Source organism: Eleutherodactylus coqui, chromosome 6 (assembly GCF_035609145.1).
Source record: "Eleutherodactylus coqui strain aEleCoq1 chromosome 6, aEleCoq1.hap1, whole genome shotgun sequence".
In the NCBI taxonomy this organism is placed as follows: Eukaryota; Metazoa; Chordata; class Amphibia; order Anura; family Eleutherodactylidae; genus Eleutherodactylus; species Eleutherodactylus coqui.
Window position 1 is genome coordinate 96,072,027 of NC_089842.1, and position 71,537 is coordinate 96,143,563.

General features: G+C 45.4%; 3 protein-coding genes across 5 annotated transcripts; 2 read left to right on the plus strand and 1 right to left on the minus strand.

The window, feature by feature from the left end:
- The first annotated feature begins 4,206 nt into the window (after positions 1-4,206).
- BCL2L12 (BCL2 like 12) lies at positions 4,207-24,287 on the plus strand. Of its 2 annotated transcripts, none has more exons than XM_066607215.1 (7): positions 4,207-4,334; positions 12,409-12,592; positions 12,904-13,544; positions 16,658-16,795; positions 17,804-17,913; positions 19,582-19,851; positions 23,397-24,287. In XM_066607215.1, the coding sequence occupies exons 2-7, from the start codon at positions 12,423-12,425 to the stop codon at positions 23,442-23,444; spliced, it is 1,377 nt and encodes a 458-aa protein (XP_066463312.1). In that variant the 5' UTR covers positions 4,207-4,334; positions 12,409-12,422; the 3' UTR covers positions 23,445-24,287. The 2 variants fall into 2 exon arrangements, with proteins under 2 accessions (XP_066463312.1, XP_066463313.1); XM_066607216.1 differs by having other exon boundaries at positions 4,222-4,366.
- A 4,508-nt stretch (positions 24,288-28,795) lies between these two features.
- Positions 28,796-37,464, plus strand: PRMT1 (protein arginine methyltransferase 1). 2 transcript variants are annotated; one of them, XM_066607217.1, is made up of 11 exons: positions 28,832-28,948; positions 31,060-31,113; positions 32,166-32,267; positions 32,357-32,512; positions 33,812-33,875; positions 34,265-34,407; positions 35,044-35,131; positions 35,380-35,495; positions 36,118-36,268; positions 36,357-36,478; positions 36,561-37,464. In XM_066607217.1, exons 1-11 carry the CDS (start codon positions 28,919-28,921, stop codon positions 36,642-36,644), a joined length of 1,110 nt encoding a protein of 369 aa, XP_066463314.1. In that variant the 5' UTR covers positions 28,832-28,918; the 3' UTR covers positions 36,645-37,464. The 2 variants fall into 2 exon arrangements, with proteins under 2 accessions (XP_066463315.1, XP_066463314.1); XM_066607218.1 differs by lacking the exon at positions 31,060-31,113 and having other exon boundaries at positions 28,796-28,948.
- A 4,539-nt stretch (positions 37,465-42,003) lies between these two features.
- On the minus strand, positions 42,004-47,463 carry LOC136632388 (DNA-directed RNA polymerases I, II, and III subunit RPABC5-like). The gene is made up of 3 exons (XM_066607219.1): positions 47,337-47,463; positions 43,868-43,981; positions 42,004-42,244 (listed from the first exon to the last, which is right to left on the minus strand). Exons 2-3 carry the CDS (start codon positions 43,960-43,962, stop codon positions 42,136-42,138), a joined length of 204 nt encoding a protein of 67 aa, XP_066463316.1. The 5' UTR covers positions 43,963-43,981; positions 47,337-47,463; the 3' UTR covers positions 42,004-42,135.
- Positions 47,464-71,537: the final 24,074 nt, after the last annotated feature.

Sequence of the window (71,537 nt, forward strand, 5' to 3'; positions counted from 1 at the left end):
TATACCTATATACTATACCTATGCTGATATACTTATTCATTCCGAGAGGAAAAGTTATCCCATTAAAACTGTTTACATTGAAAGACCAAGATTATCATTGAAACAAATAAAATCTCTTCATCCGGAGTCACTCTTATTATAAGAAAGAGTAACATTTACATGCTGTATACAGCACCTATAATACTGCCATATAGTGCCCGGACAATAACTAACCCTTTAACCCCATATGGATGCGGCCCCTTTTTTTTTTCTATTTCGATTTTTTGCTACCCACATTAAAAAAATCATAACTCTTTTATTTGTCCATCAGCGTGGCTGTCTGAGGGCTTGTTTTTTTGCGGGACAAGTTGTATTTTTCCTATGGTGCTAATTAATGTTTCATATAATATACTAAAAAACATAAAAAAAAATTCCTATTGGAGTGAAAGAGAAAAAAATGAAATTCCGCCATTTTGGGATGACGGGGGAGGGTGGGGGGTTCTTATTTCTATGGTGTACACATTGGCGTAAAAATGACATGATTATTCTGTAGGTCAGTATAATTACTAACATCGAATTTATATAGTTTTTTTTTTAATTTGCTGAACTACTTTTCAAAAAAATATCTTTGTAAAAAAAATTAAATTATTTCCTACCGCCATCTTCTGACAGCCATAACTTTTTTATTTTTTCATTGATATAGTTGTGTGAAGGCTCATCTTTGCGGGATATCCTGTAGTTTTTATTAGTACTATTTTGGAGTACATATGATTTCTTGATTGCTTTTTATTATATTTTTTTCTTGGAGACAGGTTGACCAAAATGGTACAATTTTTTTTTTCTGATGACGTTCACCGTAGGGGTGGTAGATCAAACTTTTATGGATGTAGCGATGTTTGGGGGTTTTCTTTATTTAGATTCTTTTATTATAAATATGGCAAAAGGTTTTTTTTTTAAACTTTTATAACTTTTTTTTGTTTAATAATTAATAAAACTTTTTAAAACTGATTTTTCAATTTTTTTTTTCTTAGTCTGCATAGGGAGCAAAAACTTACGATTATTTGCTCACTCCAGCAGTATGATGTAATACCATAGTATTACATGATACCACAATCTGACAGGCAGCCTATCAAGCCACGCCGCAGGCATTACTTTCCTACGCTGCCCACTCAAATAAAATAGCTGACAGATTAATGCATGTGCGGACGACAGCTATTCCTCCCAACCTGCCATATACATGTACGTTGGGCTCGGTGAAGTGTGCATATATGTAGGAAGTCCATGACTTATGACAAAAATATAGCCTCTCATTGTAAAAAAAATGTGTAGCACCAGCTTTTTTACTGGATGCTCTGCATAGAATAGCATAGTATATTGTATGCCACAAAAAAGCATGCTGACACCTGCGCTGCGTTAACGAGGCCTATGGATATGTAGTTTACAATCACAAAATAAACATGGTCCAATTTGCATTTTTTTCAAACTTTGCCTCTGATAAATGACACGTAGGGCACCTTCACACGTAGCGTAATCATTGTGGGCTTTCTGCAGTGCAGAACTCATAGCAATTACACTGGAAAACAGTAGTGGCTAAATTCCCACCTGTCTACAGATGGATTTGCATTGCGAAGTCCGAAGTGGGCAAATCCAGCCTCATAGCATGCAATGTAAAAACACACCATTCTGCACAATGTGAAGGAACTTTTTTTTTATATCCCCTCCACATGGCTTGTACTGTAAATGCTGCGGAATTTCCACTTCAATTCCAGCTGCAGAAATTCGGAAGCATTTCCGCTACTTGTGAACGCAACCTTACGTAGGTTTACGGTTTGACCACACACACTTTTCTTGCATATTTTTTTTCTGGTTTGTGAAGACAAATTATGTTAATTTTTATACAACATTTTGTGCAATTTTTAAACAACCTTGCTACTTTTTAACTTTTGCAATCTCTGCCCCAAACAGATGCAAGTGGAATAATAAATATGAACTTGTACTTGTATTTTGAGAGCAATGGTTCCATATATCCCCACCTGGTGGAGGGAAGTGGTATTGCACTTTTTCTGCATTTGTAACAGTGGTCCACTTATTGTTAACTATTAAAATGAATTACATGAATGCTTTTTTTAGTGAATATTTTTTTCTAAGAACTGTGGATTTAGTAACAACACAATGATCTGTTTCTTAGTAAGTAGCATTTGTTCAGAGTACCACTTTTTGCGGTAACAATTCCCTATTGTGTAGCAATTTCCTCTTTTTGCCTGGATTCTCCTAGCAGTCGGGACATTAGTGCACTTTAAGCAGTTTCACAGAAGAACCCTGTCTTTTTACAAAAAAAGGGGAAGAAGCATCATCAACTCTTGCATCAATGGATTTTTAGCTATTTAGAAATCACCCTTTATACATTTTGCAAATAAAACAAAATAAACATAAAAACCGTAGATGGGGTTTCCAGGGAAATACTATTGATGACGTATCATCAGGATAGGTCAGCAATAGTCGATCATCTGGGGTCCGTCGCTCAGGATCCGGACCAATCAGCTGAGCAAGTGCATGCTGTCAGCTCCAAAAATAAACAGAAGTCAGAGCGGAAGCCTCTGCCCCGACCTCCGTATTGTGGCCGGCGCCTGTGACTGCAGGCACGGTGCCCATCGATTTCAATTAGAGCCGTGTCTGCCTACATGGAAGGTTGGCGCGGAGACTTCCGCTCCAAATACACATAGGCTACGACCTGCTTATAGTGGCCGGCATTTGTAACTGCAGGCACAGCTCCAATTAATTTCAGAGAGAGCTATGCCTGCAGTTACAAGCGCCAGCCACTACACAGAGGTCGGCGCAGAGGCTTCCGCTTCAATCTCTGTGTATTTGCGGCGCTGATAGCATGCGCCCACACAGCTGATCGGTCGGTGTCCTGAGCGACAGACCACAGCGGATCAACTATTGATGATCTATCCTGATGATATGTCATCAAAAGTATTTCCATGGAAAACCCCTTTGAGACGCCGGATCGCTGAATGCAGACCAAACGAACATCAATAAAGCCAATGGGTTCTGTTCGCCTCCGTTATAAAATGGATTATTTCAGATGGTGGATTCCCCTTTTGTAATCAGTAACAGAGCAGGAAGACGGAACCCACAAACGCAGGCGAGAACATCGCCTTACAGCTCCGATATCTAACCGCAGCATACCCACAACACCCAAAACCAACCTCCCCCCCGACGCAGGACAAGTCACAGTGCTGATAATACTAGTGACAGCCATAATAAAGCCAGCCACATGAGGGCGCTTTCATATGGAATACAGAACATTCCGCACCAGAATCTGCACTGCTAACACGCGCATTGTGGAACTGAAAATGGCAGAATTCACAGGGCAATTCTGCATCAAAGTCCGCAGCTAGATATGTGGATTTGGGGGCGGAATTCTGCGTCAGCACATTCGCAAACGCTGATGTGAAACATTCCGTTCCGATGTGAACACATCCTGGGGGAAGTAGTGCCGATTAAACTAAAAATTAGTTTTAAAAAGTTTTATTAATTATTAAAAAAAAATAATAGGTTATACAAGTTAAAAAAAACAAAAAAAACTTTTGCCATATTTATAATAAAAAAATCTAAATAATAAAACCCCAAAACATATTTGGAATCGCCGCGTCCGTGAAAGTCTGATCTACCAAAGTAACGCATTATTTACCGCGCATGGTGAGCGTCGTCAGGAAAAAATAATAAAAGAACACCAGAATTGCTCAAAATTTTCGGTCACCCCACCTTCAAGAAAAATAAGTAATAAAAAGCGATCAAAAAGTCGCATGTACTCCAAAATAGTACCGAAAGAAACTACAGGGCGCCCCGTAAAAAACAAGCCCAGCACAAAATAAATAAGTTATGGCCGTCAGAAGATGGCGGCAGAAAATAGTTTAAAAACAACTTATATATTTGGGGAAAAAAAATAGAAGTACAGCAAAAAAAAAAAGTTTGGTCACTTAGTCATCGCGCTGACCAATAGAATAAAGTTATCAGGTCGTTTTTGTAGCAGTTGTACGTCGCAGAAACAAGATACATCCACTAGCTGTCATCATGGGGCAGTCTACAGCAGTCTGGGACTGCGACTGACTTCTGTTGAGAGGACATGCTGGACATTGTAGTCCCCAACTTGAGGGCGACTACGTCACCTCCCGGACTACTAACCCCTCCCCTGGTGACGTCAGAGAGCAGGCCCAGGGGACGCCCGCGCAGGCGCAGTGCACTTCTAAGAGTTCCGAGTGCCGGAGAAGTTTAGTAGCTCATTGATGTTCCCGGTCCTGGAGGCGGACGGTCCGGTGTCCACGGTCCCGGCTCCCCGGAGTGTGCAGCAGGTGGGCCGGCGGGGTTCTAGGCTTTTCCTGCAGTAAGTGCGGTAATAGGGCAGTGGAGTTACTTTGTAGTCCATCTATGCTGGCATAGGGAGGCTGCCCAGCCCTGCCCGCACCTACTACAGCACGGGCGCATCCAGGGGAAAGTTTACTCCTCTGATCACTAGGGTCTCATCTGTGCTGCCAAACTTATGGGCGAGGGCGGGCTGGCAGGCAGCTTGTGGGCACCTTACAGGGATGGGCGCTCGGATAGGTGGCTGATGTGCGTGAGCGACACTTGTTCCGAGCGATGGCTGTTGGCAGGAGATCTTGTGTAGAGGGGATCGCCGGATGAAGTCGCTCCAATACAAGCGGCTGACTTTACATCGGGCGACTCTTCATCAACATCAACCGGGGGCTGTTTGTTTATTTTTGGTAAGCTGAAACAAAAGAGGGTGACATCGCTGGTCGTCCTGTCGGTGGCCGTGTTTACTGCCAGCGACTATATTTGGGAGCTTATATTTATTTATTTTTTGCAGTGTCCATGAGTGCCCACGGGCAGGATGGAATATTGCGAGCGATGTTCTACCACGGGGGAGCACTAATGTCACCGCGATTTACCACGATGAACCTATCTAATGATCGGTTCATTGCGGCATGCCACAATTTTTAGACGCGATCGGAAAATCACAAGCAATTCTCCGCTCGCGCATACTGGGCTGCACTTTCCATAGTTATCCTATGGTAAGCGTGTCACACGTGCGTTGTTTTTTTTTTTTGCCGCGGATTACGTTATGACAAATCGCCCGTGGACACTCTGCCAAAAGCTGTAACCAGTTGGTAGCTGTTAGGCCTCATGTCCACTAGAAAAATACAATCCGCGCAGATTTCTGCAAGATTCCACACGGATTTGCTCTAAATAGTATCTTTTTTTCATGTGGATATCCACACCTATTGATTGCAATGTGGCGGATCGGCGCGGAATCTGCACTAAAATGGAGTATGCAGCGTTTTTTTTCCACGTATGAAAAACACAACTCAGTTAAAATGCCATTTACAGGTACAAAATTCAATTCAATTTAATTGACTGCAGATGGCCAATGATATTCCTATGGACAAAATTTCACCCGCGGAATCCGCATGCAGAATCCGCAATTCAATTTTGCTAGTGGACATGAGGCCTTAGAAGCCATAAAACACAAGTGTTTTTTTTTGTTTGATCTTTGTGGTGTTTTGGGCATTTTCTATTTTTCATCTTTTTGGCGTAGTCTGTATATTTATTCACTCGACACATTTATATGGCACATACTTCTTCTGCAGGGCTGCGCATCACTTAATGCCTTCATAGGTGAACTTAGACTGTAAGCCCCAATTTGTGTTTGGAGTGTGGGAGTACCTGGAGATGTTGTCCTTTAACCCAGGACCCCAGTGCTAACTGCTGAGGCCCTATGCCGTTCTATGGAGAAAGAAAACCGCTGAGGAAATGTCTGTGTAGTTAAAATAAAAATGTTTGGTACAGTGTTAGCCAGTATAGCAAAATGTGATTGTTCCCAGCAAGAGAAACCAAGTAATCTTGTAGATATGATACCTTTTATAGCCTGAGGAAGGACCCTGAGAGGTTGGAAAGCTCGCAGTAACATCATGTATTTTTGTTAGCCATTAAAAAGTATCATATCTACAAGATTACTTGGTTTGTTTTATGAGAACAATCACACTGTGTATTTAAATAAGTAGTATATATAATATACATATATATCAGCCGACCGGCTCAGTTTTATGGCAAAACCGAACAGCACTGAATGGACCCCATTGACTATAATGGGGTTCATTCAGTTTCCGCTCAGCTACCTGAAATTTTACCGGAAGAAAAAGTGCTGCAAGCAGGACCTTTTTCTTCCTGTATTTGGCGCCAGATCTGTGAGAGAACCTCTGACCGGAGGTTCCAACGCAGATGTGAAACCACCTTCTCTTACTGCTATTTCTTGATGCTGCTTATCTTCTGGCTTTTTGGAATTGATAAAATCTTGTCAGATCCTTAAAGTGCTTTTACGTGGGGCGACCTGTTGGGAGCTGATGCCCAGACAGGTCGTCCCAGCGGTGATCGCTCCTGTGCTTTTACATGGGGTGACCTGTCGTGAGCTGATGCCCGGACAGGTTGTCCCAGCGGTGATCGCTCCTGTGCTTTTACATGGGGCGACCTGTTGGGAGCAGATGCCCGACAGGTCATCCCAGCAATGATCGCTCCTGTGCTTTTACATGGGGCGACCTGTTGGGAGCAGATGCCTGACAGGTCATCCCAGCAATGATTGCTCCTGTGCTTTTACATGGGGTGACCTGTCGGGAGCAGATGCCCGACAGGTCATCCCAGCAATGATCGCTCCTGTGCTTTTACATGGGGCGACCTGTTGGGAGCAGATGCCCGACAGGTCATCCCAGCAATGATCGCTCCTGTGCTTTTACATGGGGCGACCTGTCGGGAGCAGATGCCCGACAGGTCATCCCAGCAATGATCGCTCCTGTGCTTTTACATGGGGCGACCTGTCGGGAGCAGATGCCTGACAGGTCATCCCAGCAATGATCGCTCCTGTGCTTTTACATGGGGCGACCTGTTGGGAGCAGATGCCTGACAGGTCATCCCAGCAATGATCGCTCCTGTGCTTTTACATGGGGTGACCTGTTGGGAGCAGATGCCCGACAGGTTGTCCCAGCAATGATCGCTCCTGTGCTTTTACATGGGGCAACCTGTTGGGAGCAGATGCCTGACAGGTCACCCCAGCAATTATCGCTCCTGTGCTTTTACACAGGGACAATTATTGCTAGTGAATGGATACGGTACGGGCCGGGGATTGTTCCTGTCCGCCTGCCTCAATTTACATTAAACAGGTTGATCTGTTGCTCTGTTTTCATGGATGCAGTAAATGAATGATGGACTGGGCCATTCAGACCTGCATTTTTCATGCGCGTGAAATGAAACACGGCATGTCCGTTTTTTTGGTGTGTTATATGCTGTGTGTGCCTAAAAGGCGCATGGTACATATTTGCGTATTACTCGCTGGAAAAAAGTGCGTAATGCGCAGACAAAATACGCCCGTGTGAATGAATTTTGTAATGTGTCTGATGTAATCACAAGTTTCCTGCCAGGGACCGTGCGCTTTAGATAAGGAAAGATGGGATAGCCAGAGTTTTGGGGCGCTAAACAGTTTTTCTAAAAATAACCTTCAGTGCCTATGGGGGATCACACTGGCATGCGGGCACCTCTAATGGTGCATCTAAGTAGTGCTACCAATTGGAGTAACACTACTAGCAGGAGTTTCTTCCTGAAGCCCATCCAGTCTTACCCACTGTTTAACATGTAACAAATGTTAAGCAAAATTTGTTCAAACAAATGCGCAATATTCGTTACGCCTAAACGTGCGCCATCGTACTCTAATTGTTTTCTTTGTCGCTCGGCTTCAGCCTGCATAAGTCATCTCTGGTTCATGTAATTGCTCCCCGCTCATAGAATGTGAAGCGCTGAGCGAGCAGTTAGCGATTCTCAGCGACAATCTATCTGAATATTCTGCACCAGTGCGAACAACTAGCGGTGACGTCACCCGCTCCTCTCATGTAATTGGGCATAAGAGGGTTTCCCAAGTACTTGACCTCTCACTCGTCTCTCTGTAAAGTCTTGTATGCTTGACCAAACTTCCTGTGAAGATGGGGACTGAGACACTATTGTTTTTGTGACCTATGGAGGGCAGCTGCATCTAAACCATTTGTCCCTTATGCATGCCGTTATTGTAACATCTGGGAAAACCCAAATAATATTGGTTAAATATGCAAATATTAGCTGTTTCCACAGTATTGATACCTGTTACTCCCACTAAGACAACCTCGCGCAGCCTAAGTTTTGCTACATTCTGTGTTTAAAAAAAACAAAACAAAACATTTTTGCAGTACAGCTAATGACGCAGCACCAGTGGGCGATGATGCGGTGTGTGGTGACACAGCAGAAGTATCGCGTGACGGCCTGCTTCCATTGATTGCAATGGAAGCTGGCCGCGCGGTTTTCCACGGCAATTAGAATATGTCGCTATTTCTTTCACACTGTGGAATTCCGCTGTAGAATTCTGCAGCGTGAACATTGAGCTATTAGCTTCCATAGAACCTAATGGCTGCGGGATAATGCCATGGATTTCCGCCGAGTGAAACACAGCGGAAATCTGTCCATGGGAATTAGGCCAAAGGCCACCTGCAGACGAGCGGAAATCCCGCGGCGGGATTTCCCGCGGCATTTCCGCCGCTCAAAGCCTGCATAGGATTGCGTTAACAAACGCAATCCTATGCAGACGGCCGCGGTTTGGCCGCGCGAAATCTCACGCGGCAAACAAACCGCGGCATGTCCTATTTTTGTGCGGGGCTCGCAGAGCCTCGCACAGAAACGTCACTCACGCCGGCGGCGGCTCCGGTCTGCGCATGCGCCAGCAGCCGGCACATGAAAGAGCCGGGGCCGCCGGGCGCGGGTGAGTACGCGCTTGTCACTGCAGGCACTCGGGTCGGGTCCCGCGGCGAGAATTCTCGCTGCCGGATCCGACCCGCTCGTCTGCAGGCGGCCTTAGAGGACTTGTATGAAATTAGAAGGAAAAACTGCACCCATCTTATCCATGGCCTGTCTGGTACTGCAGCTCAATCTTATTCTTGTGAATGGGGCAGAATTAAAGGGTACTACTGTAATATGTCTCCACTGGAAGTGTGGGTGGAGACATGGGTTGGCTGGCGTGAGTTACAGGGGATGGGCAGGTCACTCCCACAGCTGCGGATTGGCTGATGCTCCCCAGAGACACATGTACCGTCTCTCCCCACTGACAGCTTACACATCTCCTCGTCCTCCTACTCCTGGCTCCGCTGTCACTCTCCCTGCTGGGCTCCCCACCCTGACTGTCACTTTCCCCGCCAGGCTCCCATCTCTCCTCTTGGCACCGCTGTACCAACCTCGCTGTCACTCGAACAAACGAGTAACGTCACTGCTAAGGGAGTATGTTCACGGGCGTAGGGTAAACTACTGCATGCTTCCTCACAGTGGTTTACCGGTTTTTGTGATGTCTGCTCTGCCGGCAGGAACCGCATACGGGCAACATGTACTACGCATGCCTACGTATCACATGCACATGCACATGGACATGCCAGTGTGATGTTTTTTTTTCTCAAATTCCTTGCTCTGTTTGATATTGGGGTTGCGTATAAATTACCGCCCATTCTCAACTTTTTAGGCCTTTTCTAAAAAGGGGCAGGTGGGGCTATTCTAGCATTACCTCTGGAATATCTGATCATAAACCTTTTTAATGCAAAAATGTTTATAATTATAGGCTTTTTTTAACAATACCATTCTTTTTGGGACAACCCCTTTAATGCAGTGACACAGAGTGGCATAACACGGCAGCAGGATCAGACTACACGTGATTTATTACTCTGTATCCATAGCAACGTGTGTATCTGCATAGGAGCTGCATACACATATCGGTACTTTTTCAATTATTTTTTACTTCAATTTTACATGCATTCGAGCAATAAAATTGGAATCAAAAGCTTACATGCACTTTAATCATGATCATGTGCAGTTAAAGGGGTTGTCCAGCTATAAACTATTGATGACCTAGTCTCAGGATAGACTATCCATAGTAGATCAGTGGATGTGTGCCGGTCAGCCATTCACCTGGCTGATGCACCTATGCAGAAAACAGAGCGCTCAATCCCGCTGATGTGGCCAGGCTTGGTATTACGGGAGCCGTTCCCATTCACTGAAATGGGAACTTTGCCTATAATTAAAAAAACCCAGTGTACTGGGTCTACTTCCTGCAGAAATCAGCTCAACGCACAAGTGCACCAACCCAGTAGGCCGCTGATTGGCGGAGGTCCCAGGTGGCACGCACTCACTAATCTACTATTTGATGGCTTGTCTGGTAACTTGACAACCTCCTTAAAGGGGTTGTCTCGTGAAAGCAAGTGGGGTTAAGCACTTCTGTATGGCCATATTAATGCACTTTGTAATATACATCGTGCATTAAATATGAGCCATACAGAAGTTATTCACTTACCTGCTCCGTTGCTGGCGTCCCCGTTGCCATGGCTCCGTCTAACTTCGGTGTCTTCTTGCTTTTTTAGACGCGCTTGCGCAGATCTCTCTTCTCCATTCGGCTCGTCTCGGCATCACCGGCATTTTGGCTCCGCCCCCTTGTACGCGGCATCGCGAAGCTCCGCCCCGTCACATGTGCCGATTCCAGCCTCTGATTGGCTGGAATCGGCACATGTGATGGGGCGGAGCTTCGCGATGACGCGTACAAGGGGGCGGAGCCAAAATGCCGGTGATGCCGAGACGAGCCGAATGGAGAAGAGAGATCTGCGCAAGCACGTCTAAAAAAAGCAAGAAGACACCGAAGTTAGACGGAGCCATGGCAATGGGGACGCCAGCAACGGAGCAGGTAAGTGAATAACTTCTGTATGGCTCATATTTAATGCACGATGTATATTACAAAGTGCATTAATATGGCCATACAGAAGTGCTTAACCCCACTTGCTTTCGCGAGACAACCCCTTTAAGTATAAACCGAGACCAAAAGTAATAAATCACGAGGTAGATAACTCTCTGACTCTTGTGGACATATAATTACCGTTGCTTTATTTAGATGACCCCAGACCTAACAAGTACATTGTAATAGCAGAAGCTTAGCCTGCTAACTCTCCTAGATGGAAAGCCTGTACTGACCTCTGCTTTCTTGTCTGTAATCGTAATTACACAATAATCATACAGTAGTAATAGTTTATTACATAGGGTGAAGTATTACAAGGAAGTGTTTTCCAGGCCAAGTATGCAAAGTTCTTCTTGCTACTGTCGTCAGGTTACACCCTAGATCGTAGACTGTCATTCCTTGATACTTGGGCAGGAATGGCTTGCAGTGAGTCAGGATACTGTAATGACATCTGCTTATGTACAATGGGAAAATCCTGAGTAATATTTATCTGTGGTATGAAAAATATAAAATTAGCCCGCTGTCATCAAGAACATATCTACAGGGGCTTCTGGATATTGTAGGGACATTCCTGCCACATGCTTATGTGGTCAGTACTGTTATAGTACATACTTGTATTCCCCGGAAAGGAACAATTCTGGAGCAGCTTTTTCTTGGAACACTTCATATATTAATCCTCTGTGGAAATGTATAAATAATCGGACAACTGGGCGTTACCATTCCTCTTATGAATAGGGTTTTTCCCTACAGACTCTGATAATGTCCAATTAGTGGTGACCATGTCAATGTGTAGGTACACACCCCATTGCTATCTCCCAGTAGTCAATTTATTCATACATCTTCAAGAGAAATAAATAAGGAACTGCACAATGCCGAGCTCATAAAAAATGGCCCAGGGTTATTTACTAAAATAGACAGCTGACATTTCCATTTTAAAGACTACCTGTCATGGGATGAAGTCAGCAGGAGTGTGTACGTAGCTCTGTAGTCATGTTCCACTGACTCGGTCAAGTGCTCACTGTCCATGCGTGGTGTCGAACTGCTGTTGGATCCGATATCGGCTATTGTCAAGTGTGTTGTCCACTCGACACATTGACAGCACTGGGAGTGTTAGTGCAGATAACTCTAATTGCTATATGATATGCTTCTGGGGTCCAAATTCAGTTCGAGGATAGCCGAGCCCGGGAAATAACTTTCACCACAACACAACTGGACGTGATCAAAAGTTTATCTATTTATTGATTGACAGGCAGCAGTTTTTATAGAGGCACATGCATCAATTACAATAATTTAAATTTATTTCATTTATTACCATTGGTGGATAAAACATAAACAAAATATAAATACGCAAGATAAGGACTTTAACATCTAAAATGACAGACAAACACATTCTGTACTTCTTTCAAAATGCTATTAATGCCTTTTAGGGAATCTGCTTATACTTAGGATAGGTCATCAATGGTATATGAGGTTGGGGGTCTGACTCCTGGCACCTTCACTAGTCAGCTGTCTTCATTCTATACTAACTTATTGGTTCTAACCATTTAGCTACTATAACTTCTAATAATGTCATGCCTTTTACTGTATTTTAGACCAGTGATGTGGAATGGATACAACCAGCAAGTCGAAAGATGATGGCATTAGCCTAATAAAGGTGAAAACAGAAACAAAGTGCGTTTTGGAAGCCTTTTTAAAACGATCCTTGAGTCAAGATGACGCAAAACATATGGGACATGTGGGGCGCTCCTACCATGACCCTAAGAAGTATAGTCACAGGTACATTCTCTAATGGTCTCCAATAACTTGGGGAAAAAGTTTTAATGCAGTAACATTTCCTATACAGGGCTTTATGATGGTTAAGCAGAGCTGGGGTGCGACCTTCCTAAATCAGAAAAACTCAATATAGCGTAAGACATATCTGCTATATGGTTCTCCTTGGGTGATTATACTGCGGTTCTTCGGTTTTCACTGCTAAGTGGGTGCTAAGATTTGCAGATCTGTCACAAGGTGTAGGTGTTGATTGATGTCAAGCCCTTAGATTCACAGAATATGATTTTTTTTTTTTTGTTTTACTTTTCTCCCTTAAGGGCGAGTCATGAAGAAGGTAAAGAATTATCTCCCAAGAAGCCTAAAAAGTCAGATCGAAAAAGAAGTAAAGAAGCTGGAAAAGATGAAGGGAGCAGGAGCCCAACTTCTAGTGAGCAATCAACCCATGGACATCATAGTACATGGAGCCCCCTACACGAAGAGATCAATCGGGTGGAAGAGACGAAACACGGCTTTAAAACAAGCATTAAGAAGCTGCTGAGAAAACCTAGCCAGACCAAAGAGAAGGCGGGTACACCAAAGGAAAGGAATGGTAGCATTCATAGTAAATCCAGAGACTCTATTGATGATCTCCTCGATGACCATGGGAAAAGTGTGGTCAAAGGGGATTCTATGAAACGCCCAAAGTCTCCTAACCCCTTACTTGCCTGTACTGTGACGTCCTCTATAATTTCTTTGCCCGAACAAGACCAGAAGGGATATGAATTGGACACTCATGAGAAGCACTTGTCAAGTGGAACTCTGAAAAAGCAAAAAAGTCATTCCTTGTCCTTTAAAAAACTGTTTAAGAAAAAAACGTCCAAGGAGAATTCTGTGGGCACAGATGCCATGCCTGCCAGGCCAGACTTTCTACCTGTGCAATCGTGTTTAGAGGATATTCCTTCACCTGCTCAGGAAACTGGTATGAATGTATTCTATATCTAGCCATTTATTTCTTGCTGCTTTTAATGAGGACTGCCTGTAAAGGCCCATTTACATGCAATGATTATCACTTAAAATTTGTTCAACTGATTGCATATGAGCGATCATCGTTGCCTGTAAATGCTTCCATCGTTCACTCTTCGGCTGAATAATGATTTTAAGGCGAGTTTAACATCCATCGTTTAGCTGGAGAGAGAGTGAACAAGGACTGCACATTGTATTCTCTCCACAGCCCATGCCAGAACAAAGGAGCTGTGTGCAGAGCTCGGACCACGTGCAAACAGCTCCCAGAGGGCGCTGTAAAAGGGCCTCCGGGAGCTGTTTGCACGTAGTCCGAGCTCTGCACACAGCTCCTGGAGGCCCTTTTACATGCACATTAAGCAAATAAGGTGTTAATAGACATTAGTGTTTGTCAACACTTTATGCAAAACAATTGCTAAAACTGTCAATCTTTCAATCCTTTGCATGTAAATGGGCCTTTACCCCCCCCCCCCCCTGTTTAGGTCTCTATTGGAATCCATGGTTATGACCTGTGTTCTGCGCTGTCTTACTGGTCAGGCATGCTCAGTGCCTTCAAGTTCTGTAATGACACAATTTGTACAGTCGTCAATGCACATCAGTAACTGGCAGTGGGGCATTGTGGGAGATGTAGTTTTTGCAGTCCCCGATGGCCATTTTAAGTAGAAACCTATTTATTTTAAGTAGAAACCTGAAGCTGGCTGGAAAGCAGCGGGGGTGCTGGTTGGCAATAGGAAGGTACAGGAGTTCAGTTTGATTTAGATGGACGTTTGAAATCATGGTAGTACATGGTATTATTAGGGAACTTTTGAAATTTTTTTTCCAGTCTCCGAAATATCCCTTTTTCAGATGCTTTTTAATCCATCCATTGTTTCAGTTTTCAGAGGGCTCTTTCCCAAAGAGCTTAAAAACCTTGTATGGATTAATAAAGGATCTTGAGTTGAAGTTCTGCCTAGATCTCTTGGACTGTAAGAGGACTCTTGGTCACATCCGGTGAGGCATGCACTCCTTATTCATGTTCCAGTTCTCCTGATTTCTAATTAATGGGGCCAGTGCACAATACTCGTTGGGCATTTGCATTTCTCCACCCCAGATGTCCGATCGGGCAGGAGAACATGTCTGGACAACTACTTTAGGCATGTACATGCATGAGAAAGGTGAGATGCCAACAATTGAATGTGTATAGTGGACCCTACTGGCAGATGCATAGAAAGCCAGGGATTTCAGCATGCGCAAACTTTTTGCTTTGCCAGTAAATGGCCTGCTGCCACAAGCTTTGTAACAGGATGTATCCTAAGGCTTGTGTGATTACAAGAAGGGAGCCTTCTTATACTGATGATTGTTGGCCCTGCTGGCATGATGATCTTATAAAGTTCCTTAAGACTGTTAGGACATGTACTATAAGTAAGCCAGTAGACTGCTAGTAAAAATGTAAAATCCTTTATGAACTTAAAGAAGCTGTAAGTTGTTGGCCTAATCTTAGGATAGGTCATCAATAGTAGATCAGTGTGGGTTTGCTGCTCATGATCTATGCCAATCAGCTATTCACCAGGCCAGTGTGTTCATTCAGAGTTGATTTATGCAGGAGGCAGACAACTCCATTCTGACTGCAGTGGCCAGGCTTGGTATTGCAGTCATTGAAGGCCTTTTATCACCTATCCATTTATTACTGCTGGAGTAATAATATAATAATAATCTTTATTTGTATAGCACCAACTTATTCCGCAGCGCTTTCAGGCATGGATAAATGCAAAACAATAGAACAATAACAATGTAAGATACAATCAGTTTGACACAAATGGGTTGGGGATGGTACAGGAGGTGCAAGGGGTGGGGGGCAAGAGCAAGGCATGGGGAGGGAACACAGGCAATAGGGGATTTCATGTGGAAATCAGTTATTAGAAGGCAAATGGGGCGGGGTCTAGGTCAGGAGATTTGGTATGCTTCCCTGAAGAGGTACGTTTTTAAGGCACGTCTGAAATTTTATGCATCAGGAATTGTCCGGATGCCTTGGGGTAGAGCATTCCAGAGGATGGGTGCTGCTCTGGTGAAGTCCTGTAGGCGAGCATGTGAGGTTCGTATTACAGGGGTGTTTAGTTTGAGTCTGTTAGCCGATCGGAGTGAGCGGGCTGAGTGGTGTACGGACAGTAGGGAGGCGATGTATGGTGGGGCAGCGCCATGCAGAGCTTTGTCGGTGAGATAGAGGAGTTTAAATTTAGTTCTGCAGTGGATGGGCAGCCAATGCAGCGACTGGCATAATGCAGAGGCTGGATAGAAAAATGAGCCTAGCTGCCGCATTTAGTATGGATTGGAGTGGAGCGAGTCTAGTGCGGGGGAGGCCAATGAGTAGCGAGTTGCAGTAGTCAAGCCTGGAGTGGATGAGGGCGACCACGAGTGTCTTAAGCGTGTCCGTGATGAGGAACGGACGTATTTTAGCAATATTTCTGAGGTGCATGTGGCATGTTTGGGCCAGAGATTGGATATGGGGGGTAAAGGAGAGGTCAGAGTCCAGTGTGAAAGCCAAGGGAGGGGGTAAGCGTTAAACGCCGGGAGGCAGATGAGGAGCTGGGGTCGTTAGTAGGGATGTTGAAATCACCAAGGATGAGGGTTGGGTTTTCACAGGACAGCAAATGGGGGAGCCAGGCAGCAAAGTGGTTGAGGAACAGGCAGGTGGGACCTGGGGGGGCGGTAAATAACTGCGACACGCAGGGGCAGTGGGCGGAAGAGTCACAGGGTGTGGGCTTCGAAGGAGTGAAAGGTAATCGAGGGAGCTGAGGGAATGACATGGAAGGTACAGTTGGGAGAGAGGAGGATGCCTACTCCCCTGCCGCGTCTGTCCGATCTGGGGGTGTGGAAGAACTGCAGGCCCACATAGGACAATGCAGCGGGGGAGGTAGAATCGGACTGTTGTATCTAGGTTTCCGTGAGGGCAAGCAGGTTAAAGTGTTTAGGAGTACCCCTTTTAAGATCAGTTGTCCTGTCTAGCTTAGATTTATACACTATTGAATGCACCTATTGAATTTTACTGACATGTTAGCGCTTATGTAACTGTTTACATTTTCTTTGCGTTATTAGGTAGACTTAACGACTCTGAGATTTACTCTTTGGCTGCAAAGAAGCTAGAGACCTTGATCAAACCCAAAAAGCTGAAGAGTCCCCAAGAAGCCCCGAAGATTCCAGCTGTACCATTACAGAGTTTGGGGGTCGTAGGAGGTATGGAAAGGTTCCTATTTTCTAGAAGTCTACCTAACTTCTTATCCTGTTCATCTTTCTAAAGTCAGTCTGTTCTCTTTTAACCACCATATAAGAGTCCAGCATGTTTCAGGCACAAATTTGTGAATTGCTTGGATGACCATTTTTATCAACTGGAGCCATGATTCCTTGCTACATAGCCATCTAAGACATTTATAGCATATTCTGTGAATTTGCCTAAAAAGAACGGAGCAAAAGTAAAGCCGCTTTATTCACATGAGAATTTGATATACAGGGGTTCGATGTGGGAACCGTTGGTGACCACAGTGGAATTGATGAGCATATCAGAACTACCTTGCATCACTTTGGGGAAACGGCAATCCTTCGGCGCGGCCTACAGCCGCAGTGGAGGGTTGTGCTGTGTAGTGTCTCCCATGCTTTTCATGTGGTGTGATGCTGCTGCTGGCCCCTTTAAACCTTGTGGGCGATGTGCGGACACGCCCAAAGATAAAACATGCCACAATTTTTTATTTTTTTTGGTTGCAGACTACAAACCTTGTGTCGGTAGATCAGGAGGTCGTACTTTTATATGCTGCTGCTTTCTGTAAGACAGCAGTGTACGTTCAGCTTATAGACACGTTTGGTTTAGGCAGTCTGCTGCACTTTCCTATACGGCCGCGTGCTGCAGAAAAAGGCGCATTTCTTTTTACACTCCTTTTTTTATAGTACTGGCTGGTAGATTACTTCTACAACTCCATGGCATATAGTTGTATGTGTCAGAAATATTTCCTGATGCATGTCCAAGGTTGCCCAAATCGCAATATATTAAGGACCAGACCATTTATGTGGTGGGTCTGTAGGGTGCAACCATGGAGGTGCAGAAGTCTGAATAGGAGCTGTAAACACAAAATGAACTGATTCACTCTAAAAACAGAACGGAGACAGGAAACTCTACTGATAATGTGCATTTATTATGGTTTTCTTCTTGGTGGAAATCTTAATTAGTCCATGTTTTTTCACAATTCGCAGAGAACAACAACGTGACAACGGACGACAGGCCCGCTGTTGAGGACAAAGATGAGGTCATACGGAAGCTGGTGGCCCTGCTGCAGGAACAGGCCGGAGTTATCAATGAAAAGGTGAGGGCAGACTGCTGGGTCTGACATCCCAGACAAGTAAAGGCCCATTTAAACAGGACGAGTATCGGGCAAACGATGCCCCTGCACATACTCGCTCTCATGCTGCTGCACGGGAGCTAGTATCTTTGGCTCACTGCGGGGAGACTAAAGGAGACTTCACTCCTCACTCTGGACGATGAGCCGATCGTTCAGTGTAAATAGCAGCGGTTCAGTATTGAACGGACGCTGTGTTAAGTCAATGGAGAGGGGTGGGGGAGAGTGAGAGGAGAGAAATCTCCTCCAGCCTCCCGGCCCACCTGCTGGCTGCTCTGTGAGCGAGTCTGCACTTCTAGCACGGGGGCTAGTATATGTGGGGATGAGTGTCGGGCATCGTTTGCCCGAAATTCGTCCCGTCTAAATGGGCCTTAACTACTGTCCAAACGGTCACATTTCATTTTTTTTTTTCCCCTTTCCCAACCAGAGTTCTTAGATTTTTCCCTATAGGGAGGCTCGTTAGTTAAGGGGTACACATAAAAAGATGTAACTATAAATTCCCAGAAAACCTTTTGTAATGTTTAGCACTACTTATACGGTATGACTAAAAGCCCCTATACTTAAATGCTATGGACACCGTTGGGGGCATTTTTTAATGTAAATGCATGTATTTTTGGCTGAAAAGCATTTCTGTAATGGGAGGTTTTATTAAGAATGTTTTACGATTTGACTTCTGCAGCAAGGTATGAAAAAACGCCTGCCCTTCGCAGGATGTGCGAATAAAATACATTTCTTAATTTACCTTAGCGCGATAGATATGTCTTCACATAAACATTGCTTACGTGTTCGGCTTCTATAGTTTCCATGTATCACATTATATCGCAGGATGCAGATGGTGCTCAGTATATTCTGTCAATGACCTCGTCTGATGGCTCACTCTCCAGCCCCTCTCTCTCCTCTCCTGAATAAACTAAAATACATTTATCTTCGTATTATGCAAAATTTTCAATAAACCCTACTGCATGAATACTTTTGAACCCAAAATACATGCATTTGAGTCCTTAGCCTTTAAACTTGCCATGTGCATTTTTTCTGGCTGTGTAGCCATTTAACTTATGTTGGGCTATGCAAATAGCGTAGGTGTGCTACATTTATGATATAGTGCATGGCGAAATTCGATTTCAGAAGTGTTACATCTCTGTCCCAGCAGGATTGGGCGTTTTAAAAACTAACAGGCTGAAATCGCTTTTTCTCGGATTTATGCCATCAGAGAAAAGTTGGGAAGACCCCATATTTGTTAGATCTAATGCATACAGTGATCTTATTAGTGTTTGGTTGTGCTTGCTGGATGTTCTGTGGTGATAGAATCTGGGGAGTGTGTTCCAGTAGTTTTGCCAATTCTCCATTGTGAAACATATACAGGATTTACAATGCCTTGACGAGTCTGATTGTGTGGAACACTGGAAAGCCAAGTGGCTGTTGAAGAAATCTGCCTGTGAATGAAGCCGTGCCTTGGGGGGAGGACAATCCTTTACATAATAAATAGGCCCATGAAAGTAAAGCACAATTGCACAACACGTTAGCATAACTAGTCTTCAGTGTGCAATATAAATGCTAAGTAATGTAGAAGTAAAACTTTTGTAGAAGTAAAAGTTGTGTGGTGCTCACTTGCATGATCTGATTTTTATCCTCTAGATCAGAAAGGATCCGTTCCTCAGGAATACCCTCAACAGGATGTCCTATGGCAGCTTCTTTCGTCTTGCAGAAGTGTTCACAAGTGAGGCCGTGGTAGAGCAGAATGTGGCGGGTTCCAGTGTGAGCCCAGAACTGACAAAAATTGCCCTGACTATGGAGCTGACCAGGAAGGTGGCTGGGATTAATAGTCACGCTGTACACACACTAATGGGCTACAGTCTTCAATATATGGACATGTTTGTTCCGTGGCTGCAAAAGCAAGGAGGCTGGGTAAATTTTTTTTTTTTTCTTTAATCTAATTCTACACATCTTAAATGGGCTGTCTAATTTGGAAAGTGTCAAGTACCCTACTAAGCAACTTTTATCCTATTAATAGAGCTGTGGAAGACTTGAAACTTCCATATGTTACTTATCGCCCATTTACACGTAGCGATTATCGCTCAAACAAATATCGAGCCATAATTGTTCAGTGTGAATGCGAAAAAAATCACTTGCTTGTCGTTTGCGGTTTAAGTTGACTTTTCAGTCAGCTTAAAAACACCCATTCGCTCGCTGGCTTCTCGTCCTGTGTAAATGCTCCCCGCTAAGCGCTTCCCATAGGAGGTGAAACGCTGACCGACAAGCTTGCGATCCAGCGACAAGTCTTTCAATTTTCAAGACTATCGGACCGTGAAAAAGGGCCATTAGACAACTCATTAACTGAGTAATGCATAATTTCCCCTGCAGAGCCTTAGCTGCTGGTCCATTCAAGATCTGCCTCACTGAGGAGGGTGCAGTGATGAGGAGAGGTGGTCATGGACTCCAGATTTTATGATCGGTGGAGGTTCCAGCACTGGGACCCCCACCAATCAGACTTTTATCACCTATCCCAAGAATAACTCTTTAACTGCTTTGAAAAGTGACTGTTTTCAAGCCCATTTAACCATTTTCCTAGAATCTAAGTTAATACAGTAAAGGCTCATTCATGCTGCGTTCTGTTTTCTGCATGTGGATTACGTAATTCCGACCCCACTAATGTGAGCGGAAATGTGTAATCCAGTGCATTTGATTGATCTGCGTATTACCACGGATCAGATGCATGTGGAATCTGTAATTTCAATACGGTCGTGTGAGACCGGCCTAAGGTAGATCGCTACCTTTTTATCACGTGACCGGCGACCGCTCAACGAGGTCACTGCTCCAGGCTCTCAGCAACCTTTGGTAGCAAGGAGATTTTAAATTTCCCGGGCTCCTGCGAATGTGTCTGGCATTTTCAGATGGGCACATGCGCAGAATCTAGGCAAGGTCCGTGGAGGAGGATCACGTCTGACTTCAAATACGGAGGCCTCCGGTAAAAAGTTCTATCTCCTCACCGATCGCATCGCATAGACTTTTGCTCATGCGTCTGCCATTTTGCTGATGAGTGCATGCGCAGAAGCCAGGGTAAGGTCCGCAGATAAAGATCCCATTGTGGGGGAAATCCAGGGACCTTAGGTAAGTACTTTCTTCTCCTCTTACGGATACAATCTGTAAGAGGAAATGAAACTTTTTATTTTAACTTTTTTTTTAATGGATAACAGTGATCATGTGACCGGGAACCGCATACAGCGCCCCCGTGTCAAAGATAGCCGAGTGCAGGGAGATTTTGAATTTGTCGGCCTCTCCGGCCTTCTGTGCATGCATGCCACATCGGCACATGCGCAGAGGGCTGCGGGACATTGCTGAGGATGAGGGTGAGATTTTTTTTTTTCAGCTGCTCCCATGGATCCAATCCATCAGGGCAGCTAAAACCTAAATTTTTCTTTTTAAACTTTTTTTTTTTTTACTTCACTTCAGTGATTGCTGGTAGGCATTGACTACCGGCGATCACAGGCCTGGGGACCGGTCACCACGGTCCCCAGTGAGATCTCCTGCATCCCGGCTAACTTCAGGAGCCGGGCGCCAGGAGATTTTTAAATCTCCCGGGCGATCCAGGTCTTCTGTGCGTGCATGTGACGTCATACGTCTGGCGCGCATTCGCGGAACAGTGGCGTTAGGTTGTGGAGGACCAGATCGCCGCGGGACTTCATGGAGGACGGGTGAGTACTTTCAGCTGCTCCCATGAATCCTATCCATGAGGGCAGCTGAATCTTTAACTTTTTTCACTTTTTATTGACTTTATTGCGATTGGTGCTATCCATTGCTCCTTGTCACGTAGCTGTCACGTTCACAGCCTGCAGGGCTTTACTCCTCAGAGGAAGCACGTTTTTACGTCTCTGAGGATTAAAGCCCACTTAACTAGGACATAAAAAGACTATGGGGTAGTCACTAAGGGGTTAAAATGATTGGGATCACGTAAATATGCAGGTAATATGTATGATGCGTCCATATATACGGCTAAAAACAACGGAGACTACATGCATTTTTTTTATTTTGTGTGCGTGTGAAATATGCAATTCTATACGCGCACAAAAAAAAAAGTCCAACCAGGTGAAGGTATGCAGGGAATATGCAGAGTTTCGGACCATGAATACGCTGCGTATTTCCCTACCGAAACTAAATACACCTGTGTGAATGAGCCCTTGGTAGAAAAGTACTAACTATGAGGATACAGCCGTTAGAGGTAAAGAAAATGTTCCTATGTTGCTGGAATTTTTCTTAAACTACCGCACTATGATCATGCACACGTCTCCCTGCCGGTCTGTATAGTTCTTCATCTGCTTGTATCCGGTTGGCTCCGTCTTACTTTCTATGACTCGTACCGCTCTATAATAGGTTTATAGAATCCACAGTATTCCGCATGCATTCCAAAAATAGAACATTCGCATGTCCGCTCTTGGAAATCGCAGCATGTTCTATTTTATTGCGAATTCCACACAGACAGCTTTTTAATTGAAATTGCGGCCAAAAACAAGATTTGAAATAAAAATCTGTACTGTGCATGTCCACCGGTGAGCCGCCGGGTCCGTCCGCAATACAGATTGAAACATTTACACGCAGATGCCGACCACAGTCAGAGCCGGATTCCGCTGCGGGCTCCTGCGTGCAGAATCCAACCTATCTGTGTAAGTTCGGCCTAAGTTCTTCCGTTTTTTTATTAGTACATACTCATTTATATAGGGTAAAATCTAGGGATGAGCGAGCGTACTCGGAAAAGCACTACTCGCTCGAGTAATTTGCTTCATCCGAGTATCGCTGTGCTCGTCCCTGAAGATTCGGGTGCCGGCACGGAGCGGGGAGCTGCAGGGGAGAGCGGGGAGGAACGGAGGGGAGATCTTTCTCTCCCTCTCTCCCGCCCGCTCTCCCCTGCTCCCCGCTGCGACTCACCTGTCAGCCGCAGCGGCACCCGAATCTTCAGGGACGAGCACAGCGATACTCGGATAAAGCAAATTACTCGAGCGAGTAGTGCTTTTCCGAGTACGCTCGCTCATCTCTAATAAAATCAGAACAGAAATTATTTTACCGTGCTCAATGAGCTTCTCAAAATAAAATATATACACCATAAGATAACAATAAATTCTTGGAGACGAGTTTATGGTGACACCTACCATCAGTCCAGAGCCCCGTGTGGCGCAGTGTGTTAAGGACGACCGGAAGGTTGCAGGTTCAATCCCTGTGTGGTTCAGGTAGCCGGCTCAAGGTTGACTGGAAGTCAGTAAAATGGGGGGGGGGGGGGGGTAAAAGATGACTGGGGAAGGCATCCCACAAAAACAGTCATAGTAAATATGAATCCATTTTCTAACACTAGCGATACTCTTTAAGATGTCCTTATTAATTTACAGACCGCCTTGTGAACCAATTTTCGCGTTGATCTAGTGAAACTAATATTTTTCATGTTCTTCTTTTTTTCCCTACAGGAAAAACTAGTTTCTGATGGAGATATTTCTGACTTACAAATTGACTAATGTGGCCAAAGCATGTATGGCAGCTCCAGGCTGGGCAGATCCGCTCTGATGCGAGGCGCTGTCAACATGGCTGACCTGGACTTTCTGCGGCACGATGTGTTTTATCCTACAGACATCTTGGAATACCTCAGGGAGCAAAATCTTCCCAATACACCTGTGATGTTTTTTTACTTTAAGGTTTAAGAAATTTAAGACTTTTCTAAAAAAAAATTGGCATCTGCGGGCATATGCCATGGTCTTATTTTATACTGTAATAGAATCCTCTGCCCATCTACACACTTGGGGCAAGAAAACCTTTTATTTTTACTTACCTTTTGGGATTTTATGTACCAAATTTCTGTATTTCTCTGTGAGATATTTTGATATTGAAACACTGACCCAATATTGCAGAATGTGTAGCCCAAAGCCATGACCGATATTTCTGTAGCTGAGCTGTTATCCCGATCACTGGACAGTACGGTTAGAAGGTGTTTGTTTGGCCATCTTGCCCTCATGTTGTGCGGACTTCTTCATGAAGAGCGAAGTATCTCATTTAGCAGAAGTCCTATATTGACTGGATCTACTACCTACATAGAGCAGTTGGGGGCAGTCTTGTACTTTTATGATTGACATGACTAATAGAAACACTGTATACACTATTTTTTGCACTCCTTTAACTTGTTTATTGAATGTTTGGATGAGAAGAGACTTTTTGGTTACCTTCGTAACTGAGAATAATTTAATTGTTTTTCTTTTTCTGTTTGTTTTTTGTTTTTTTTTTATTGTCAGCAAATTACCTATAGAATGGGCTGTCTACCATAATGGTTATAATGTTTGTCTGGCAATAAAGTGGTTAAGTTTTTATTGGTCGTCTTGCATTATCACACATGCGCTATGGGCCGCCTTCACGTGGAATTTCTGCAGCATTTACAGTACAAGCCATGTGGAGGAGATTTCAAAACATGCTGTGGAAGTTTCCATTCAGGTGCGGATTCGGACACTATTTGCTGCAGCTTTTCCACTGCGGAAAGCTTGCTGCGGATACGGCCCACGTGTAGGCAGCTCTAAGGGTATGTTTACATGTAGCGAAAATGCTGCGGCAAATTCTGCTGCATTTCCGCATCCAAACCAGAGCCAAACTCCGCACCAATGAGCGCAGCGCCACTGGTCACTTCGGCATCACCTGACCAGCAGCGCTGCGCACACTAGAGGCCACCCGATAAAGGTAGCAGCGAGAACGTGCAGCCTCCAGGGTGAGGGGTATGTGGTGTCTTCTGAAATCAGCTGCAGAAGTGTAGCTGATTTCGAGTCAAAATCCGTATCGATGGTGCAGATTTTGACTGTCTTTTGCAGAAATGCTGCGGGTTTGTCGCAGAAAATTTTCAGCATTTCCTCTACGTATGAAAGTGTCCTAAGGCCTCGTGTCCACGGGCTTAAAATCCGCAGCGTTTCTCCCACACGCGGCTCCGCGCCCCATAGGGATGCATTGGGCACCCGCAGGTAGTTAAATACCTGCGGATGTCATTTTTCCCATCAGGCGCGATCCGCGTGCAGGAAAAAAATGGACATGCTCCGTTTTCGTGCGGGACTCCCGCAGGCTTCTAGGGAAGCCACCCGGATCAGTGGGAGACCCGTACCAGAATTAAACTCGCCTGCTCCAGACGATGCGGTTCTTCCCTTCTTCGTGGCCGGATCTTCTTTCTTCGGCCCGGCAGATGTGCCTGTCGCATACGCACGTCCGCCAGACCGAAGAAAGAAGGTCCGGCCGCGAAGGAAGGAAGATTCGCATCATCTGATTTTTAGACCTCATGTCCGCGGGGCAGGAGGGACCCGCTACGGATTCTCCATGAAGAATCCGCGGCAGGCCTGATTTTCCCCATGGACATGAGACCTAAAGGGTTTTTTTGCAAATTGGACTACCCCTCTAATTGGAACAAGCCTGTGAATTCTGATATACTTTACAGTTCTGTTTGGGTCCTACACTCTCCCCTCTTCCGTCAAGGCTGGTCAGTATAATAAGCCTTAGTAGCGTTGGGGAAAACTTGCCAAGTGAAACGCACCAGTTCCGTCTCTGCGATGTAGAGGGTGTGCGCCAGTGCCTCACTAAACCGTTTTCAGAATAGTCCTAAGTACAGTTCTAAATTTCACCACAAGTTCAAAATAGCCCAACCAAAGTGTAAGTTAGTGTCAGAGAGCGAATTCACACAGCGTATTTGTGTGCGCAGGATTTGTACATGCAATACGCAGAGAAAGAAACCCGTTTATTTCAATGGGTTTGTTCACATTTCCCTTTTTGCAGGTGTGAGTAATGCAGCATGCTCTACTTTTTTGCGCACCGAAGGTCCCCATAGTTTGTGGGGGTGCGCAAATGCGTGCAGAGATACGCAATACGCTGTTCAATCCTAGCTGAAAAGGAACACATCTGGAACTTATTGGGCTAAATGGCCACTTAAATTGAGGCGTGGTTGTGTCCCATGTGCAAAAGGCCATACCATTCGGGCACAAAAAGTACCGTAAAATATACAATACGCGGCTAAAAAAATAATTCTAGCGCAAATACATTGCGCTGAGTGGCGTGCAAATGTGCAAACGCTTCTATGAAGGAACCCTAAGGCTGGATCACGCTGCATATCTTAACGCATTGCAATCCAATTTTAGATTCAGGGTTTCCTACAGGGCTTCCTCTTTCTGCCATTATACAATGGCACCACCTGCTGGCTAGAGCCAGTACTGCGGTATGGGACATGTCGGGGGGCCTCTCCAGCAACAGAGCAGCCAGTAATACACAGTAAGAATACCCTGCCGGACGTCTTCTGACATCGGAGCTGTACAGGCTTCAATCAGAATGTCTTCAGATATCAGACAGTGGACTGGAAAGGGTTAAAACTATGCGGTTTTCCTTTTTACGTACGCGCTTGCTGTATCGGTTAGTATTTTTCTGACCCCTATGAAGGCCCTGATTGAACATCAATGACTTTTGGTTTTCACTGAACAGCGCATGAAATGTCACATATCCAAAGTGTCTGAGGATAAGAGCGATTTTGGAATTTGGTTATTTAGTAATTATCTAATTGTGTTTCTTGTAAACGATGCCATGACACATTTCCAATCGCCTAGATACGCGATAGTAGTAGGAAAATCTGTGTGATTTTTCATAAAAAAAGAAAAAAAATTTATATATGTGGACAACAGTCATAAATGAGTATTATATCGCTCAAGAAAACCCTACCAGCAATCGCAATAACCAGCATAAGATCCGCCAGCGTAACGGTTGGAGACACCGCAAGTCGTCCCCCCCCCCCCCCCCCCCCCATGGCACCCATGGACTTTACAGGGCCGTCATTAGCGTATTTATGGAATGAACTGTGTGGTGGTTTTTTTTGTGCGCATCGGTGTGGTGTTTCTGTACTTTTTGCACCCGCACGGCATGCACATTTGCACGCAGCAACCAAAGACGTACCAGCTGAAATTACTAATTTGTTTCAGGTGTGTTTTTTCCCAACGGAATTCGTGTTTCACACATCGCTTTCCGTATTGCGTGCATAAATACTCTCGTGTGAAAGCGGCCATAAGTAACTGTCAGCTAATGCCATCTCTTACAGCTACAGAGGGAGAAGAATGGAGATCTGCAATAGGCCTGGCCCTGCTAAACCAAGATTGGACAGCCTAAGGGGACCTTACTACTGATGACCTATCCTCGAGAAAGAACAATAGTTAATTGGGGGGAGCTGCAGCCCCCCCTTCCTCCAAATACCTGTCCATGAAGTTTGTCTGATATTACACTTTAGCTCTCTTGAAGCGAATGGGGCTAAGTTGCAATACCTCACATAACCTGTACACAGGTGTGGCACCATTCCCAAAAAGAAGCAGCTGTTCCTAGAACCAATAAGTTCTGTTTATGCCAGTAGCAAGCAGAAATATCTATACAAAGGACATTGGCAGTGAGGCTCAGACACGCCTCACTTGTAATTAGAATTTATTATAACTCATTTAGTTTCACAAGCAATGATAATGACCAAAAAAAAAAAGATGACGTCTGCTGGCCCTTTTACATGCAACGATAATCGCTCAAAATTTGTTCAGACGAGTGAAAGTGAGCGATAATCGGTACGTGTAACAGCGACGTTATCACTTACTCCTTGTTAGTGGTTGTTTAGGCTGACTTTACTGTCGGCTTCAACAACCTGGTTAGCTCGCTGGTTTGGCATTCTGTGGGCCAGCTTCCCCCACCGAGCTTCCCATAGGAGAAGCCTGTGAACCGGCGGCAAGTCTTTCAGTTTGAATGCTCTGCACGAGCGCTCACGACCTTAGTGGTGACGTCAGCGCTCGTACAGTCGGCCAGAGTAAAGGGGCCTGAAGTCGTCAGGCAGGACTTCTCTCAGTCCGAGTGGAACTATTTCTCCTGGGATCTCTGTAACGCGGTCATGATCCTGGAGACGAATTGGTGATGGCAGCCAAGGTTGTGCAGTCTGGTGCTCTTCTACTGGACGGCATCTGCTGCCCAAGCACGACTAGACCAGATGTAATATCTGCAAAAGGCTAAAATAGGATGAGCGGAAACCTACAAAGATGGATACAAGATGGCTCCTCGTTTCCTTCCCTAACACAATGCTATAGGCGATCGCCTTCTGTGCCGTAGAAGTGAATAAAGCGATGGTGGAGTTTGCAAAAAAAATGTCTCCGTTCACAAGGAAGGTTCAGGGTCTCACGGGGGTCCCAATGCTCGTACCCACAGTGATGACACATGAATGGGGTAGCGGGTGTCTAGAGGGGGTAAACCCAGAGAAAGGAAAACGATCAGCACTTTTGATGGCCATAAACTATGTTTTTGGGCTCTACGGTGAACTAGCGGGGTCCGGAGCACGTTGTCTCAGTCAGGGGGTCTCCCACCCCAGTAGTGTGCCCCTAAAAAATTGGCGCATGTATATTGCGTAACTTTCAGACGGCTCTGTGCACACAGCGCGCAGCGAGGCATAGTGCTGAGGAAATCCTGCCCTGTTGGGAGCCATGAGGACTGGAGTTGGAAGACACTGCTTATTAATGTCCCCGCGGCCATGAGTCCCACATGTGGAGTCATCAGTGGGACGGGGCACTTTATTAGTGGAGTGTAATAACTGCGTTATAGACTGTAGAGGTGACGGGAGCCGAGCCTCCAGCCGCCCGGATAAGCGGGGTCTCCTCCCCCGGCACTGCGGACACGGCCGGCCGCTACGGCTCCCATCACGTTGGCGCCTCCATTACGGACGTTCGCGTATAGAGAAAGAAACTCATCTTCTGGCGGTGGGCGGGTCTTATAAGTCGTACCCGCCCACATTCTCCGGCCTCAGCCAATAAGACAACAGAGACGTAAATCGCTAAGGGCGCCAGAAGATCGCGGTGGTGGGCGGAGCCTGCGCCCCTTTATATACCGACGGGCCGCGCTGCATGTCGTAGTTGTCTATTAGAAGGCAGGTTCTTCGTCTCACAGCTTCATCGCGCGGTGTGAGGGAGAGAGCATGGCGGAGGCGAGCACCTGCAGTATGGAGGTAAGGACGGCAGAGCGGGCGGGAATGGCGGCTAGTCTCATTCATTGGGAGGGAGGGCGCGTTACACGGGATTAGCCGGCGCTGCAGGCCAGTCACGACATGGTGTGGGCTGTAGGACGTCATGCGCGCGGGAGCCCGGCTGTGTCAGGATGGTGGCTGCCCCCGCCCACATGCCGGCAACAAAGGGCGGCCTTGTGCGAGCCCCACGTGTGCCCGGCCTGCTCTATTCTCCCCGCCGCCTGGGGCAGTAATGGCCGCTAGTGTGTGGGAAGCTCCCCGGGAGGCCCGGAATCACGGCCGCCCCTCAGCCCGCGCGCATGTGGGGCCTCGTGGCCGGCCTGCTCTCTGGTATCAGCCGTTAACGGCCAGCGAGTGACTTGATGGGATCAGTTATAGGACGTCCAAGACCCCCTCCCGGGCGGGGAGCCCCCCAGACACTGGTGACTACCGGAGAGGGGCTTTAAATGTGACCCCAGAACAAGACGTTGTTCCTCTACCCCCTGGCTGTAGTAAGGCCGCATCATGTGGCTCCTCCAGAGTGCCCGTTAGGAGTGCCCATAGACTCCATAAAGGGCCTTCCTACCCGAGACCAGGGCATCCGCTGCTCTCTGCTATAGGGGGTACCGGTCATCCATCTACACTACAGGGGTAACCCTGATCGCTCCCCCCGGTCATGTGAACCGCGTTCTTGAAGGTCCCTGGATGAATGGTGCTGTAGTCGAGCCTGGGCTGCTCCATTCACTTCTATGGGGCTGCTGGATGGTGGCTGCCTCCCACAGACCTGTTGGGATGAATGGCGCGGCGGTACGCATGCGACTGCAGCCGTTTTGTCTGGGGGTGCGCAGGTTCTCATGAGCGGCTGGTGGGGTTCTGGCCATGCGGACATCAATATGATAGTTGTCCCCTATCATGAGGGGGGTTATGGTCCATCTTGGCTAAACTCCTCTGAGGGCTCGCTCACATCAGTCGGAGCTTCGGTCGTTCATTTCTGCTGAGACAGGATGCCGAACATTGCAGTAAGATGCCGGCTGGCCAGAGAGTCAGCGGGCCCCCTGGTAGTCACTGGGGCCCATTCACTTCCATCATGCCTGTTCCGTTCTGCCAAGGGCTGTCTTCGGGAACGGAGCTGGGAACCGGAAACCTCTAACACTGATGTGAGCGCTAAGTCTTTGGGAGTTATAGGAACTATGGCGATAAAAGTGGGGTGCCACCTTAAAGGGGTTATAAACTAGTGAAAGCCTACTTCCGGGATACGTTCTCAGTGCAATGGGACACCCACTGATCAGCTGTTCTCCAGGCCGGTGTGCTCATGCACTGAGCTGATTTTTGCGGGAAGCAGACAGCTCTGTTTTTACTGCAGTGGCCAGGTTTGGTATCACAGGTCAAGTTTCCATTAATTTCGATGGTAGCTTGGCCTGTAGTACCGAACCTGGCCACTGCACAAAGATTGGAGCTGTCTGCTTCCTGCAAAAATCAGCTCAATACACAAGTGAACCATTCTGGTGAACAGTTGATTGGCTGGGGTCTGTTGCCTTGGGTTCCCACCAATCTTGAGGCTGGGCCATCAATAGTTTACAACTGGACAACCCCTTTAAAGTGTGTGAATGGGATTTTATCCTGTTGGCCAGTATGCTTCAGTGATTCCCAAGGGAATTCTTCTAGTAGTGGACCCTCCTGTAGGATCTGTTGCCGCCTTCTACCGGCGGTGTACATCAGATCTCCCAACAGATCCCCCCCCAGTGTGCTGGGGACATGGCCTTGTCCCGGGGTAGAGGAGCTCATCGGGAGCTGCTCATGCCGCACACATTCACTTCTGGCGGATGTTAGACTCGGGCTCCGACGCAGTGGCAGATCTCATGCCTAGTAATTGACCAACAATGTAATGTCTCCAGAGCCCGGTGGCCCCTGGTCAGAGCGCTGCTGTTGTAGATGTTTTTCCTGTCCCATCCTTCCTTCACCCCCCCAGGCCGCATGTGGTTCTCGTCAGCCATTGAAAGAACATGACATTCATTTGCCATTTAGGTCTGATCAACTTGTAAAACTCTTTGCTACTGGCCGTGACTGTGGGATATGAGGTTAATACAATGTCTTTCCTTGTCACTTTCTCCTAGAACTTTGTAGCCAAGTTGGCCAATGGAATGAACTTGTCGCCTGCTGTAGAAGATGTAAATATCCTTTGCATATGGCTGGTTATACATTGGCCAACAGGGCTATGGAAGTTGTAAGACTAGTTCTGGGCTGTAACTGCTGCATATTGTAGCGTCCCAGGATCCTTTCAGTACTGATGACCTAGCCTCAAGATGGGTCATCAAGAGTAAATCGGCGTGGGTCTACTGCTCAAGACCCCGGGAACCACCTGATCTCAGACCCCACATTTACTGCAGCAGGCCAGATGTTGATGGCTTCGTCCACGTTGGCGCCGAATCCGTAAGTGCCATAGGGGTATAACTCCTATAGATCTTAATGAGAGCCAAGCCTTCTGTTACACTTGTGACTCCGACCCCAGAATGTAGTAGAAGGCTCCACTCCTATTGAGATCAGTGGGGGCCATACCTTTTTATAGCACTTACAGCTCAGACTCCAATGTTGGATGTTTGTGGGGGGGCTGAGATTAGATCATTGCTGGGGTCATGAGCAGCAGACCCCACTAACCTATTAATGACCTATGCTGAGGAGAGGTTATCAGTATTGGAAGGGGTTAAATGCTCAGAATATCTTTTAACCATAGAATTGACACACAACACATGCCAGTGACTAATGCTTTGTGTTCCATTGGATGGGTTTGACCCCCTCTTAAAGGGGTTGTCCAGTGTTTAAAGAATAAAAAAAAGCTGCTCTCTTCCAAGAACGCCACCACACCTGTCCATGGTTTGTGCCTGTTATTACAGCTCTGCGCTATTGAGGGACATGTGGCTGGGCTGCAGTACTACACACAACCTGTGGTCAGGTGTGGTGCTGTTCTTGACAGAAAGCCGTTTTTTGGGGGGTTTTCCCTCGTCCTGGAAACCCCTCTTAAAGATAATATTGCTAGTTCAGTCCAGTCTTTACTACCCCTCTTGTCACTGACTAGTCAGCTGACCTTATTTAAGTCTCCCCAATAATTAGTGTAGAGAACCTTTAATGTAGTGCATGGCCCCAAGCTATGATACTGGTAGTGGTGATTTCTATCTTCCCCATCTGGAGATGAAAGTTTATGTTGCGCCATCTTTTTGACTAGGTTTCCTGTACACAACCAGAGAGCAGCGTGAAGCCAACGGCAGAAGAAATGACTTCTAAAGATTACTACTTTGACTCGTATGCACACTTTGGTATCCATGAGGTAAGCTTCTCCATTTTGGGCTTGGGGTTTCTCCCAACCTTTCCTTGTACATTCCCCTAATGGATTGATTTTTTTTTTTTTTTTTACAGGAAATGTTAAAGGATGAAGTTCGGACGCTGACCTACCGGAACTCAATGTTTCACAATAGACACTTGTTTAAGGATAAGGTTGTCCTGGATGTGGGGAGTGGAACAGGGATCCTCTGCATGTTCGCAGCTAAAGCCGGGGCAAAGAAAGTCATTGGGGTAAGTATCTCACTGCGTATGGAGACTGCAGCTGCTCTTCCAGTTATGTTCTTGTGTAACTTGGCCTGTTAGGTTTCCCACTGCTGGAACCTACTAGTGGAACTTGAGGACTTCATGGATGTTGCATTGTAAATGAACCATTATACAGAGCTGAGAAACCACCTGGGTGGGCTCCACTCTCAATTATGGAAGGAGAAGGCTTCCCACTGTAGAAGATATATACCTTAAACGAGTTGTCAAGCCTTTTAAAGTTGCTAGGGCCATCAATATTAGATTAGTTGGGGTCCAGCTGATCTTCACCCATGCCAGTTTGTAGTTTTGGAAGGGGCTATGTTGTGCTGGTCCCCTACCTTGTTTATCAGGCATCTCTAGCAGTTTGTGCCTGATACTACCAATCAGTCCTATTTACTTGATTGGAGCAAATATGTATTACACTGAAAGATAATGGACAGCTACACTCCAGTTTAATATTAATGATGGGTAATACATTTTAGAGAGAACCCCTTAAATTAAGATGCCTTTAGCAGTTTAGTGAAGCATTGCTCTTGTGCTGTTATCACTATTTTGCTCAAACTGTGTGCACATCGTTGGCCTGGTTATCACAACTGTCATTTGGATGACTTTATACATAACACAAAGGTGCTGATGGCTTCTTGTGTCACCCAGATTGGACACCTGACTAGTAAAACATAGAAGAAATCTGACTTTCTTGCACGAACATGGCATCTCCCCTGATGGTGGCTAAATCCCAGTGTCAGAACTACTTAATTTTCTTTTTTTTTTTTTCTCCTGATGCTGCAGCATATAAATTCAAAGCCTGCAGACAAAGTAGTTTTACAGCCTCTAGTCTGAGCTGCTGGCAACTTCAGATTCAATGCAGGTCTGGCTTGTAGAAAGGCCTGTATGTAAATGGCTCCACTATTGAATTGCCTTTTGATACTATTGGGGGATGTCCACATGGCAGAGTTCGACATAGAATTTTCTGTAGTGATTCTGCCTCTAAAGCCACAGCAAACTTCTGCGGCAATTCTGCAAAATGTGTGTGGAATCTTATCCTATTCCGTGTGGTTAGCTGTTGAGGGACATGTCATTACTTGGATACTCCGGATTGGATTTTGCCAGTTTACATGGCTAACATCGTGTGTGGATGTACAGCAGAATAGCTTCAGTTCTAGAAGCGGGATCCATGTGGAAAACGCTGTATTGTAGTCCGCTGTGTGAACATACCCCTAAACTACCATTAGATGACAAGTTTGTTTCTATAAATGAGACTTACGATAACTACGTATTTTCTTACAGATTGAATGCTCAAGTATCTCTGACTATGCTATCAAGATAGTGAAGGCAAACAAACTGGATCACAGTACGTTCCATTTATTTCATACCCATTATAGGTATTAAAGGGATTCTGTCGCCTGCTCTTGGCCCTATAAACTAAGCTTCTAGTCTGAAAGTAGGTGACCCATGGAGTCCGGGGATGTAACTTTTCATACTTGCCTTCCCAATGTTTCCCCAGAGACAGCACCGCAAGCCTCTGCTCAATGCATTCAGTGGTGGCTTCTAGTGCTGATACTGGGGGAACAATGGGGTAGAGAAGTATAAAACATACATCCCTGGACTCCACGGGTCGCCTACTTTCAGTCCATTAGCTTAGCTTGGGGCTAAAAGTAGGTGACAGATTCACTCTGAGTAATACATTAGATGTGTCCTTGAGCACTCTGAAACGAAACATTGCTTGTATCATTTCTACAGTTGTAACAATCATCAAGGGTAAAGTGGAAGAAGTTGAACTGCCTGTTGAGAAAGTAGACATAATAATCAGTGAATGGATGGGATACTGTCTGTTCTACGAGTCCATGCTGAACACTGTAATCTATGCACGAGACAAATGGCTGGTAAGTACTTCCTCTTGTGGCAACTAAAGGCCCATTTACATGGGGATGATTGCCAGACAAGCTATGCCTGACACTCGTCCCTGAGTGTACTTGCTCTTGTGCTGTCACACAGGAGCGACTATAGCTGGCTCTGACAGAGCAGCCAGCAGGGGGCCGGGACGGTTGTAGGAGATTTCTCTCCTTGCTCTTCCCCCAACCCCTCTCAAGTTACTTGAAACGGAGGCCGTTCAGAAATTATTGGTACTGTTCACAATACCAAGTGACTGTTTACTCAACATATGCATGCCTGGTGGGCTGTCTACAAATAAAGGATGCATTCACATGGTCTGCCGTGTGCATTTGTGATCCTAGCACATGCGTTGGACTGTTATATCAGTATGGCTCTTGTTTTGCTGTGGAATAGCATAGTCCACTATAATTTATTATATAGTGCATCTGTTAGAGGTATATGTTGGAGAAATCTTCATGATGTATGCTGTAAATGCTCCACTGTCTGCGGTGTTCAGTCAAGTGATCTGGGTAACTGCTTGCTGCTACTTTTACTAGTCCTTTCCAGTGAAGATTCAACTCTTCACAACAATATCTTGTTTATGGACTGCAGAAGAAACCTAACTTTTTTTTTTTCCCTTACTTTAGACACCTGATGGTCTTATATTCCCTGACCGTGCAACCCTCTATGTGACAGCTATTGAAGACAGGCAGTACAAAGACTACAAAATTCACTGTAAGTTTAGCACATTGTTTGAAAGCTCTCTAGAGACCCTGTTCAAGTGAATTTTCCCACACCTTTGTGCATGGAAGAACTGAAGGAGCTGCAGCATCTTCATTTTTGGGATCGCACTGATCTGTAATCCCAGATTACAGTGACGTCATTACGGTCTGCTTTGGCAGTACCTCTTAATGAAACCAAGAAATGCTTGGAAGACTTGCTTGTACTTTCTGTAAAACATTAACACAAGCTTTTTCTTTCAGGGTGGGAGAATGTTTATGGATTTGACATGTCCTGCATTAAAGATGTAGCCATTAAGGAACCACTTGTTGATGTTGTTGACCCCAAACAGTTGGTTACAAATTCATGTCTCATCAAGGTATGTATAAAATGCTGGGCCTAACGTATCCAAAGTATATAATAATCTTTATTTGTATAGCGCCAACTTTGTTGCCCATAGCACCCAATTGCAGCATGGCTTTCACTATACCAGAGAAGTTTCAGAAAACACTGTTTGTGTTACAGTTTTGATAAGCAAGACCCACTGTGCTTAACTGAATAAGTGCTGGTTACAAGCCTGCTTCTGTGGCCTATGATTATGACTCTGCCTTGCTCACCAAAATGCTCTTTCTGTATTTGTAGGCTGTTGATGCAGAAATGTAGCTGTGACAGTTAGCCTTCATATAATTCAAAATGGCACCTCATGAATATTCATGAGTGCGTCCACTCTTGACATGTGTTGTCTTGCAATCGTACAAAATTGCAATCTCTCCTGGCATCCAACAGTTGTAATACATATGCTCTGTTCCACATATTCCTTGGATAATATGTGAATTCTAGCATTAAAGAAGCACTCTGAGTTGAGTAATCCATTCAAGTATCCACATGTTGGTGTGCTGGTCATGTGACCTGGAGACAAGAAAAGGATAGGACTTGGTGCTTGGATGGATTTCTCAAACTAAATAAAAGCTGTTCTTAAATATTAATCTTTTTGCTTCTAGGAAGTGGATATCTACACAGTGAAGGTGGATGACCTAAGCTTTACCTCTCCCTTCTGCCTCCAAGTGAAGAGAAATGACTACATCCATGCCCTTGTTGCTTATTTCAACATTGAGTTCACACGATGTCATAAGAGGACGGGCTTCTCTACTAGTAAGTATATTCATCTCATTGTGGCTTTTCTATTGACACTAAGTTGATCACCACTCAGTCAGTGACCCGGCTTCACTGTTCTTTACAGGTCCAGAGTCTCCTTACACTCACTGGAAGCAGACTGTCTTCTACATGGAAGACTACTTGACTGTTAAAACTGGGGAGGAGATATTTGGAACAATAGGCATGAAGCCAAATGCCAAGAATAATGTAAGTTGCTCACATTATGTGACTGTAAGGGGGGTAAATCTATCCTAAAACAAAACACTAATTTTTGTTTTTGGCCTTGCAGCGTGACTTGGATTTTACCATTGACATCGACTTCAAAGGCCAGCTGTGCGAATTGTCATGTTCCACAGACTACAGAATGCGCTGAAACGAAGACAAGTAAACCATTTGACCAGACAGAAGAAACAATGCATCAAGTATACATTTAGCTGTGTGGTTTTATTTACATATAGCATACACCTTTTTAACTCCCTGCTGTCTTCCTCAGTGGGGTAGTATATTTTTAGAACCCTTGGACCAGTCTGTAAATCGGTGCCTTGACCACACTGATGACCTGGTCATTATCTCCAAAATGGCCACATGGCTTGAGGGAATATCTGGCTTTAGAAGGCCGGCTTAACCTGTAAATATAATTTTGTAGACTGTTCCCAAACTGTCGTCGGGTGTTGCCAGGACAGCAGGCTTCACTCCCAACACCGGTCACCTGCTGGTATTGGCAACGCCTAAGGAACAGTTTGTGAACAAATGGACTGCCATTCCTCTTGTGCAGTTGCCCCCCTCATTCCCCTTCCAAAAAAAATGTGCGTCTTCACATTTTCTCTTCTACAGTAGCGCCTATTCTATAAAGCATATCTTGAATTTTCCGTTCCAAACATCACGCATGGTGAAAGCCATAACACAATCTGGATGCTGCTGGAATGAAAGGGATAGACTGTTGGAACTTGATGTGGACACTCACAATTGGTCACTCCTGGTTGCAAGCAGTATTTTTGTCTCCTTAGACACCCCCACATGCTCTACATTATGTAAGGCAGTGGGGATAATCTGCCATTTTGTATGTCCTTTTCAGAAACTGACTTGGAAAGGTGTTTTGTTTTACAGATCGTTTAACGGTTGCTCATTGTGACTTTCATAAATTATGGTTTTTATATGGTTACATTCATAATGAAAATAAAAAGTGAACTGTGGTGGTGTGGTCTCTTCCAGCTCTTTTAACAAGTATATTTGGGGGTTCATATTTTAGAACGTTTGTTTCCTGCACACCCATGAGATCCAGTGGACTGGGAACTCGCCCTTCACCTTCTCGGTTCCTGTCCATAGGACAGGCTGATAAATACCGAGGTGGCTGCTGCTTCGCTATCTCTGCTGTCAATGATTCCTCCAAATCTAACAGACCTACAGTGCCTCACTCCCAGATTTGATGGCAAGAGGTTCTTTAGTGTAAGTCTTGTGGGTGAGCCACTGGGTTAAGCCTGGAATCCTTCTTGTCCCCTGTAGCAGATGCTGTGTGGCCCTGTCTCTGGGAAGGCTTTCTTCTGCCCTCGTGGGATCTTTCTCCTGCAGCTGTGAAACTCCTCTAGTGGTGGAGTTGGTCCCGTCACTGCTGTACTAGCGCTTTGCTGTATGCAACCTCCTGTCTTATGTGGTCCTTCAATTCGCAGATGGAGTTCAGTTGAGCTTATCTGAGCAACATTTACTATCACCACTGATTGGAGCTTGGAGGGAAAAAGTGCTTTCTAAGGATCTCCAGCCAGTGCCGGGTGGAATAACATTGTATGAAGGATTGAATTGCACTTTTACTTTAAAAAGGAAAAAAAAATGTGTATGTAGGTTTTGAAGTGGCTTAGCTGCCTGTATACTACTGCAGCCCCTAAAAGGAGAGATGGCCATAGTGGAAACGGTGCTACAATTGACATGCCACGGCTTTGAATTCCATGCGACATGTTTTTTTCAGCGTGCCTTAGCAGCAACAGCATATCTTCAGTGTGTGGATGAGATTTTTGAAAATCTCGCCCACTTTGCTGTTTAGGTTCGGGTCTAAGATTGCAGGCAGAATTTCTATGCAAACAGCCTGCATGGCAATTCCGTTTCACTTGAACCCAGCCTAACAGATAATACACCTTAGAAGCACTGGCTGGGGCTCCGCTGCATCTTCAGTACTGTTTTTCATCTCTTCTGGCTGAGGACTGAAAAATCCCTGCATCCTGCAAGCGCTGGCTGTGATTGGCTGCTTAGCTAATCGGCTAACGCTTGATGAATGGCTGGCTAAGCGTCAGCCAATCACAGCCAGCGCTTCCAGGGGGCTGGGATTTTTCACTCCCCAGCCAGAAGAGATGAAGGAGAATAGTGCTGGAGAGAAGATGCAGCGAACTCCAGCGCTTCTAGGGTGATGTACACTTTTTTTCTCCTTGCAGTTACTACTTTGGTTAGGGCTTTGGCTGCCTGCAGATGGCTGGGTCTGATCCCGCTGCAAGAATTCTCGCAGTGGGACCAGACCCAAGCCCCTGCAGGGACCAGCACAGCACTCGCCTGCTCTGGCTTTGTGTCGGCTGCCAGCCAGCCGGCGCGTGTGTAAAGCGGGGCTGTCGGCTGGGGAGTGACATTTCTGTGCAGGGCTGTGCGAGCCCTGCACAGAAATAGAGCATGCCGTGATTTGTTTTCCACATGTGCGGACAAATCGCGGCTGTCTGCATAGGATTGCATTTTCTAATGCAATCCTATGGCAGCAACCACGGGCGGAAGTTCTGCTGGAAATCCTGCCGTGGAATTTGCACCTGTGTGCATTGAGGGGAAGGCTCAATAGGGAAACGTGGACTACAAAACCACGAGTCGCTGGCATATCAAAGGACCTGCAAGGTTTTTGCATTAAGCCAGAGGAAAGCATGGGCTCCATATACATGCGGTTTGTGGCATTGTCACCCCTGTGAAGGGGGCCTAAGGCTAGGTTCACACAGGGCGGATTTGCCGCAGTTCTGCCGCAGCAAATCCGCTCACGGCAAAACTGCCCGCGGCCGCTAGTCTCGGGATTAGCCAGCCATGTGGACGAGGTTTCTCAGAAATCTTGTCCACACGGGACGGCTAAACCGCCGCGGTTTCAAAAGAAGCAGCATGTGTGTTTACATTCGGATTTTTGTTTATTTATGTTACGGCCGCGCTCTTCTCTATGGGAGTGCCAGCCGCAACGGAAAAGCAAGCGGCCGGGCCGCTTCAAAGCCGCCGCGGCTTAAACTGCGGCGGTTCTCCCGGCGGAAATCTCACGAATTTTGCTGCGGCCAAACCGTGAGATTTGCGGCGGTTCTCCCGGCGGAAATCTCACGGTTTTTGCTGCGGCCAAAACGTGAGATTTCCGACGGGAATACGGCAAGTGTGAACCCAGGCTAAGAGCTACAACGTTGATAAAGGAAAACGTCAATATAAATGGGACATGGATACAAAATGGAGTCATTATTATTGCCTAACAATCTCATATTTTACACTCCCTTTTGCTCATTTGAACAATAAACATTCTGTGTAATAGCACCTTAAGGGAAACAAGATTGCTCCACTGGTAATTAGTTTTCTAAGTCCTAAACATTCAGATTCTCCCCCACCTGCTGGGTTTGTAGAGCAAAAAAAGAATCGATAAGGAACTTAAGTAGTCCATGGCTCTTGCTACAGAATTGAGGATGCATGCTCCTGTCTACAGGGAGGCTGCTGTCATGGGCTCATGAAAAACTGATTAATGAAAACTCACTGGTAAGGGTTTTTTTTGTAATCAAAACCCTCTAAAGAATGTAGACTAGCCCTTCCTTTTCTATAAGCATGTTCTCTAAGCAATATTGCCCTCCAAGGAGCAGCAAGTACCAAGTACTACATCCCAATGGTCGTAGTCAACTGCTTCACTAGACGCATGGAGTAGTAGTGAACAAGCAGTTTCGATGCATGCCGCACTAGGGTGGCCATATATTTTTTTTCCTAGTCTGCCGACTGACACGACTTTGTCCCAGAGGTGGCGATGAAGTCTCTGCTCTCTTCATCCATCTACTGCAATGCTATCTTCTGGCGAGGAAGTGGAGGTAGTAGTGTGCCAGTGCAGACTGGCATGTCAGGACAATGCAGTCATAAAACTACTTTTGTCGCGCAAACAACCTATTATGTAGATCCAATAAAGGTTTACCCCTGAGAGGACAGCACCTTCATTATGTGTGCCCAGGTCCCACTGCTTGGGTGGGGAAAGCCTTGGCCCTTTAGATAAAAGTTTTCCCTCCATGTAACTGCAAGGATTACATGAATCTATCAGGCCAGCAGCTGCTACAGAGCACTACACCTTTTGTTTTTTCTTAAAGGGGTTGTCCCGCGCCGAAACTGGTTTTTTTTTTTTTTTCAAACCCCCCCCCCCCTGTTCGGTGCGAGACAACCCCGATGCAGGTGTTAAAAAAACACCGCACAGCGCTTACCTGAATCCCCGCGCTCCGGTGACTTCTTACTTACCTGCTGAAGATGGCCGCCGGGATCTTCTCCCTGACCGCAGGGCTTCTGTGCGGTCCATTGCCGATTCCAGCCTCCTGATTGGCTGGAATCGGCACGTGACGGGGCAGAGCTACACGGAGCCGGCGTCCGGCACGAGCGGCCCCATTGAGAAAAGAAGAAGACCGGACTGCGCAAGCGCGTCTAATTTGGCCATTAGACGCCGAAAATTAGGCGGGCTCCATGGAAAGGAGGACGCTAGCAACGGAGCAGGTAAGTGAAAAACTTCTTATAACTTCTGTATGGCTCATAATTAATGCACAATGTACATTACAAAGTGCATTAATATGTCCATACAGAAGTGTATAGACCCACTTGCTGCCGCGGGATAACAGGGTATATGCACAGAAGTTATCTTAGAGATCACCCCTTTAAAGGGCATGTTCACACAGGGCACATTTGCTGTGGAACGCCACAGTGGACATTCTGCTGCAGATCCACAGCTGGAGGTCTGCATCAAACATTTTTATTGCGGTTTTTGGTCCAGAATCCCTCCCCCCCCCCCTATTGATTCTGCTAGTGTAGACGGCTATAACATTGACATGCTGCGGATTTAAATTCTGCGCCGTATGGTAACTTCTGCACAGGTTTTGTATGGATATTTTTCTGTAGCATGTGGATGACATTTTGAAAATCTCATCCACTTGAGGCCTTTTTCACACGGGCGACAGCGATATCACTACTCTGTAGCATCAGTGATGCATATTCCTTGAGAAAAATGTAGCAACGCAAAACCTAGCAAATCGCGGCCCTATAGAGCATACCGCAATTTTGTATTCTCCCAATGTAGCAGCCTACAAAACCACTAATGTGAAAGAACCCCTAGGAAACCACGGGCTTCACATACTTGCGTTTTGTAGGGATGTTGCATCGCTACAAAATTCTGCGATTTTGTAGCCTGTGTGAAACCAGCTTTACCGCTACTGTAAATGCCACCGATTCTTCTGTGTGGGCGGTCCAAATGGAAAATCTGCAGCAAATCCGCCCCATGTGAATATGGCCTAAGGATGCTGTAGTCGGCAGTCTGTTACCTTCATACCAATGCGGTTGAGTAATCTTTGCTGGTTGACCCATTATGCCCATCTGGCTAGTGCAGGGCTCCAGCATGCCGGTGCATGATATATGGCAGGATATGGTGTTGGTTTCTATGAAGCGTTCTGATCAGACTCTTATGGAAGCACATACCCGTAGAATGCGGACAAGATGAGAAAACACACCTGTACGGCAAATAAATACTTTATTGTACAGTCCTTGTACTCACTGATAGACCATTCAGTGTAACTGAGCTCTAAAGAATTAACACATGACTAGCTGATAACATAGTAGATATAACAGTGCTGGCGGGTCGGAGGCTACTTCTCTAGCGGGGCGTAGTTCAGCAGCTTCTCAATGAGGTCCACATGAGAGAGCAGCATCCGGCGACAGCAGTACCGCTTCAGTCCGAGAGCATCCAGGGCGTCCCTGAGGATATAATAAGAGCCGATTACCTGGGGTCTTATAGCCGACCGGTAAGGGATGGGTCATGTTTGAACTTAATCCAATATATCGGCAGAAAGATGGCAGCATTACAGGCGTTATGCGTTTTATCAATAATTTATTCCTCCATTCGTCTGCTACGTTTCGACCCTCTCGGTCCTGAAGTGTGCTGTGAGTGATTACAAGTGGATCATGTTTAAACAGCTTTGGAAGAACCCAACTAGGGACCCTTCACACAGCACTGCAGCATACGGCCTCCTGCATAATACGCGGAACCAAAATCCACACTGCTAACATGCAGAACTGAAAATAGTAGAATCCCGCCGATAATTGTGCATCAGAATCTGCAGTTAGCAGTGCGGATTTCAGTGCAGAATTAAGGGCCTGCATATACCGCAATACTCTTGCGAAATATTCCATCCCGTGTGATAGGTCCTTTATAGCACTGTACAACCCCCAGAGCAAGCAAAAAATGGACATTACTGCAGCAGAACAATGTGCAAACCATGAACCTTGATCCTGAGGGCTTACTCACACGGCTGAGTGCGATATTTACGGTGATGCGATTTTGAACCAAAAACGCTTTGCATCGCTTATGTGAAATTGTTAGGATAGTAAGTGTTTCCCATTGACTTCAATGGAAAACATTGCGTGCACATCACACGGTATACGAGAGCCATGCGATGGCTTTGAAGGTCGCATTGAAAACAATGGGCGAGGTGTTCCGGGGGAGCGCCCAAACACAGAACATACCATAATTTTAGGAATGGATCCAATCAAAAGAATGGATTCCATATTTGTGTAAGTTTTGTGCGCATCATGTAAAGCTCAGGCGAGGTTATCACTCCAGTGAATAAGTCCTTAGGCTGACTCCGCACGGGCGAGAGTGATATGGACCATGAATCACTTACTCATATTGCGCGGAATCAAAGCGGTTTTATGTCAAAACAGCCTTACATTACTTTGGGGATGTAGCAATCTTCCGCTATTTCCAAGGGGATACATCACATCACTTGCACCTAGCATGTGCCGCCGGCCCCATTCTAAACAATGGGCGCTGCAATGCAAGATCACGCAGGAAGATAGAACATGCTGCAATTTGTTTCCTGCATCGCATCAGGGTGCTACGTGGGAAAACATCACTCATGTATGACCCCATGCTAAAGAATGGGCTTCATATTTGTGCATCTCGCAACGTATAAATCTTGCGCAATAGCCTGAAGGTTATTTTTTGATCAAAGGGCCGTGCAGTAGTTTTCAATTAGCAAAAAGTTGCCAATTTTTGCAAAAGTGGGGTTGAGAGCTTCCCAAGTGCATGCCCAATGCCCACAGTGATTGCATACTAATGAGTCTTAATTACTAACATCTTTGGAGACATGCCCATCAATGCTAGCTTTAGATCTGTGTAGGGGTGCAGTTCCACACCGATACAGCTGAAAGCCCACCCATCTAGGGCAGCCAATGGCCATCAGATGGTTGTTAAAAGGGAAGCAATACTCGCAGTTGTTGACGCCCGCAAGTGGTTTATGCAGCGTTGGCCTGTAGCCTCCAACTGGAGCTCACTGTCAATGCCATATAAATGAAAGGTACAGCCACACCACACCTTACCCTTCAGTATATTCCGCTTGCAGTAGACCCAGGTACGCCTCCCACTTGTTTCCAACCACCTTCCCGCAGGTGAAGCATCGGACTGGTATAATCATGTTGCACTAGTGATGATGGCTGGGTTAGACAGGAAAGACAAGTGTATCACATAGTGGACCTGTTATTACATGACTGTAGAACATGGCAAAATGCACCTGACCCCTGCAGCGGTGACCCCAGACGTAATCCACGGGAGATCCCGATGCGTAATAAATGCAGTATCCGGTGGAATGTCTGTTACCCATCTTGGTCAACGCTGTGACGGTCCAACATCATGTGATGCCTCGCATCACAGTGGGAAATCCCTTCATCCCATTGCTTTCAATGGGGCCGGCGGCAGCACCAGCCCACTAAAAGCAATGGGAGAACCCTGAGATCCTCAGTGACAGCAGCGCCAGGGGATCCCTTCATCCCCCGCGAGGAACCCCTTCACCACTGCCGCATCTGAAGGGATTTCCTTGCCGGGATGAAGGAATTCCCTGGCACTGCTGTCACGCAGGATTGCAGGGTTCTCCCATTGCTTTCAGTGGTCTGGTGCTGCCGCCGGCCCCATTGAAGGCAATGAGCGATATCGCAGGATGATAGAACATGCTGCACTATGGTGGGGGTTTTTTGGAAGGAGGGGGGGGGGGGGGGGGGATGGGCCTGAAAAAAATCAGATTTTTTTTTTTGTGAATCTTACACACGTAAAAATAACGCATTAATGTGAGGCTCTGCACTTCCTGGCTCTCAATGTTATTTATGGTCCCCATGCTTACATACGTTAAAAGTGGATCAAAGTTGCATCATGTGAGGGCAATCCATTTTTTAATGCGCCCATGGACTTAAATGAATGATTTTTGTCAGACGATCAACAAAAATAGGACACGCTGCGATTAATTTACTTGGGACTTTCTGTCTGAGTAAAAAAAAAAAAACGCCCACGTATAAGCCCATTCAAAACAACCTGTTCTGTTCCCATGCTATATCAGTCCGAAAATTGTATGGACAAATCGCTGTGTGGATTCTGCCTTAACCCCTTAGTGATGGAGCTTTTTTGCTTTTTTCCATTTTCGTTTTTTCCTCCTCCCTTTTAAAAAAATCGTAACTCCTTTATTTCTCCATCGACGTGCCTGTATGAGGGCTTGTTGTTTTTTGCGGGACAAGTTGTATTTTTCAATGGTGCTATTTATTGCATCATATAATGTACTGAAAAACTTAAAAAAAAATTCTAAGTGGAGAGAAATGGAAAAAAAAAACACATTCCACCATCTTTTGTTGCGTCCTGTTTCTACGACGCACAAACTGCAACAAAAATGATCCAACAGCTTTATTCTATGGGTCAGTACTAGAGATGAGCGAGCGTACTCGGAAAAGCACTACTCGCTCGAGTAATTTGCTTTATCCGAGTATCGCTGTGCTCGTCCCTGAAGATTCGGGTGCCGGCACGGAGCGGGGAGCTGCAGGGGAGAGCGGGGAGGAACGGAGGGGAGATCTTTCTCTCCCTCTCTCCCGCCCGCTCTCCCCTGCTCCCCGCTGCGACTCACCTGTCAGCCGCAGCGGCACCCGAATCTTCAGACCCGAACACAGCGATACTCGGATAAAGCACATTACTCGAGCGAGTAGTGCTTTTCCGAGTACGCTCGCTCATCTCTAGTCAGTACCATTACTGAAATACCAAACTTGTATCGTTTTTTTTTTTTGCTGTACTACTTGTATTTTTTTTTTAAGATATTACATTTTTTTAATTATTGTTGTGTCCATTTTCTGCACACAATAACTTTTTAATTTTTCCATGGACATAGTTGAGTGAGGGCTCATTTTGTGCGGGATGTCCTGTCATTTCCATTGGTACCATTTTTGCAAACAATTGACTTTTTGATTGCTTTTTATTACATTTTTTCTTGGAGATAGGGTGATCAAAAAAGTGCATTTTGGTCGTTCTTTATTTTTTTTTTCATACCACCTTCACTGTGCGGGTAAAATAATGCATTAATTTGATAGATCAGACTTTTACGGATGCAGCGATACCAAACACGTATTTTTGGTTTAATGCCATCCCACGGGGATAGCTTGATAGGCAGTCTCCCAAGGCAGCCTGGATGGCTCCCTCGATCTCACCGCGGGGGGCTGTACGGGACCCCCGCACATCGTTTGGGGGATTTAAATGCTGCTGTCAGAATTCAAGACAGAATTAAAGGGTTAATAGCCACGATCGCAGCTATTGCCCGCGGGTGTCAGCTGTAATAAACAGCTGAGGCCCGCACTATATGGAGGGAGATAGCGGCTCTATCTCCCTCCATACACGTCCTGCATCGGCAGGACATAAAAACACTACTGGGCCGTCACTAAGGGGTTAAAGGGGTTATTTGTCAATTTACATTTTTTATGGGGAGGCACAGTTGAGCCCGCCACTTCCGGTTGTGTTCCAACAAGAGGTCATGTGGTATCTCGGCCTCCGTTGTCGATGACGTCATAAGAGAGTGCGGGCAAGGCCTTATACCCGTCCTCGCCGATGCAGCCTCCAGTCGACAAGAGGGGCCATGATACCACGTGACCTCTTGTCGGAACGCAACTGGAAGGGACAGGTTCAAGTAAGAATCGTAAATCACCGGATAACCCTTTTACGGTCCATTCATGTGCTTTGCGTGCCGCACGAAAGTAACACCCATTATCTGCAGTGGGTCTATTTACACGGGCGATTTTTCTGTTTTCTGCAAGAAAAAAAAAAATCACGCAAATAAGGAAGATGGGGAAAAAAAAAACCCAGCATGATAATTTTTGTGCCAGTCTAGCCCAAGAATAGATCCTGCAGCGGTGTGATCCCCCGCACTGCGCACACACGACGCACGTTGTGCCTGAGGATGTTGGCGCAGCTCGCTGTTGGCCATGTGATGCACCGAGCCTACATTCATATGAGCACAAAGCTCGCACGCCAGAGCGTTCCCTTACAGCGCGAGCCTGGCCGATCCGAGTAGAACAGATTTCATCCACATTATGCGAAAAGAATCCGCTGCAACATTGACATATAGTGAATGACACCGTGAGGTCCTTTGGCGCAGGACGGGCGCTCTGCCGCTCTCCAGACGGCGCTACGGCGAACACGGCTACTATAGAGGCAACAACTACCCAACAAAGGTGTTTTTGTCTACATACAGGATACGGCGGATGTTAATACCGATCCCTCCAATCTGCACCACCATTTTGTATAGGAGGAAGCCATTTTAAGAAAGTAGATCAAAGCTACGTAAAGGTTTGTTGACAAACGCTGCCAGTTTAACTCATTAAAGTCAAGAATTATCCAATTTCACAGAACGGCAAGTGGCGATATTTATATGTTCAAAGCATAAGTGAATTTTTACGTAACGCCCAAATGTCTTATAGTTCTATCCGCCCCCCGGATTCTTCCCAGTCCTTCTATACATCATGCACTCTTCTTACACTGCATACTCACCAATACAGGTGCCTCTGTCTCCTCTGAATGGACTCACTAGCAGCAGAGTGAGGAACTTTCTGGGATAAATAGGCTCTCTGCGCACGCGCAATAAGTGCTTCCCTGATCTAATGCTGCAACTTGTTTTTGCAGTAGGTGCAGATTTCCTCTAGAGGGCAGCAAAGGACACGGATTCTCCGTGGCTGCGGTAGCTGCGAGCTGTTATGTAATGCTGACTGTGCAGGCGGGGAGGGCGGATCACTGAGCTAGTGGTGGGAGGCAAGCTGCGGCCATTCTGTGCCTGTCTATGCCCAGTGCAGGGGAGGGGATAGTGAAGCACGTTTTATAGGGTCTCCTATGCCCTATGAGGACCCTCTCACACAGGACGAGTCAGTTAATGGCTGCTTTAGTCTAATCAGCTCCACATATGTTCTTTTCCAGCATCTCCTTGCGTATTACGCCCGAATTGCCACGCCCCTTATTGTCTATGGCGACCTTTGGTGCACAAATGCGCAGAAAAGTAGAGCATGCCGTGATTTTTTATTTTTTTGTTGCAGAACCGAAATGCGTGCGCAAAATATGGAAATGTGAAAGAACCCATTGAAATCAGTCTTTGAGAATTGCGCATGCACATATGCATCTGTGAGCAAGCCCTCAGGTCATATTCACTCAGGCGTATTTGCACGTAATGCGCAGAAAAGATTTTAATAGGCTCGTTCGCATCTGCATATTTTTACAGCGCATTTCGGTTGCAGCGTGCTCTATTTTTCCTGCGCCCAAAAAGTACCTATAGAAGGCAATTGGGGTGCGCAAATGTGCAGAGAATACACTAGGAGATGCGTGGAGCACCGTGTAGGTGCGCAGAAGGAAAAAAAAAACACGTCTGGAACTCATTAGACTAGCTGCTTGAATCGGGGCGTATTTGTTTCCCCACGCACAAGAAAGTCCAAATAAATAGAGCGAGCCCTACTTTTTTCCACGCGCGCAAAACACACTTATGGACTCGAACCGGAGGAATCAGTGGGTTCTATTCTCCTTAGCGCCTGTACAATCTATGCACGCAAAAACATGCGCTAATACGGATGTGTGCAGAAGCCCTGCTCATGATGTGTGGGAACGCTCACGGGTTTTGTCGCCCATGCGAAAGCAGCCTGAGCTCACACGGGGCGGAATTGCCGCAGGTTTTTCGTGCAAACGTTCCACATGGAAATTCCACCTGCAATCTTAAGCTCAAGACTGAGCAGCAAAGTGGACGAGATTTGCAAAAATCTCATCACACGCTGCGGACAGTCCGATGCGGCCATGCCACGCTGAAATTGACATGCTGCGCAGAATTCAACCATGTCAACTGTATCGCCGTTTCCGCTGCCGGCTCTCTTGTCTCTATAGGGAGAGATGGCCGCAGCAAAATAAGGCGCTTTCAAAATCTGCGGGACTCCAGCAGCGGAAATGTCGCAGAATTTCCGTGCGGTCCCGCTGTGAACATTCTGCAGGATTTCCGCCCAGTGTGAACCCAGCCTAGGGGTCTATTCACACGAGCATAAATTGGCCAGCCAAAATATGCTATCGTGATGCACGGGCTCGGCGTATATGCCGTCGGGTGGAGGGAGACAGTTTAGCTCTGCTAAGCTGTCTCCCCCTTCTGTCCCCTTGCAGGCTCACCTCTTCTCTCCTCCCCATTGTCAGTTTTTAATGAGAGGGGGCGGAGCTAAGCTACCATCCCTTGTCCACAGCCAGCAATGGGAGAGGATGGGGCGGAGCTTAGCTCCACTCCTGCCCCCCCCCATTGCAAACAGCCTTCTCTGGCCGCCGTCATTGGCTCCGATAGAAGTCTATGGCTGCGGCCGTAGTCCGGCCAGGAAGATACGGTAGTTCCAGGACTATCTTTCCTGCCCAGCGTAAAAGTGCCCAGCCGGGCGCTTTTACGCCACGGAAATATGCCTATGTGATCTGATGCATTGGAATCCAATGCATCAGATGGTAGCATATATCGTCCGGCCGTGAAAAACGGCGACCGATATCCGCTCGTGTGAATAAGACCTAAGGGTATGATACCATGTATAAAAAAAATGGGAAGAATCAAAGTTATAGGGGATAGCTTCATCAATAAGACGTTTGAGCGATGCCCTGAACATATAAATAATGCCACGTGCCGCTCTGCGCCACATTTTCAGTCATAGACTTCAATGCGGGAAAAACTGGCAGCATGTATGAAGACACCTCATATAAGAACTGCGATCTGTTCTCCTACATTCATGCTGCAGATTGCCTGCAGGGATCGGCATCAGCATCCACCGTACGGAGACAAAAACTCCTCTGCTTCTAGGACACCAACGTATTTGGCGCGGTGAAAGAGATTGTCATCACATCAGTTCCTTCTCCAAATGGGCTCGCAGTCTAATTTACCACATGTCAGTTCTGCTGCGGCTTCTCTCAGCACAATGGGGATGAGATCTGTTACACTCGGATCCATGTGGCTTGTACTGTAAGGCCGCCGTCACAGGGGGAGTAGTCGCTGCGGACTTTCTTCAACCGAATATCTGCGGCCATTATGCTGGAAAACTGCATTAGCCAAAATGGGGAAGATTTGGGTGTCGCCTTTAAGCGGATCGTTGCAGAATTTAACCCTTGTATTGCCAGAGTTGAATTCTGACACGTTTTTGTAAATTCTAAATCCTCGGCATGTCTATTTATGCACAACCATATGTGCGCATTTTTAAAAAAAATATTGAAAATATATGCGCGCAAAACACAAAGAATAGAAGCCATTAATTCCAATGGGTTTGTGCTTAGGAGCGTGTTTTCTGTGCACATTTCGCGCATGCAGAGAAAAGTAGAACCTGCTCTATCTTTCTTCGTTTTGCACAGTAAAGAACCTCATAGAAGTCTATGAGAGATGCGCAAATACGAAAGGGGATGCTTGATCAACAATGTAAGGGCGCATGCAGACGACCGTATATCGGCCACCGGCTCTGAGCTCCCGCCCCTCTCTGCCTCCTCTCCACCCCCCTGCACTATTTTCAATGAGGCCTCCTCTCATTGCAAATAGTGCAGAGGGACGGAGAGGAGGCAGAGAGGTGGCGGGAGCTCAGATCACTGCTCCCGGCTCTTCCAGCCACCACCCCCTGCAGAGAGAGACAACATATATCAGTTGGCTGCCAATATACGGTCGTCTGAATGCGCCCTAAGGGCGCCCACCCACTGGCGATTTTTTTTCCTTTGCGTTTTGCGTTTTTTCTCAAGGGCAATTAGTTTTGAATGTACTCCTGTCCACTGTCGTTTTTTTTTTTCAGTCCGTTGCAATTTTTAACATAGGAACTGTCAGTTGCAAATGTGTCCTTATTTTTCTCTTAATGCACCCATGAATGTCAATGGAAATTAACGGAAAAAGCCGCGAAAATGCCGCGAAAAACGCAGCGAAAAACGCGCCGAAAACGCGCCAAAAGCGCTGCGTTTTTCACGCACGAAAATTGCAAACGCCAGTGGGTGGGCGCCCTAAAACTGTGAAAAAAGAACACATCTGGATCTCATTAGGCTAATAGTCTCTTAATCCATGGAAAGGGTGTGTCGTGCATGCATGTAAACTGGCCCTGCGTGCGCAAAAAGTACAGTACTATGGGCAGAAATGCACGCAATTGTACCTTATCCAACCTCATTCATGCGCAAATCCATTGCGCTGCGGCAAGAGTTTTTGCGGATACAGTTGTCTGAATAAGCCCTAACACATCAGTATCCTGGAGACCTTTAACCCCTTGAGTGGCACGCCAGGATATTTTCCGGGACGAGCTCCACTGCCCATAGTGATATAGCCCGGAAGATTTCCGGGCTATGTATCACTATGGGAGCTGCAGAGCACAATGCCATAAGCTGTGGCAGTGTGCTCTGCCTGCACAGTCCCACAGAGAACAGTGCAGGACTGTAAAAAAAGAAGCAGGAGGATATTACCGATCTGCCGGCAGCCTTCCGCTTTTTTTAAACTCCCGCACTGCTTTGTTTACAGGTTGCCACAGAGACCACCGGCTTGTCAGAAGCCGGCGGATGGTTCCCGTGGCAGGGAGAGCTGGTGCTCAGAGGATAGCCGGACACCAGCTCTTACAGCAGAGAACGGAGAAAACCTCCGATTTCTGCTGTGTTAACCCTTTACATGCTGCAGTCTATGCGACCACAGTATGTAGAGGGCTGACACCATAGGACCCCCGCAATGTGATCAGGGGGTCCTGATGGGTCTCTGTGGAAATCCCCTAAAGGGACAAAAATTTTAAAAAGGTGAAGAAAAAAAATAGTAAAAAAATTATAAAAAAAATAAAAACACCTTTCTCCCTTTACTTTGTAAAAAATTAAAAACAAAATTACACATGTGGTATCCCTGCTTCATAATGACCCAGAGGAGGAAGATAGTACATTACTTAACCTCTTAATGACGCGGCCCCCTTTTTTTCGCTTTTCGTTTTTTCCTCCCCCCTTTTAAAAAAATCATAACTCCTTTATTTATCCATTGACGTCGCTGTATGAGGGCTTGTTTTTTGCGGGACGAGTTGTATTTTTCAATGGTGCCATTTAATGTACCGAAAAACTTTTACAAAATTCTAAGTGGAGTAAAATGAAAAGAAAAATGACATTCCGCCATCCTTCAGTGCGTTTTGTTTCTACGGCGCACAAACTTTGGGTCAGCACGATTAGTACGATACCAAACTTTGTATAGTTTTTTTTTTACTGTAGTACTTTTACATTTATTTTTTGAAATTATTTTCTGTTGCATCTTCTGCGCTCAATAACTTTTTTATTTTTCCATCGACATAGTTGAGCGAGGGCTCATTTTTTGCAGGATGTCCTGTACTTTACGTTAGTACTAATTCGGAATACGTACAACTTTTTGATCACTTTTTATTGCATTTTTTCTGGGAGACAGGGTGTTTGAAAATGTGCATTTCAGGCGTTCTTAATTTTTTTTTCGGACTGCGTTCACCGTGCGGGGTTAATAATGCACTGCTTTGATAGATCGGACTTTTACAGACGCGGTGATACCAAATATGTATTTTTCTTTTATGATTTAGATTTTTTTATTATAGATATGGAAAAAGGAGGGTGATTTAAACTTTTATTACTTTTTTTTTTTTAACTGTGAAAAAGTAGCAAAATAGAAAAAACTATTTCAATTTGGTATTGGCATAATCGTACCGGCCTGGAGAATTACTTTAATACAATATCTATACTGCTCAAAGAATGCAGTGAAAAATAAAAATAAAAAACATGCCAGAATTACAGATTTTGTTAATCTTGCCCCTAGAAAAAATGCAATAAAAAGTGATCAAAATTTTACATGTTGTCATCCCACAAAAAAACAGGCCTTTTAGGGCTCCGGCAATGGAAAAATAAAATGATACGGCTCTTGGAATGTGGTGACACAAAAGCAAACCTTTAAGAAAAAAAAATATTTTAAATGTACAAAAATAGCAAAACATAAAAAAACAGTATAAACTTGGTGGGTCAGCCCTCCATAGCCAATGAGGACTCAGGGAGATGCAGAAATGGAGGTACCAACTCCTGGTGCTCACTATAACATCAGGAGGAGAAGAAAGAGATGGAAGTGGTTGAGGTATCTGATCTAGCAATTTATGTCCTATGGGCTATATTTGCTGCGGGATCCAGAGCCCCAGGTCCCGCAGTGCAAATACGCCTGTGTGCATTGGGCCTTACAGTCACCTATTTGTGTTTTTGTGTCTTGAAATAAGATTCTTAAAGGAGTAAATGTCAACTTTCATATCTCTTCATCTAGGAACTCACTCTGCATTTACGGATCCCCAACATCTGCACCAGTGCATGTTTATCTGCAGTAGTCACATGGCTATACAAAATGTCCACTAATCCTTAAAGAGACTTAGTCCTTATTGAGAGCACCATAAAGTAGTGCATGTCACACTGGTTACAGTGATATGTCTGCTGTATAGATCGTGCTTTATTTTTGGAGAAACTTGCATTTTATTAGTAGCAGCCAGGCCCAGAACTAGTCCTGCATATTAATGAGCTGCGGACTAGCCACACCCACCCCGCTCACCAGCCAGCTCTCTCTTCATGCACAGTAATTTGCAGACGGTAATCAATCAATTGCTGGAGGATGGGGTAGGTGGAGCTAAGATGCAGCTCAGGATAATCCAGGACTACTTTAAGTAGTCCTCTATGCATTTACTGCTACTAATAAAATGCCCAGATCCACACAGCAGTCATATCACTGTAATCAATGTGCCTGTCACTACCTTGTGCTTCTCTCAGAGAAGGGTGCAAAAAGGATGATGACAGAGTCCCTTTAAATACGTCTGTAGTATTTCAGTGTGCTGTAAAATATTGCTATGTACACATTGGCTGCTTCTAATCATTGCCCTCAATTTCACAAGAGTTAATCAGGTTACCAACATTAATGTCTTCATGATCATTTTCAGGCTGTACTTTCATATAATAAGGTGCAGTAAAGGATCTCAGCCATATAATGAAGGAAGCACAATGTAGACGGTCAGTGGCAGATTTCCATGTATTGGGTCTCCTAGGTCAGCGGTATTTATTACTGAGGTATTCTGCCCTTTACAATAATATCCGCAGGCGTATGAATTATGAACCTATCTGAGCGAGTAATAAATAGCTGCAATTTTCTGCATAGCGTGATGACTTGTGCGAACCCTTCACACTGATAGATTATGTTCAGCATTGTTGCCTTGGGTTGCAATGACAAAACTGCATAGAGAATACATGTCCTTCTCAGGTTCTTGTCAGGTTTACTTCACATCTCCTGATTTGTTACAGCCTTCCCAATCATTTCTGCAAGCTATCAGTTCTCTTGTCCATAGGAAGAGTGGGGGTGGACTAGACAGCTGTGTATATGACACATAGCAACTTGTGCAGAAATAAAATGGGGCAGGATCTTATATGTATGCATATAGTGGCAACCTGGGGGGTAACTTGCTTACGGGATCGCCATCTTCTCCTCATAAGATGGTTGGCACCACACACATAAAGGCTCAAGACCACCAGGTTACTTCAACTCTGGCTTCCAAGAGCTTTATTTCACGCACAGCAAACATGTTCACAGCATCAAGGTACTGAAACATAATATGATTTTTAGGGTTCACAACCCGCACAGTCCCCGTCACTATCCCCCACCCGGGGTGTATAGAGGTCGTGCTACCCTGTCAGACATGTGACGGGTCCAGTCTGGTCCAGACCTCAGGATCCCAGTTCCTAATGCTGCTGTTGCTGCCTCTCTCTGGCTTTCAGCAGGGAATTCCATGTGTCTGGAGGTTTTAACTCCTCTAGACACACCTGTACAGCCATGCCTGCTGATTCCAACAATATACAAAAGGCCTGTTTACAGCCCCCTGCCTGCAATTCTGTGCTACGCCTTGCCACAATATACCGTGTGTTCCGGAAAATAAAACCCTGTCATATTAATTTTTGCCCCAAAAGTGGCACAAGGTCTTATTTTCGGGGGGGGGGGTGTCTTGTACTCACCTAGCAGTTGCCGTATGGGTCCCTTCTGCTGGTCTCCGGTACTCTGGCAGGCTTCTGTGTAGTCCTCAACGCTAAGGAAGCATCTGTTGCTGGTAACGGGGCTTGAATACTCCGCCTCCAGCAAGCAATTGCTCTGATTGGTTCACGAACACTGCCTCAGCCAATCAAAGCCAGTGCTCGATGAACGAATAACAGCCATTCAATTATGTCATTTATTCCGGAGTACCATAGAGTAGCGGGAGGGACCCAGATGATGCCTGCTAGGTGAGTATTGCTTTTTTTTAATGTAATGTAGCTAGGGCTTATTATCGGGGTAGGTCTTATTTCCAGGGAAATGCGGTATATATAAAAATAATTGCCTGTGGGGGGTTGTATAATTGCCTTCTTTGTACTGAAATGTGTGCTAATCAGCAAGGATGGCTGATTAATATTAATGCATATTAGACAACCTCAGATAAACAACACATGAGAAAATGCTTCCTGCTGTTTAACAAAAACTAGGCCAAAATGCAGAAGCAGTATGTGAAAAATTAAATTCACCCTTATTGCTTCCATAGGAATTAGGATGGTAAGTAACAGACAGGTGCTGCTAATCAAATGCCCTTTGAAGTTTTGTCAGATTGCTGGTCTGGAGCATTTAGGCATGTGTTAACACAATGCTAAGAAGGAAAGACATCAGCAAATGTGATATTGGACATCATGGCCAAACATGTCCATTGTGATCTTGTCTGTCCAAAGGATATTGTTCCAGAAGTCTTGTGGTTTGTTCAGATGCAACTTTGTAAAGTGCTGCCATGTTTTATTTTAGAAAGAAGAGACTTTCTCCTGGCAACACCTCCAAATAAACCCTATTGGTTCAGTCATTTTCTAATTGTACTGTCATGAATTTAAACATTTAAGATGGTAAATGAGGCCCTTAGGGTCTGAGACGTAGCTCCTGTTTTTTGGCAATTTCTCTGAGCATTGCACAGTCTGTCTTTGGGATGAAATTGTCTTGAATGTTTTCCACTTGTTAATAATCTTTCTCATTGCAGAATAATGGACTCCAAATTGTTTAGAAATGGCTTTATAACCCTTCCCAGATTGATGGGCAGCAACAATTGCTTCTCTAAGATCATCACTGATGTCTTTCCTCCTTGGTATTGTGTTAACACATGCCTGAATACTCCAGACCAGCATTTTCCCTGCAGTAAGCACTGCAGGTGAAATGTAGTATTACATGATTGCACAGGGTCTGCCAGAACGGGAGCTGCTCTTGCTCAGCAGCTCTCCATTCTAAGTCACACAAGGGAGCCCCAAGAGGGGCAACCCACTGTATGACATTCATGTGTCCTAATAGGGTCTATGAACAGGAATTGCACTCTTGGTACAACTCTTTTAAGCAATAGACTTAGGGTTGAAAAAAATGCTCTACTTACCATCTGCAGTAACTTTATTATCTGCTGTTTAAGCAGTTACATAACACTCTAAACATGGATTTAGTAACCACATGGCTTTAATGAGATGAGATTGCAAGACCATGTGATCAGAGTCTATCATGTGTCTTTCTCAAAATGTAGAGCAAATGTGTCAAACTCAAGGCCTGCGGGCCATATCCAACCCGTCACGTCATATTATGTGGTCACAACAAGGTCTGGACGCAGAAGGATCAGCTCCCACTATCCCCAAAGGATGCAGCCAGCATTTGGTAGAGAGTACTGTGCCATCTTGGATGCTAGGCTCCGACGCACACCTCCAGACTGCTCTGTTCTGCAACTCACAGGTGGTGGCACAGCTCTGACAACCTTACCCGGGCACCCTAGCTACCAATTGCAGTGGACCAGAGTTGGGTTCCCTACAGCACTTGAGAATCTGTATGTTCTATGTGTGTCTCGTGTCAATGTTAGGAGTGTTGAATGGTACAGTAATATCTGTGTTAACACCAACAGGGCATGAAAGTGTTAATGTCTGGAAAATGTATTGTTCTAGTCTGGTTATGTGTTTTGTCTGTCCTAACGCCTGTGTGCACGTGTTGAAGTGTGTCAAGTGTTAGGGCAGGAGCTTTAGTGAGGTAGAGGGGAAAGAAGTGTGGAGAGTCGGAAGCAAGATGTGAAGGAAGGATTGTGAGAGAATGGACATGGAGGAGAGATGGGCTGCTGCTCCTGCCAGAGCTGAACCAGGATGATGTCTCTCCTTGTAAGAGATCTGTCCCCTCCAGGGAGTGGAACGCAGGTCCTGCTGGAAGAGAGTTGGTGTGAGAATACAAGAAACACACGCTCCCCCGCAGAACCACAGCTCAGAGGAGTCAGTAAGAAACAACCTACAGCTAGCCACAGTTTGTGAATGTGTTTGAAAAACCCTGAAATCTAAGAGTGTTTGACCCAAGAGAGATATCCATCAGATAACAGCGACTGAGGTCGTATGTGTCTTGGGGAAAAGAACTGTTCTTTATTAAATGAACCCAAGAGATATAAAGTCTAAAGTTCGTCTAAAGCACTGAATGTTGTATTTGCAAAGTACATTATTTTGTATTGGAGAAGAAATAGTATTAGAGTAAAAGGAAATACCATGCGTCTCCAGTTTTGTGTGTGCACTATTCTTTATTTAGGGTGCGTGATTCCTCACTTATCCCGGGACGCTGGCGTCACGATGACAATCAGGAACCACTTTAAGGTAACCAAGGTGACACTACTTAATCTCCCCTGCTAGTAACGAAGTTGGTTATTCTTCAGCCCCTTGTGTGAGGAGACGGTAGAGACACTGTGACCTATTGACATCTTGAACTCCGCCATCTCCCCGGCTGAAGGCCTGACACTCGGACGCTGAAAAATCAAGGTAGGAAGCTCAGTGCTAAAGAGGTGGAAGGGGAGAAACACCATCATAGTGCATAGAGCTCCATAGCCATGATAAGAAGTAGTTACATTTAAGGCTTATTCACATGGGAATATGCAGTTTCTGAAGTATGCAACATTTTCACAGACCAAAAATGTGTGTATTTTGACCTTTTTGCATTTTTTTTGCATGTCTATTCCCCGTGTTTCAACCATGTGCAAAAAAAACGTCCAGAAGGTCCCATAGATTTCTGTGTCATGCGTATTCACTGTGTATTTACACAATCCCATTGATTTCATGGGCAATTTCGTTCTGTACTATCAACCACAATAGGACACTCTGCGATTTTTTTTCATGCGCATAAAATACATATGTGAAAAACGTATGTCTGAATTCTCCAATGCTAAGCAATGGTATTTAAGCTGTCAATATTATGCGTGTAATACGGAGTGCAAATACACCCGCGTGAATGAGCCCATGTAAACAACTCTGTGAAGGCAACCATGATGTGGCGCTCAGTGATAAGGTTGACACCCCTTCTGTAGACTAATGAGTCTTTACAACTGTTTTCAGTTGTAACTGCTGTCTCCATACCAGGATCTGCTCCACCTTACACAGCAGATGTGCAGCAGGCCACTAATCCTCTCCCTACACAAGCATATTACACAGCTATTTAGCCGCGATAATATGTTAGCCAAAAATTGCGATCGTGTGAAGCATTGCATTCCAATGCATTCTTTGTATAGTTAGTAGTTAATCCACCAACCGACTGAACGAAGTGAGAACCCTCAGGTTTAAAACTCTGCTGATCCTTTCAATCACTTCCAAACTATGAGCACCACTGCAGTAATAGAAACTGCTTTATCCATTCCAAACCAGCTTTTATAAAAGATAGTGATAAAGCAAGATTAACTTTGCCTAGATTATTGCCCCTGGCATGATTAATTATGACCGACGGGGTAGAACAAACCCGGCTGATCTCAAAAACTTCTGGTAACAACTGGACCCACCATAACCCCCTAAGGCCTCTCCAATGGAACTCAACAAAAGCTACTCCCAGATTAGGACAGTGTTCAACACTGCACGCGGCCTAGTATGCATAAAAATGCCCCAAGTTGTAGACAAGAATAAGAAGTGCAACCAAAACAAACCAAATATTGAAAATTATGACAAAATTAAGTCAGTGTGTTCATAAGATCTAAAGCTATCTAATCTCTATTTGCCCAACTCTTGGATTCTCTGAACCCCAAAACCCAACACTTTAGCATCCATAGCTTCACCAATTCTGAAAGAATGGGCTGAAAAATCCAATGGATCCAAGCCCAACTTGGACAAACAAGCATGAAAAATGGAAGTGAACTGGTACCAGGTCACTGAAGACGGATTAGAGTGCATCAAAAGCTGAGAAATAGCAGGGTGAAGCAAACAAAAAGGCCTAACCAAACCCGGACAACATTCACCCCCTGATTCCCCAATTGACAACCAAGCCCCTCTCCCTTGCCTGTCTGTCTTGGACCTGCAAACACATTTTTTTACAAAAAATGGTCCATTACCAGGACATCAACAATCTGTAGACCATTGGGTTTAGACAAACTAGGCGACACTTTAACTCACCAACTCGTAAAGCAGCAAAAAACAAAACGCAAAAGCAGCATTATACAAAGAAGCTTCATAACTATATGCACAAACTTTTGACAACACCGACAACAATTTCTTTAGCAAAGGAAATGCAACCGGATGACAGCTGTTCTTAGAGACCAGCAAAGAAAACCCAAAGCTTAAGCATGAAAGCGACACCCATCAAACGCTTAGTGACCAATGATGCTGACACAGCAGAATGACGCAATTTGGACAAATAATCAAGAGTGGCCTCAAAAATAGAAGGATTTGCTACCAGGGAAATCTTTCCCTGCTGTCTGCAACCACCCGAGCTTCGCTGTAACTCTTCCATTTTCCTGAAACTAACAGTGCATGAATAATTCAGTAAGCTCTCTTCTACCAGAACAAGTATTCCAGGCAAGATTCTCTAACCTTCTTCGTCGACAGGTCTAAGGTCTGATAGCTGCACATCTGTGAATAAGACAAAGCATCGGCGACTTTTTTATTTACACCAGGAACATGCTTAACCCTAAACCCTATATTAAACTGTAAGCAATACAGAATTAAGAGACGTAACAGGGTAAGTACTGGTAATAAAGCAGATGAAAGGTGGTTAATGGCTAAAACCACAGATGCAATATTCATCCAAAAGCAAGGACGCACCTCAAGGCTCAATTGCAACTATGATCTGAAACAATTCCAATAACATCAATTTTTTAGTAAGGTCTAACAGGTGCCAATTTACTATCATTACACCAAATATAGCACCAAGACCTACACTTCTGCACGCGTCTGTAATTAGCTGACAATCAAACTTTGATCATTTCATCTCTTGGCAAACTGTTCTCCCCTTGAAATTAGCTAAAAAGATCTGCCAAACCTACAAGTCCGATCACATGCTCTTAGTGACCTTAAGATAATGATTGGGTGGCTGTATTCCCTTCCTTACCCAAACAGGAAACGCAAAAATATGCAACCCATGGGCAGAACATAACAAGCAAAAACTAAATCCAAACATCAGTGGCCTTAGTTGCCCAACCAATCTCAGGCGATAAAAGCCAATCAGCAAAGAAAATCCTTGTCATAGTGCCATCAAGCTATACTCCCGTACAGTTTGTGGGCGCTTAAAACAGTGTCCTGGTAAAGGAAAAGCTCTGGCCCCTTCTCTGGAAAACACTGGCAAATATAATCCAATGTAGAAAAACCTTGTAACCAGCAGGCAAACATTTTTGCCAGTTTAGGCTTTTGTTCTCCGTCTTCAAAAGTACGTTCCTTATCTACAGGGTCCTGCTCTACTGAGATCAGGGACCAAGCATCGACAGATTTATGCTGACAAGTGTCCCTGACCTCAGCAGAACCGTGTCCCCAAAGGGGAAACCCCACAGAAAAACATATCCAAACTGATGCTACATCATGCTCTGCTCCAAAAGTACCTATGGGGTACTAACCCCTTGACTATCTAACTTAGCTGCTGCTGCCATCATTAGTGAAGACAAATACGCACTACCTAAGGATGACCCAATGAAGCCAAGGACTCTTTTGTACTCCGACTGCCCTCTTGTTTGGGACTGCTCTTGACCACTGCTCCGTCACATGCGACATGCCATCCCTGTGCTGACCCTCACTGATGTGTCGATGTCTGATACAGTCTCTTTGCTTCAAGCAGAATGGGGGAAAGGCCAAACTCTGCCATCCGTGCTCCTAGTCTTCCCAGACTCGCCATGCTCACGTCTCCTATGTGCACCCAATGTATATGTGTCCTCGGCCTCTGGGTGACCCAGCTGCAACCTTTGGGGTGGGCCAAGTGGATGCCCAGGGAAAACAGATCCACTTTGCAAACCCGCCAGCAATGCAACCACCACCTGATAAATGTAGGAACAGACAAAATCTGAATACACAGCTGGATTAACATGAACTACCTATTGGGCTGGGGGGTTAAGTACCTGCTGCACTAACAGCCCACACAGCAGAAGAAGATAGCTCTTGACTTCCAGGACAAAGTGAATGAGATGGCAGGCAAACAAGTAAGCTCTGGCCTCTGCCACTTCTGGGCTCAAGGCTGCACTGGCCGGGGTGGTGTGGTCAGTACAACGTCTGGAGATGGTGACTGGGACTTCCGCTGGGGCCCCCTATCACATACGGGTGGCTGCTCTGGGGATAAAAAAGAGTTGTGTCTGGAACCGCTGTGGGGACTCAGGCTTAGATTAGAAGGGGGTCAGACCATATAGCGTGGCCTACTTCTCTGGTATGATGGTGGCTCTTCAGAGGCAGACTGTGCTCCCAAGAAGTCCTGCAACTAGTGATGCCTCCTGCTACCATTCACTCTGCCATCTGCTTGCTCCTGAAAACCAGGTGACAGCCATGGGTATATGCCACACGCTGTCCCTAGGTAAGAGTGGTAAAATGCCTCTTCCTAGCAGTTAACTGCTCACCAAGCTCCATCTCCTGCATCAACACAGGTCAGATCACACCATCAGTTTCTAGCAATAATATGAAACCCTGCAGTCCCTGCCACCTTCCCTAATCTGTACAGGGGCATGAAACTTCCCCCATACCTTTTTAACTCCTTAAAGGAGTTTTGTCATTAGAAAAAAAGAAAATCAATACTTACCTATTCCTCCCCAGGCAGCGTTCACAGTCTAGCAGGGAATGCCGTGCTATAGCTGAGACTACACATGCATGCTGTCTCGACTACACATGCATGTTTGACCCGGGGGGACTGTAGGAGCCAGGAGAAGATCGGCGAGGAGAAGATGCGGCAAGAAGTCTGACGGGGAAGGAATAGTTAAGTATTGTTTCTTCCTTTTTTTTTAATGACAGAACCCCTTTAACCCCATAGTGACCACATTTTTTTGCTTTTTTTCCATTTTTGTTTTTCCTCCCCCCTTTTAAAAATTCGTAACTCCTTCGATGTAGCTGTATGAGGGCTTTTGCAGGAAAAGTCGTAATTTTCAATGGTACTATTATTATGCCATGTAATGTACTGAAAAACTTAAAAAAAAACTCTAAGTAGAGAGAAATGGAAAAAAATGACATTCCGCCATCTTTCAGTGCGTTTTGTTTCTACGGCGCACAATCTGCAACAAAATGACCTAATAACTTTATTCTATGGGTCAGTACGATTACTACAATACCAAATGTGTATGTTTTGTTTTTTTGCTGTTCTACTTGTTCACCGTGCGGGGTACATAATGCATTACTTTAATAGATCAGACTCTTACGGATGTAGCGATACCAAATACCGTATTTTTTGCTTTATAAGACACACTTTTTTCCCCTCCAAAGCGGGGGGGGGGGGGGGGGGGGGAGTTGCTGCGTCTTATAGAGCGAAAGTGCCAAAAATTTGTTCCGATCGCTATTTTTAGTGCGACCGCAAATTTAACACGCGAACGTGATTTAGAGCGATTGCACGGTAAACTCGCGAGCGCACGAACAAATGTGCGATCAGTTAAAAGATTTCTCTCCTCCCCACTGTCGCCCATACATACCTCTGATTGGTGGTGAGCACCGGCGGGTAATACTGCTGCTCCCCGCCTCCACCAAACGGCTTCCTTCCTTGCTCCAGCTGCACACACGCGCCGCTGTGACATGGAGTGATGGTTTTTCAGACCTCTGCTGCTTCTTCTGCTCCGTCGCCCGGCACTAACCCTGCGCTGTCCCTGGGTGAGTTTAAATTTTTTCCCCTCTTTTCCCGCTCTAAAACGGGGGTGCGTCCTATAGACCGGTGCGTCTTATAGAACGAAAAATACGGTATGTATTTTTTTTTTATTATTTAGATTTTTTTTATTGTAAATATGGCAAAAGTTTTTTTTTACCTTTTATTACTTAAAAAAATAATTAATAAAACTTTATTGTTCTTATTTTTACATTTTCTTTTAGTCCCCAGGGGAAACCACAACTTGCCATGCTTAGATCGCTCCTGCAGTATGATGTAATGCCATAGCATTATATCATACTGCATTCTGACAGGCAGTCTATCATGCCTCCCCACGGAGACGGCTTGATAGGCATTCTGCCATGACAGCCCTGGGACCTTTCAAAAGGACCCTGGCTGCCATTACACCCGCACGGCTCTCCCAATCCTCTGCAAGGGGGCCGTACCGGACCCCCGAACATTGTTCGGGGATTTAAATGCCGCTGCCAGATCGCACGCGCGGGAAAAACAACCGCAGTATGTTTCATTTTTATGCGGTCTTCCCGCATGGACGGCTCCCGTGGCTTCCATTGACCACGGGAAAGCAGGAGTTTAAAAGAAATAATAGTATGCACGGCGCATGCGCGCGGCACGGTACTGGTGTCCCAAGCACATCCGCCGTACAGAAGAGAGAAGATCTGGCCGGGATGGAGGAGAGCCCTGCAGCCTCAGGACAGGTGAGTAAAATCTATTTTTTAACCTCATGTCTGCAGGCCGGGTGGAATCAGCTGCGGGAAACCGTGTGGGCCCGTGGACATGAGGCATAATGAGTGGAAAACCTTTTGTTTTGTTTTGTTTCATATTTACTTGTTCAAAGCTGTCAAACAACTGTTTTTTGTTTTTTTTAAAAGATCCCCTGCGAGGGGTAGTGCTGACTGAGCCATTGGCTGGATTCCCACGAACGTATATCGGCTCGGTTTTCACGCCCAGCCGATATACGTCGTCTCTCTCTGCAGGGGGGGGGGGAGGATGGAAGAGCCAGGAGCTGGAACTGAGCTCCCGCCCCCTCTCTGCCTCCTCTCCACCCCTCTGCACTATTTGCAATGAAAGGAGGCGGGACAGGGCTAAGTTCTGTGAATTAGCCCCGCCCCTGTCCCGCCTCTCCCCATTGCAAATAGTGCAGAGGGGCGGAGAGGAGGCAGAGAGGGGGCAGGAGCACAGTTCCTGCTCCTGGCTCTTCCAGCCTCCCCCTTCTTGCAGATGAGGACGATGTATATCGGCTCGGCGTGAAAACCGAGCCGATATACGTTCGTGTGAATCCAGCCTTTAATTGTATTAAGCTATATAAAATTCAAATAAAAGCCTTCAAAACTAAAAATACAATTTCTTGTGCCTACTTTGCATAAAAAAGTAAAAAATATTGCACTTTGCAATAACCCAATGAATTAATTTACCAGATTATTCAGTGTGAAATGCAAGTTGTATAAATAATTTAAAAATGCCAGAAAATCACTTTTTTCAATATTTGTGCCACCAAAAAAATTGATAAAAGCTTCACAGTAATGCATGCATATGTACCGCCAAACAGAAATGTAATTCCCCCCATATAAAACAAGACCTCACACAACCACATGTATGAAAAATATTTTAAAAATGCTTGTTGAAAGGCAGTGAGGCAAAATTAAAAAATGTAGCTGGTCATTTAGGCCCAAACAGACTGGGTCTTTAAGGGGTTAAACAAGTAGGTGATTGTAATTTACTGTGGCAATGCTTCATGTCGGATGACTAAGCCGTTAAAGTAATTCTGCACATTGCCACATAACTTTCATACATTCCTTCACATCCCATGATCTGTTGGCCACATGCTGGATATACTGTAACTGCACATGTCACTAAGAATGCAGAGGTCTGCTGAAGAAGCCAAGTCATTGGTGCTAGTCACTTGTCAAACTGCTCAAAAGACAGTGCACTTCTTATTTCATGTCACTTTATAATAGTGCTCCCTATTAGACGGCTTGTCCAAGAAAGCTAGCATTCTTAAAGAAATTCCTGTTTTTTACGGTCTGATACAACAGTCTCTGTGTGGCTCATGACCTGTCTGGTGCAACTATAAGGACTATTGTAACTAAAGCTGATACCAGCACACACCACTAGGTGGTGCAAAATATTTGCATATTAAAAGATAGTATAATTAAACATTATTTTGGGGACAGAAGGCTGGCCTGAGTGCAGGTCAAAGATCTCTCCATATGCAGAGTGAGTCACGTCTGAATGATTCCAGATCCCCGCGCTCCAAGCATTAAAGGGTGTCTGCTATCATTAACTTTCATGATATAAGTAGTAGGCATAGCAAGTGTCAGACTGCCTAGGACCCACTGTACATTTTCATGTAATTATTACCTGATCCCTGTTTGCAAACTTCCATCCGCCGCATTTTAAATACACTTCAATATGAAAGATGGCTGCATTTGCATGCATTGTTATCTCCCTTGAAGTAAAATGCATTGGGTTGGAATTAGTAGGCCCCTGTTCACCCAATAGGTGTGGACTCCACAGATGGCATTTACAGCATATTCTTTGAAGAGTGAGATCATACGGCCACATCATGGCTGAAAAGTACGGGGATATGCAGTTTTATTGCAAAGCAACACAGTTTTCAACTTGATTTTTAACCCCTTAAGGACCAAGCGCGGTAAATATACGACGCTTGGTCCTGGGCTTTAATCCTTCTGATAGTAGATTTACGGTGTGGGATTAAAGCCTCTGCTCCTGCAATCAAGCAGGAGCAGTTTGCATCCTCGGCTGTTAGTCACAGGTGAGAACCTGGAGGAGAAGGAAGAAGTGTTTTTTAACTGCTTCTGCCTTCTTCTTTCCCGGGTACATGGCTCTCAGTGAGATTCTGAGAATTTTCACTTTCTTGCGATTTCTATGCGATTGTAATGCGATTATATTGCGGTTATAGTGTGATAAGCATAAAATCAGCAGAAAATAAATGTCTACTTATGAATTAAGATATGGAGATGGTTTCAGAGAAGATTCTGAGAACTTTCACTTCCATGCGATTTCTATGCGTTTGTAATGCGATTATATTGCGGCAAGCAGCAAATTAAATAAAAAACAAATGTCTATTGATAAATGGAGACATGGAGATTGTTGCAAGGAAAATTCTCAGGATTTCTATTATATTTAACCCTTATGCGATTTCTATGCGATTACAATGTGATTATATTGCGATAAGCAGAAATCCAAAAAATCAAATAATTAATGGATTTTTCAGATAAAAGTTGGTTGTAAGAAAATCATAACATACAATGTGAGTGTGAGAACCACACTTATGTATTATGAAAGTTTTAATATGGAAAATACAGTGAAATCTTGAGAGATGGTTTTAGGTATAAACTATTGATGAATATATACTATATCATATAGGATTTTTGGTGCAGAATGATAACATACTAATGGAAGATTTATAAATGCCGCAAGGGTCTTATGATTAATATATAATGATCTATATAGATCAATTATCTAGTAAGGGTTAAGTAACATGTTCTGAGGGAAGCGAACTAGTAAAGAACCAAATTGATGAAGGAGTTAATGAATCAGGTAGTTTGTAATCAGAGACAATTGTTTTTAACCTATAAATCAGGAAGTTATACAACATAGATTGAGGTGAACAAGGCATTGCGCCGAAACGCGTTTACTTGTTTGTATCATGTACCTGATTGTACGAGCATAAGGAAAGAATAAAGCAAAGAAAAATCATCTGATGTGTCCGTATTCCCATGTATCCGCTCTCAGCGAGCGCTATGTACTAAAAAGTGAAAGTGGAAGTGTTTCTTCCACTTTGCGACACAGCCATTACATGACTGCTGGGTGCCCCCTGTTACAGTTGATCTGCTCTGTTCATGACTACTGTCACTGCAGGTGGATGTTTTCCCCTGTAAGGCCTCATGCCCATGGCTGTGTCGGACTCTGCCATCCAATATCACAGCCTATGACCCCAAACTCACCTTCCTAGATCCGCCGCGAGAGTCCCGTCCGGCAAGCCGGCGCACATGCACAGTGCAGCACATGAAGCGCCGGCAGTGGGCGCTGAGGCGTATTCCCGTGGTACTTCTACTGTGCTCACAGCGGAAGTATCGCGGGACAGACAGCTTCCATTGATAGAACATACCGCGATTTCTTTCACACTGCGGAATTCCACAGCGTGAGCATTGGAAGGCAGAAAGCTATTAGGTTCAATAGAACCTAATAGCTGCGGAATAACGCTGCGGATTTCAGCTGCGGGAAACGCGGCAGAAATCTGTCTGTGGGCATTAGACCTAACTGGGGCTCCTATGTATGCCCCAGCTACAGGGGCAAAAAGTGTCAAGTAAAAAAAAAAGAAAAGACCATGTGAATGACCCTCAGATGGTCTTGGGGTACAAAAATAAGTTTAAAAAATGACACAATAAAATAAAAATCCATACCAATGTTATAAATGCAAAAGTAACTCTGTCTGTTTGTTTGTTACCGCTTCACAGCTAAACCGCGGAAGCGATTCTGGTGAAATTTGGCAGGGAGATAGCGTGCATCTTTTTTCCCCCGAAAATGTATTGAGTTCTCTAGGGAGCGCGAGAAGACAGATTCATTTGGTGATGTGCAGGCGCACCTCTGCTCCGGCGCTGTGCGGCGAGGCAGAGGGGAAGCGGGTGCACATCATAAGCTATGCCTACACAAACGGGCAGACATGTGAGGGCAGTTGTCCCTGCTGCACATATGCGATTATTAAGTACGGTAGAGTGGAGGGGAAAACGGTGCACATCATAAGCTAGGCTTTCCCAAATGGTCAGACATGTGAGAGCAGACGTCTTTGCCACACGTATGCGATTATTAAGCTAGCAGTGATACCAGGCATTGGCTGGGATTAAATCTTGAACGAAAGATACATTAACATGGATTGAGATGTTATAGACAATCTGTGTTGCCCATAGCAACCAATCACAGCGCAGCTTTTATTTTACCTGAGCAGTATAAAAAATAGCAACCAATCACAGCGCAGCTTTTATGTTCCCTCAGCAGTATGAGGAATACCAACCAATCACAGGGCCGCTTTCATTTTACCTCAGCAGTATAAAAAATGCTTTCCTTTTGGTAATCGTATTTCCTATTCATTTTTCGGTCTTCTTTTAATATGTCGTGCAAGTCGGATTCAGCGAGGAGCTCTAGCAGAGCTCAAGCTGTGAAAATTCCTAGAACCCAAGAATCTGATGACCACGCTCAGGCAAGAAGGCATCAACAAGCTGAAAGACAAGCTGCTCTTGGAGCAGTAGAGCTCCCGGAGCAGTCTCAGGCCCGTCGGACTCTAGATTATGAACGTCATGCGTCTCTTAGAGCTACAAAGACATTGGAGCAGTCTCAGGTCCGCCGAACCCTAGATGCTGACCGTCACGCGTCTCTCAGAGTTAGAGATACAGTGGAGCAATGTCAGGTCCACAAAACCTTAGATGCTGACCCCCGCATGTCTTTTAGATCTACACAGACATTTGAGCAATCTCAGGGCCTCTGGACCTTAGATGCTGAGCGTCAGGCATCCCTTAGAGCTGCCAAGGCCCTAGAGCAAACCCGGGCCCATCAGATTTTAGATGCTGAGAGTCACGCGTCTCTGACAGACTCACAAAAACAGTGCGTTTTATTTGCAGAACGACAGTAAGAAAGGAGACGTGCGTTTGTACGTAGCACGTCAGAGCCTTTCAATGATACCACATTTCAATATGACCCACTGATTATGTTAATCATCAATTAGTAATCATAGGGAGAATAAATCAAAAGTGTAGGCATTGCAAAGCGCTAAAATGGAAGTAGGAAACTGTTGGTATCTGTTGTTCTGGTGGGAAAATCTCGCTCCCATCACTAGGTGAGCCAGAGGAACGGCTAACATTTTTTGTGATCCCTTCCATCTCCAAAGAGAAATGTATATAGTAGCTTCTATAAATATACTGTCCCTGCAGATTATAGGACTATATGACTGTATAGATGGAAATATATATGTAGACTTGATTCTAAATATTGATAAGAGATTAGTATAATAATCGATTCGTGTAGGAATTGGGCTGATTTTACCAAAATCATTGTGAATCAGGACGGCTGATTCCGACTCCCACTAAAGTCAATGGGAGTAAAATTCAAGTTCATTAATTTGCCCTCCACAAGGTCCCCAATGCAGCCATAGTTCCCCAAATTGCATGGGAATACAGATACATATTTTGGGAACACTGTCCTCCTCCCAAAAATTGTTTAAAACAGTGTACAGTAGTGCAGGGGTCAATCGTAGCACAGGGGTGTAGTTGAAAACAAAAGAAGGCCCACATAAAGTCTCCTGGATCAAAAATGGAACCCAGGAAGACAGTTGTGGTGCTTGTTTAAAAAGTAATGTCATAAATTTGGACAAGTCCAATAATGAAGAAATGATGGTCTCAGCAGCATCAATGGTGCAAATTCATCACCAAGTTTATTCTCCCATCACACCACCACAGTGACGTTTCGGCATGTAGCCTTTTTCAAGTTCTACTAGGTGAGCAGAACACTCAAGCACAGGCCTTCTCCAAGGAAAAGCTGCAGAGCAACAGCTGTTTCTCATGTGTTAGAAAATTTTAATTTGGGGAAAAGGAAGAGAAGACATGGTGAAAGCAGGAGAAGGAGAGCAGCACCACCACCAGCACCTTCACTGCAGAATGTGCTCTTCGTGGAGATATGAGAGCTGTAGCTCCATTGTTCCAGATTTTTTATTTGGGGTAGAAGTATGAGGAGGAAACATGGCAGAAGCAGGAGGAGAGCAGCAAGCACAACAGCAGCAGCACTTTGAAGGTAGAGCCTGCTCCTTGAGGAAATATAAGAGCTGTAACTCCATATTTCCACATAGACCTATTTATCTTTTTGTGTGGAGTGTGGAGCATGAGAAGGAGAGCAGCAGCACCTTGAGGGCACAGTGTGGTCTTTGATATAAATCTATGCTCAGCCATATGGGAGTAAAATTTGCCCAGGTGCTAACTAATCAGTGGGATTTGCCATAGGGATGCAGAAGTCAGGTGAAATCCGTGCCTGGTTCATTTTTATGTAACATCAGGCAATTCTCATTGTCTGTGGACAGGCGGATGCGTCTGTCAGTTATCATACCTCCAGCTGTGCTGAACAGCCTTTCTGATAGCACCCCAGCAGTGAGGCAGGCAAGCACCTGTAGAGTATGTTATGCAAGATCTGGCTACTCATCCAGCTTAGACATCCAAAAGTCAAAGCAGCCAATGTCATGCCTGAGTGTATCCACATGGGAGCTGATATACTCGGTACTAATGTATCTTGTCTCCACCAAAAGAATGGGTGCAGACAAGGTGCATGCCTACAACCAACGCCCCCAACTTTTTTGGATGGGCAGGAGAATGGGTGCGCATCCTCTACCCTCCCAACTTGTGTCACTCACCCCCCCCCCCGCCGCTCTCCTTTGTCCCCTTCCTGGCTCCTGCGCTGTCAGTCTCCTCACTGCCATCACATTTTGCAGCCAATATTCGAGGCTGGCTGGCGAGAAGACTGACAGTGGCTGACCGACTGCGCCGGAGCAGGGAGGAGAGAAGGCAGAGTGCCGGGGCCAGTGAACGGTGAGGGGATGGAAGTCTGTAAGCGGCAGACACATTGCAACACTAATGGGAGGCTGGTGGGGAGAGTCTCCACTGGGGATGCGGGGTGTGTGGGGGAGAATGACAGCGCAGGAGGCGAGATGGCAGAGCGCATGGGAGAACTAAAGCCAGCAAGGGAATAATGGGAGAGCAGCAAGAAAAGTCACTTTCAAGGTCGCCAGCAGTGGAAGCGCACATGACACCTTGGTGGGGGGAGAGTGACAGGGTCAGCAGCAGCGGAGATGAGATGTCACACCTGGGGAGATGATGGGTATCCATTCTCCGGCTCAGACAATCAAGTTGTGGGCATTAGTTGTGGCGTACATTTTGTCTCCATCCATTCTTTTGGTGGAGACAAGATACATCAGTACCTAGTATGTCAACTCCCATGTGGACACACTCAGGCATGGCAATGGTTGCTTTGACTTCTGGATGTCTAAGTTGGATGAGTGGCCAGATGCTGCTCGTGACTGTCAGTCTTATCTTGTGCTATTGCTGCAGGTTTAGACAGGCAGAAAAAACTATGCCACATCTCTGTTAGACTTCCCATAACCCTGATGGTGCTGCTGTGGCAGCTTCTTGCTCATCTGCCATAAGGCACAAAGGTGCGTTGCGTTGTGGATGCATCTCCGTGGCCATGGGGAAATGCTGTGCTTAAGCTGCTTTATATTCTGTCCTGAGAGCGCTGCATTTTGAGGTCCCTCTCCACTGCCGGAATGACATTTCTCATTTTGGCCTTGTAATGGTGATCAAAGAGGGTGGCCACCCTTTAATTTTCTGATGTTTTGATGTGGGCTAACCCCAAAGCCACCCTAACTACGGTGTTAAGTAATGGCGGACTGGCCAGACAGTTGGGAGATTGGTATCCCTTCCTCCTCCTCGTCCTGTGACAATAACACGTCCCTGATATCCTATGGCATCTGTTCTAGCAGGCAGACAACAGGGATAGTTAGACCGATCAGTGCATCATCTCAACTGACCATTTTAGTCACTACCTTAAAGCAGACTAAAAAGGCACAAACTTCTTTG

Coding starts and splice junctions, on each gene's coding strand:
- BCL2L12 (XM_066607215.1), top strand. CDS start 12,423: ATGGATACAACCAGCAAGTCGAAAGATGATGGCATTAGCCTAATAAAG. Junction 13,545..16,657: donor TTCACCTGCTCAGGAAACTG/GTATGAATGTAT, acceptor TTGCGTTATTAG/GTAGACTTAACGACTCTGAG. Junction 17,914..19,581: donor CCGGAGTTATCAATGAAAAG/GTGAGGGCAGAC, acceptor TTTATCCTCTAG/ATCAGAAAGGATCCGTTCCT.
- LOC136632388 (XM_066607219.1), bottom strand. CDS start 43,962: ATGATTATACCAGTCCGATGCTTCACCTGCGGGAAGGTGGTTGGAAAC. Junction 42,245..43,867: donor CAAGCGGAATATACTGAAGG/GTAAGGTGTGGT, acceptor TTATATCCTCAG/GGACGCCCTGGATGCTCTCG.
- PRMT1 (XM_066607217.1), top strand. CDS start 28,919: ATGGCGGAGGCGAGCACCTGCAGTATGGAG. Junction 28,949..31,059: donor CGAGCACCTGCAGTATGGAG/GTAAGGACGGCA, acceptor ACTTTCTCCTAG/AACTTTGTAGCCAAGTTGGC. Junction 33,876..34,264: donor GGCAAACAAACTGGATCACA/GTACGTTCCATT, acceptor TCATTTCTACAG/TTGTAACAATCATCAAGGGT.